At 38.5% G+C, this 71,815-nt stretch overlaps 2 protein-coding genes across 2 annotated transcripts in view; both read left to right on the top strand.

Annotated features, from left to right (window-relative positions):
* Positions 1-34,297: 34,297 nt before the first annotated feature.
* On the top strand, positions 34,298-61,958 carry UBR5 (ubiquitin protein ligase E3 component n-recognin 5). Its single transcript, XM_086609331.1, has 30 exons — positions 34,298-34,391; positions 34,777-34,872; positions 35,306-35,429; positions 35,759-35,856; positions 36,735-36,883; positions 37,311-37,401; positions 38,782-38,908; positions 39,008-39,137; positions 41,419-41,530; positions 43,824-43,955; positions 44,826-45,019; positions 45,449-45,718; positions 47,799-48,010; positions 48,388-48,618; positions 50,199-50,272; positions 50,850-51,022; positions 51,121-51,234; positions 51,839-52,059; positions 52,717-52,837; positions 53,301-53,544; positions 54,110-54,220; positions 55,247-55,310; positions 55,542-55,602; positions 55,936-56,111; positions 56,610-56,613; positions 57,716-57,871; positions 58,274-58,387; positions 59,780-59,924; positions 60,522-60,607; positions 61,746-61,958. Exons 1-30 carry the CDS (start codon positions 34,298-34,300, stop codon positions 61,956-61,958), a joined length of 4,137 nt encoding a protein of 1,378 aa, XP_086465457.1.
* An 8,059-nt stretch (positions 61,959-70,017) lies between these two features.
* The window catches only part of RRM2B (ribonucleotide reductase regulatory TP53 inducible subunit M2B), an 18,453-nt gene continuing 16,655 nt past the window's right edge, over positions 70,018-71,815 (top strand). The window contains exon 1 of the mRNA XM_086609499.1: positions 70,018-70,071. Within this exon, the coding sequence (XP_086465625.1) occupies positions 70,018-70,071 (54 nt within the window). The remainder of the gene's footprint in view (positions 70,072-71,815) is intronic.

Raw genomic sequence — 71,815 nt, 5'->3', positions numbered from 1 at the left:
ACAATGTTTTTTCTCTGTTTTTGAAGAAAATAATACATTCAAAATATGTGACTAACTAATGCATTTTAATTCTTAGTTCAGAATAAGTTGCTGTTCTTCATTTGTAATATAGATGTTAGTTGCTAGGCCAAAGATAATCTGCTTACATGCTTTGAATGGCTTATAGCATGACTGGCACAAGGTAGGAGCTAGCAGGCAAGTTATCTACAAACCCACCAGTGACAGACTGGCTTCTAGTTCCCTTCTCTTTTTTTAATTCAAAACCCAGTAAAAGCTGGGACCTTCTGCCCTCACAGAGGCAGGATGCTGGAGGTGTTGGTCACACTGAAGTTAGCCCTGCTTTCAGGAAGCGGTTTAGTTAGATGACCTCCAGCAATCTCTTTCAGCTGTGGAGTGATGTTTTTTTTTTTACTTTATTATTCACTTCCTTTTTTTTTTTTTTGAGAGTGTTCACTGACATCTTTGATACCTTACGTGGAATAGAAAAACAAACTAATATACCTTGGTCCAGACAGGCAGGGGGATTGGACTAGATGATCCTTTGAGGTCCCTTCCAATCCCTAACATTCTGTGATTCTATAATCTAATGTGTGGTTTGTTGGTTAAGTTGTAACTTTGCTTCCCTTGCTGTGATCTTTTGCCTATTTTTTTTAAAGAGCATACTTTATCAACCTTCAAAACAGAAGGCGTCTGAAATATTTTTTGGGGTAATTGTAAAGCAGACCAATGGGAAAGATTGTCACAGCTGGCTTATATAGTGTAGATTCTACTGTGTCTTGAAAATCTGTAAGCTTCTGATGTAGAATGTTATGACAAAAAGTTACCTTTGTGTGCTGTTAAAAGAACCCTTTCTTTTTTGCTTGTCAACAGACCATTTTGTTTGGTGCCTCATTTTTTACTGTCTTATGAAAACATGCAGTACTGGTTTCTTACCTTCTTCAGACAGTTTGTGATCTTCCAGAACTCTGTCATTTTCTCTGGCATTCAGTAGAGAATAGTCTGTCTGGAAAAGCAAATGCTCCCATTCCTAGGGTTAGTAGAATAGATGAGAATGCTTTTTGTAAATCCGTTGCATCTGTTTAATATTTGAAAGGCTTCTTCTGCATTTGCACTTTGCTAATAAAGATCGAAATGTTTCAGAAGCTGCTGAAGATAAGCCTTTAGAAACAGAATGGTGAGGAAAAACAGAGGAATTAAGGTGTTTGCATACTGAGGAGCAGTGGAAAGAGAAACCAGCATCAAAAAGAAGGGACTGAAGTGTAGTTTTGAAACAACAGTTGATTGCAAGACTCTGTTGATTGTCATAATAAGTTTAAACACTTTTATAGAAGCATATAGAACATTCTCAAAACCAGATTTTGCTTATTCTTTAACTACTGCATTAAGCATTTCAAGAAGTAGATTCTAAAATTCCATTAGGAAATTCAGCACCAAAGTTGGAATTTGGTGGCCTAACTTGACCTGAGGGAAGGTTGACTATCTAGTACAAAATACTGTGAAAAATCTATGTGAGCCTTTGTCTATATGTACTGTGATTGACTTTTGGTTATTAGACTTCTTTTAGAATTAAGTATTCTTAGAATGGTGGTTGTGAGCCGAGAATGACCAGTAACCAATTATACTCTGCTCTTACAGGCACAAGTTGTTTTACAAGGAAAGTCCAGAAGTATTATTATTCGGGAACTCCAGCGAACAAATCTTGATGTAAACCTTGCTGTAAATAATTTGTTGAGTCGTGATGATGAAGATGGAGATGATGGGGATGACACAGCAAGTGAATCATATCTTCCTGGAGGTTGTATCCTGCAACTTTATAAGAAAATGCCAATATGTTCTTTTTTTTTCTGTATTTAAGCACTGACAGCATGCTTCGTGCTGTGCAAGGTGTGCAGCGAAGACATTTCTTGCTTATAGGAGCAAAGTCTAAAGATTCGCAAAGCAAAAGATGCACTGGAATGTCTTGAGGGATTAGATTAGGCATTGAAGAATAAGTATTGACCCTGTTTGTGGGTGGCATGAAACATATTTTTTTAGGATCCCAGGCTTTGTAACATCAGCATTACTTACGTCTGTATTTTGCCGCTCAACGAGGTGCTGAGACTGCTGTGTGGCTTGCTCATATAAAGCTAATTCTAAAACCTTCTAGTGACTTGCATGTTTGCATGTTTTTCACTACTAACATATTCTTAAGATACAGCAGGTTTTGGAGCAAAAACTATACAGCTTTTTTTAAATCCAAATGCCTCAAGTGAGTGCAAACCAACTTAACACTTGTTACAGTTTGATTGAGAATTTATTCTTTATCTCAAGTTCCCCTCATAAATACTGTAGTACTCAGGCTATACCAGTAGTATACTGTAACTGAAGTCCAGCTATTTTTGAAATATTTTCTGTCCCATACAATTCATTTTTATAAGAGACTTTGAGTCTTCTTTTGCATTGGCCAAATAATTTAGGTAACCTTTTCTTGCTGAGTGACCATGTTTGAAAACATAGCAGCCAAATCTAATGTTTGTGTTAGGTGCACTGCATGAAAAGGATACATCTAAACTCTGACTATATATTAGGTTTTCTTTCTGTGTCAAAATGATGTTTTGATACTTTTCTAATAAATTTTTTTTTTTCTGCTCATCTGGTTCACCAGGAAGATTCATGGGCTTCCTCCATCTTTATCTTGTCAATCATGTGATTAGGCAAAGGTGGTGTGTATTTTTTTTTTTGTTCTGCAGCAAAGGCTTTGTATTTCATTTTGCCTCTTCTAGTTTTAGTTGCATCTGTCAAGCTGCTTTGTTTTGCTGTAGAATCAAGAATCCTCTGGTGAAAAATCTTTAATTGGAGTCTTGTTCTTTAGTGATCAGCTTAATAACATTAGACAGATGCATTGGAGGAAGTAAATTGTCCTCACCCTTTCCAAGTACTCAAAGCAGGAGTTCTTACTCTAAGCACATCTGAATGCATTCCTCTAGAACTCCTATCTTCAGAAGATAGACCACTATTAGTAATCATTTGCAGTAAAAGTTCCTTTTAACCATACTAACCAGCTTTCTACAGCATTAACTATTCACTTAGTACCTCTTGAGATCATAAGGAGTGGTTAATAGGTACCATCTGACAAGCTGTGACTAGTAACTTTTATTTGAAGGTGCCTGTGCTACAGTCTGTGAGTCTTTTGTATTTGAGATAGGTCGAAGTAGTATGCAGAGTTTCACTGTCCTCACTAACTGTCCAGAAAACAATTTTATCCTTGACTTAATTTTTAAAGCTTCTCCCCTGTTTAGGATAATCTTTCCTATAAGGGATCGCAACCTCCTAATACTAGTATTTTTTTTTCCCATTTTTCTTTTACCCTGCAGAGAAACTGGGCTAACTCTTCCCCAGTTTTTGTGGGAAAAGGCATGGAAATGACAACTGAAATGAAACTTGATATGACTTAACTCCAGTCTTCAAAGATGTGATTCGCAATTTGTAGAACATGTTATTCCTTCTCCAACTATCTTAATTTATTTCAGTTTTATGGGCAAAAAGAAGTTTGTTGCACAGCAATGAATTAATTTGGTATCTGAATGTGATCAAAACAGTAGGAAAAGTCTGGCTGAATGCTAGTCATTGCTGTCTTGACTCTACTGTTGGTATGTTAAATTACAATTACCAGTCCTTGATTGTGTCACATAACCATGCAGGCTAGTTTTAAGGAAAACCTGATGGTCAGAGAAACTTGCCGATAGCTCTGGAAAAATGCCAACATTCTGTCCTTCAGAACTACGTAGAACTTTTAGGTCTGTTTCTAGAAACTCTGGACTATTCTTGCTTTCACTTTTCGTCTTGCCTGTGGATGATCTTTTGTAACTGTGACATCAGAGTTCATAAAAGAAGACAACTGATAAATGCTATATGCATTCGATTCTTAGTCAGGTTTTGTAAATTATTCTGAAAGATAAGAACTGCCACTTACTTTTTTACTTTTTTTTTTTTTTTAAATTATGTCAAATTATGCATTAAAGCTTTTTGGTTTTGTTCCTTCCAAGCACAAAAAAAACAAATGACAAGACTACTTTTGCCTCAGGACTTCTGTGGGTCCTGCATTTTGTTTAAAAGCATATGCTAATTTTTACTTTTTCCCTTCTGCATGTCTGGTGCTTTGTGACCCTTAAGTTTAGGAGTTAATCCTCTAAGCTTTCCAAGGCAGAGAAGCTTTTTTTGAAACATTGAGTAATTTACACTTGATTTTAAAAACAAGAAGATGATAATTAAAAAAGCTAAGATACTTTCCAACCACTGTGAAATTATTACATTAATGTTTAATACATCATAATTTCATGAATATATTGGTTGTGATAATTCCAATTAGTATTGTAAAGGTTATGCATCTGATTTTTTTTCAAACAAAACCCATGTCTCAGTTCTTCCAGAATTCTTCAAAATGCCTTAAGTGAAGAGCAGAACTCTTCTGTACAGATTGCCTTCAATAACTGTCTCTTAGATGTTTACTTTTGAAGCCTTATGTATTTTGATTTTGACTTCTCTAATCTAGTTCTGTTCCTTTTGTTTTATGATAGTTAGCAGAGAGGAATGTGGGTTCATTTGATACATAACAAGTACATAAGGAATACAATCAATGTGAAAACTGCATAGAACAAGATCATTTAGCATAGAAGAGACTTGAAGGTCTCTGAATAAATTTTCCAGCTCAACTCATGTTGTGTTAGAGGCTTCTTCTGAGCTGTATGTTCTGTTAATCTTCTCTGTAGAGAAGATTCTGTAGGTTCTATAGAAGTTAAAATATTTTGTTATTGTATAGTTCAGATGTTTGCTCAGTAACTTCTGCATGATATAGTGGGTTCTCGCTAGTGGGACTTGTGAAACGTAGGTCTGACAACATCCAGACTACTTTGGATTTGGGAATTGAGATGAGCTTGTTTAAAAATTCTTTTTTTTTTTTTTTTAAAGGAAAGAAGAGAGATGGGCTGATATTGCAGCAGTACTTACTGTATTGGCTTGCAGTGAGGGGAGATGGGAACCAGAGCATAGTGTAGGATCAGTTCAGTGGCTTGCCTTTGGGAAAACAATTAGGTGTATGTTTTTTTCTGTGGTCTTGTTGCCGTGGTTTGATTTTTATGTGGTGGGGTTTTTTTTTGTTTGGTATTTTTTGGTTTGTTTGGGTTTTGGTTTTGTGGGGTTTTTTTTGTTGTTTTTTTTTTTTTAGATTAACTTCAACTTAAGTGATGTTCTGAATAAATATATCTTATCAAAAACTGATTTCTGGAGTTGTGTTAGAGTCTGGTTTCCTAGGAAACCAAAAAACATGTTTCTCTCCCTTCACTGTCACAATTTTGCCAATTTAATCCAAACTCAAAAAGGGAGGAGATACTGAAGACACTGAATTCTCGAATATTTCATAAAAATATGCAGCTGAGAAGAGAGAACTTATAATTGCCCCCTTTAGGGAAGAGGTTTAATGTGAGCTCAACTTGAGATCAGAATCAACCTAGGCAGTGCCTTCAGTTAATGAATCCATATGGAGTTATTGAAAATAAAAATTTTGTCAGTACTTGAATTGCTCCTTAAGTGCATACTGAAACTTTGTATTTTTACAGGTGGGGGTTTTTGGGATTTGGGTTGGTTTGGTTTTTTTCTTCTTTCCTCTGCGCTGGCTATCCTTTTCCTTCCAATTTTTAGTGGTATTTCCTAGTGAGTCATAGGTACTTTCTTATCTAAATAGATTGATCAGAATTACCACATATAAATGTTAAGGGTGTGGTCTGATTCTGGTCTAACGCAGCACATGAGTTGAATGATACCATCCCATGGGATTTTTCTGAAGAGCAGGAAAATAAAGACATAGAGAATGTTGTTTTTTTTTTTTTTTCCCCCTGGATTCTTAAACTGGATGTAGCCTTGCAGTATCTGTGTTTTCACAGCATTAAAAAAATTCCAGTGATGTTTGAAGGGGAGTGGATTTGGCTCCTATCCCTACTGGTTTTAGCACCTTTGTTTGATGGTATAGAAAATGGAAGAAGGGAGATCTCTTGCAGAAATATTGGAAGAAAACTAAAATCTGATTTGAAGCTGGAATAAGAGGGTAAGAAAAGGCTTTGTTTCCTCACTTGTCTTAGTGCATATTTAGCAAAAAAACACATAGGTTTGATTCTTAAGTGTGATAGCTTGAATTTTTACTTTCCTTCTTGGAAATGCAGCTAAACTCAAGATGTTTAATGTGGACGTGTGTGTGTTACAAGTTAGCATCTATTTTCTGTCAAGAGGATTTCTGTTTTAGGTTACCTTAAAAAGAAACAAGCAACACTATACTCTCTTTTGAACAAGGCTGGAGAGCTCTTTCCTACACTGGCCAATCCTGTTCCTAAAAAGAGATGAAAGCTTTTTGCAATTTTTAGCTGGATAGTGACCAAATAAAATGAGAATGAGTTGCTAGACTGTAGAGAGGTTGGAGCTTACCTAGGAAGAGGTGGTTGTGGTGGGTATGGGAGGAGGGAAGAGGAGCCACATGTGAATACTGAAAGATAAAACAGTGTCTCAACTGTATTTCCAGCTCTTAAAGTCTGGTACTTAGAAGTGGACACCCGTAAGGTGAGGTGTACTGCTGCTTTATCGTTGTGGAAAGCCAGTGGAAAATAGACAAAGTAGCAGGCAGGAAAAGGCCAATCTGAGGGATCTGAAGTGTTTTAGTTGGAACCAGTTTGCCAAATCCAAATATTTTTTACTAGGATTTCAAAGCAGAATGTTCTGTGTTGCTAAAATGTACTGCATGAACCAGAGTCTCAAATGGTGTGCTTTTGGAAGTACAGACTACGCTTGAGTGAATTACCTATTTAATGCAAAAAGCATTTGCGCAGGTCTGTCTTGCTTTGGAATCTGCAGCAGTCGCTAGTTACAGCACTGCTTTTCTGGGGACAGCTGGTTGTGGTTGGTATGTGTTACATTTCCTGGAGATAAGAGTTTAGAGATTTAAGGATGAATATTATGGTGTGCGGGGATGTGAAGGTCTCTAGTGCTTTCATTATCAGTAAGTGGAACAATTAAGTGAATTAATACTAGCTGCAAGTGTGGACTTTAGGCACCTTTTCAGTTTATGGATACCCTCTCCTTTGCGTTGCTCCCTCCCCGCTTCATTCTGGACACTGAGAAAAGACCCCTAATAATCAGTTCCTACTGTTAAGAATGCTTTTGTTTAACTTCAGACCTTGATTTCTAGCGACTCTTTTGTTTTATGCTTACGACGAGGTAGAGGCTGAGAGCTGGACGTGTTGAAGTTGTAAGTGCTCCTGTGTTTCCTGAAGAGACTCTGTGTATAGCCTCATGCTAGCTTCACAGGTGATTTAAGCAGATGAGGTGGTCCTGCTGCCAGAAGGAGCTATCCTGCCATTCCCTTGCATGGTGGTGAGGTTTGTGTGCCTGCATGGGTTAGCTGAAACCTAATTTGGGGAACCTGATTTTTATTTTAGTCAGATTTGCTTGTAAATTTGGGAAGAGGTAGAACTGTCTCCTTTGGCAGCAGTAGGGTCTGGTCAGCTTTTCTGCATGTGGTGGAGCATCACTGCTGGGACTCCGTTTGACTGCCCAGTTAAGTCAGTCTGAAGATTGCTTCCCACCTTTCTTCTATATCCCATGAAGTATTGTTTCAAGCCAGGTGAATGTGCTAGTTGTAGATTTAGAAATCCCGCCTTGCCCTGAGGAGGCACCTGCCACAGGGGATGATGGAGGGAAGGAGAACAGTCCTTTCTGTGGCAGCAAGATGGTAGTCAGGTTTAGTTGTCAGTCCGTATTGCTGGACTTCAGTGGATTACATGAATATGGAGTAGCCTCTTTTGTGTGGGTAGTAGCTGCAGTTTTGTAAACAGAAGGAAATTGCTTTATTCTTTCATGATCAGTACTTCAGAGAAACGCAAGTTTTCTAACATAGAAGCTAGGGCAGTCACTGTTTAAGTTCATCATTTTGATTTGGTGGTGTTTTTTTTTTTAACTGCGTAGTATTAAAAAATGATGCTTTTTCCAGGTAACTGTGGTTGTTCTTAATGTAGCTAACATTTCAAGCTTTGTACCGAGAACTGCAAGCTACTAGCCTCTGAATTAAACTACTATGTCATTATCTGAAAGAAACATTTCATGGAGAAACATACAGTCTTTGACATCAAAGACGTGGCTTTGTGAAGGTCAGCTTTCACCATCAGTTCTGTCCTCCCTTAATTCTAGGTCATCTTTGGAGTTCTGTGCTACCTGTGTGAGTGTGCGTGCACATGTATGTATATGTATCTAATCCTAGCGCTTTGTTCTTTCAAGTGACAGGCTCAAGTTTGAATTTCTGGTTTATAGAAAAATGTGTTTGGGAAACGTGGTTAGATAAGTGACAGAACAGTTCTGATAGGGAAACTGGTTTTCTTCACCAGTCTGCCAAGCTTGATTGTAAATGTGGTTGCATAGGAGGCACATGAGTTTGCACTGGTGAATCTGAAGAGCAGAAATTCAATTAATAGATAGGATTTTTTTTGTTTTGATATTTGTTTAGTTGGTCTCTCTGGCTGATGTTTTAAGTAGCTGATTATTCACTTAAGACCCTTGTCTCCTCTTATAGAGGATCTTATGTCTCTTCTGGATGCTGACATACATTCTGCTCACCCAAGTGTCATTATTGATGCTGATGCTATGTTTTCAGAATATTAGTTACTTTGGTTATCCATCCTTTCGGCGCTCATCACTTTCCAGGCTAGGCTCATCCAGAGGTAATTTTGCACCTTTTTTCTTTGTAATAAGTAGTTTGCTGTGGAAAAAGCTAGTGGTAGTACACACTGGTGGCTTAGATTCTGATTTAATGCGAAAGTAGACTGTGATATGTTGTCAAATATAGAGTAGACAAATAGACTGTTACTCATGATCAAAATTATTAATGAATTCTGAATGTTAGCAGGTAAGTTCTGCAAGAACCTCGATAGTCATGTGTTTTTAATTTTGATTGTTGATCATTGGTGTTGCAAGATGTTACAAAATTTTTGCATGTAAGTTTATTTTAAAGTGTAGTGTAAGCACCTACTAATACACAGATTGCATTACAAATACTTCAGTTGGCTCAAAAGTGAGCAACAATTAACGACATGCAGTATTCTTAATATTCCTCCCCATCCTTCTTTTGGGTTGCTCTTTGTTCACTGTTCTTCACATTTCCTTAATCATTCCAAGACAGAAGCTACCTTTATGCAATGAGGAACTTTAGATGCTAAGGAGGGAGAAGAAATCTAAATTTTACTTTTGAAAGCATTTTTATAGTTGGATAAAGAGAACTTTTGGCAGCTGATAAAAAAACATCCTTGAGCAGTGTTAAGGCGTTTTACTTTTTTTTTTAAAATGCATATTACACTTAAAAGATTTGTAACAGACCATGTAGCAATTTCCTGTCTTTTTGAAGCTGTTGTGCAAATGCCTAGAGTATTACCAAACTGTTAATCCAACCTCTGCTGTGATTGTTTGTGTAGTACAGCTTTGTTGCCTTTCATGAACATGTTTTAGTATATTAATTGCTGAACACTTTAAGTTCCTGTTACAAAATTATTAGTGAGGGGTCAATGTGGTGTTTGCTAGAAAATAAGTACAGTACTTTATGAAATATATTTCTAAGACAAGCTGTCATGTTTGGCTTATATAAAAACTTTCCCATTTGTCTAATACAGCAAAAGACCCAAGACTTGGCGTAATTTGTTGAAACTATGATATGATAACGTGGTCATCTCATACATGTAATTCCAGTTGATTTTTGTGAGCATAAGTGAAGTGCTTAATAGGTGAAATGCATTATGTGCATGTACGAATATTCAGCATCTGACATAACTCCTTCTAAATTCCTCCTTTTTTTTTCCTTTCCTAAGGTTATTCTATATAAGACGTTACCACGAATTTTATAATCCTTATTTTCCATGCATAGTTGACTCTTGGAAAGTTAGTTTGATTACCTGATTTAAAAAATTTATCTGCATGAGCGAACTGCAGAGTACTGGCTTTAGACAGTTTGTAGGCCAATTGGAGGGGAAGCATTTTGGTAAGGAACATTTTCCTACAAGGATCCTTTTTAAAACTTGTCTGACTCTTGAAAAGTTTTCATTTGATCTACTCAAAACAGATACACTTTAATTTATTAAATCCAGTCCTATGGAATATTCCTTTAAACAAAAGGGGTTGGATTATCAAACATGTATATGAGAGCTTTTTTAATGCTTGCTTTCTTTAACCTTTTCAAATTACTGTTTTTTTTTTTGGGGAAAGTTGTTATGAAACTCTCTAATAAATACTCTTTTTTGGTTTGCATAAAGATATCTAACAGACTACATAGATTTTGTTGTTATTACATTGGTAAAAGAATACTACAAAACTGCATATTGTACTATAAAACTTCAAGTTGCAATGTAAAATGTATTTGGCCTCTTTTATGGTGTAAGTGAAAATATTTTAGCCTTTTTTAAAGTATGCAAAACTGTAAGACTTCTTTATTTCTAGCTTATTTTTGTTTCGTAATGCTGAAGTACATATGCTTAAAAGGGTTCATATATTGAATGTTGCATGTCAGGACTTTATTTTTAATCTGTATGAGTAGATTTAACTGCTGTTAGTTGCATCCTGAAGGGTCTTTACTAGAGAGTGGCTTACTTTTATCCCACTGGTGTGACCCAATTGCATACCAGTTCTCCTTCTTCCCTTAGAGAGAGACTCTGAGCTGTTGCGTGAACGTGAGTCCGTTTTACGTTTGCGTGAACGAAGGTGGCTTGATGGAGCCTCATTTGATAATGAAAGAGGCTCTACAAGTAAGGAAGGAGAACCAAACCTGGACAAGAAGAATGCACCTGTTCAAAGTCCTGTTTCTTTAGGAGAAGACTTGCAGTGGTGGCCAGATAAGGTATTGAAATTTTCTTACTATTTCATTTGTATGCTGTGCAATAGATCTTTTTATTTTTTCCAAATACTCTTGTGTTTCCTTTTTGAATATCACACCTTAGTTTTGTGAGATAATGTAATAAAGCATATTCTTTATTATGCACTTAAGAAAATTATGAATAACTTGTTACACCTTTACAGCTGCGCTTCTGTTACTCCTGTTAGAATTCACTTCATGTGTTTTGAAGGAACTGCTGTAGATCATAAGGTTTGAGGTTTTTTCTTTTTACTTAAGTGCTCAAAGCATTTACTAAGCAATGGGAAACTCTCATGAAACAATTTAAACAATCCTTCATCAAGGAAGTCTTTTTTGGATTAGCATTATTATTCCCAGAGATACTTTCAGTTTGAGTGGATCAGGCTTTTAAGCAACAGTGATGAAAGCTGACGTTTATTTGCAGTTGTGTTTTGACTTGACCAATAACTTAGATGAGTATTGGTGGCTCCTTCAGATTTTTTTGGCTTTGATTAGCTGTTTTTTTGGTAACCCTAATTCCATTTTCAAGGCAAAAAGTTAATTCCCACATGAGATATAAGAATAATAGGAACACCAGCTATACGCTGCTAACTGGGTATCTTTAGTCCTTCTCTTTCTGAATTACAAAGATGCTTGGGGAAATGACTTTAATAAACAAAACAAACTGAATCCAAACCAACCAAACAAAAAACTTCCCAGGAATAGAAGTGATAATCTACATTTATTAGACCAAATTTTATGGACTTGGTGTGTCTTTTTAGTGTTCCCAGTCCTGTCTGCCCCCAGTATCGGTGAGGCTGCTATTTTGGTATGTCATGCTTTTTTTTCGATGTCTCTTTTTTTCCTTTCAGACTAAAAATAGATAGAGAGCTTGAAGAGGGAGTTTAGAGGCTTTTTTCTGCTTGCAGTAGCTCACCTTTAGCTGCTATCATCTTCATTCAGGCATTCAAACTCAGAAATGAAGATGCCTAAAAACAATGTCTAAGAGTTGCTCTCCCGACTGGTCCTTTTATGTCTAAAGTGTGATTTTTTTAAATTTTTTTTTTTTTTTTTTCCTCCCCAGCCATAATGTTGAACTTCTATGTCAGTGAAACTTGGCAGCTTTTTTCCCCCCTCGCTTTGTCATAATGGTAGAATGAGGGGGTCATCTAACTTGGGTAGAGAGATTTCAGGGATTTTAGTGTCAAAGAATAAATGTAGTTTAAATTTGGAATACTAACTTATCTTTTTTATTTCCACTGCTGTGTTTTGGTTAACATTATTATGACCGTATTACTATTACGTTTTTTCTTCTGTTCTGGTTTTTTACTCCTTTTTTTCCCATTAACCTCATTTATTTGCAAACTCAGCATCCTGCCTTAGGACAATGATTAGTCTTTTATTGTGCATCTTTTATGGAATTAACTCGCTGTGATATATAATTGCATGCGTGTTCAGTTTAAATATGCTGAACTTCTTCCAAGATACCTGTTTGCATATGCACTCATGTAAATCTTAGCTTCCCGGTAAACGAAGGTGTCTCACTGGAAAGGCCTTTCATCTTTATCCAAAGGTAGTAAACTTTTCATCCTGTCCTTCAGCTGAACAGTCATAAGAAATTGTTCTGGATCTTTCTTGCTATAGCCCCACTCTGAAGTTTTGGTGGTAATATTTTCTGACAGAAATTGTTCCAAGGTGTGAATACTAAGGGAGATGATTTAACTGGGAGGCCAGTTCAGATGTTTCTTCCATTTTTAAAAATTAGAAAAGAGATCTCGAAATGTACAAAAGACAGTAAGCTAGGGGAGAGATTAAAGTATGTGAGGAATTGCTGCAAAATAGCCAGTCTTGTTTGCAAATGTTTTTCCTTCATTTTTAATTCTTTTGACATTTAGCATTTGAGACAGAACCGTAGTAGTCTGTGGTGAGGGTGGTTAACTTGCGTTTATGGGAGGTAAAGTACCAGCCTTAGAGGAATAGATGAAACTTTCGGAAAGCTAATAGCTTTCCCAAATGCACCAGTTTAACACCTCAGTCTGCAACTAAGGATGTTGAGTCATGTTGCGTAGATACTGAGTTATCTCCACTAGATAAGAGAAATCAGCTGCTTAAGGGTTTGAGTCAATGAATGAATTCTTCTGACAGTTCAGATCTTTCTGGACTGTAGTACTATTAGTCTACCCTGCCACGTTATCAACATTGTGCCATGCGTAACGGAGCCACTACAGTATGGCAAGTACGGCAGTTTTTTTCCTGCTAGGCTGTAGTTAGGTGCAGGCTGAGCCTTTGGGTTGTTCAGGTAGGTATATTCTGTTTAGCTATTAAAATATTAAGATATTGTCAGCAGTCTACATCATCTTCAAGTATGTAATTTCTTTCATCTGGAGTCAGAATTTCTAGTTGAACACAAGACTACAGGTACAGAACCAGAGGTGTCATGTCACTCGTGCACCTTTGTGCTGTTAGTCTTTTGAATGGGGGCATGGAGGTGTATGTGGCATTGGTCCTGTAGCATTTAGATCACGACTGCTAGTATTTCGATGGAAGGGAGAGAAAAATTCTGAATGGCAGGTCTTTTTAGTGTTGAGCTTGTGGTATAAAGCTGTTTATAAAAAGTTATAGAACGTGTTAGCAAGAAAGTCGTAATGATACTGTCTTGGAGCAAAAATTAATTGCTTTCCATACTTAACTTTGAGGCATTAGGCAGATAACTTCTGAAGATGCATTTATGCTGATGAAGTAGAGATGCATCTCATTAGACTACAGTAGGTTCTGATGGCAGTTCTTTCTCAGAATATGCAATATTTATGCGATGGCAAGTATTAATCATGACACAGATTAGCATTCCTGCTACTTCTGAGCTGTGTTGGTAGATGCCCTCCAGAGCAAAATAATTCACTCATAATTTAACTAATACTAGTTATAGGTATAAAAGGGAATTGCTTGTGATTGCTACTTTCTTTTCCTGCTGCCTTGTTTCTCTTCTTTCCTGATCTATTGGTAAACATTTTGAGCTGTTGGTAAGAAACGTACTGAATCCCATGTTATTCAAGGACACCTCACACGTTTTGAAGTGTTCACTTCTGGGCATGAAATAGTGAAAAAATAGCATGAATCTAGATTTATGAAACTAAAAATGTTTCTACTTGTAAACTTCTCAAGCTGAAAGAAAAGTCTCTCAATTTAGGGGGCAGATAACTGGACAGTGGTCGTTTTTTGGTGGTCTGACAAGAGTTCAGTCTCCCATCAGGTGGTCGAATTGCTTAAATGTGTATTGTAGTCTAAGAGGAGGCAGCTAGAGATATTGATCTGGGAGATAAGTACTACAGAGAAGACTTAACATATGTATTGTCTTTCAGGTTTGTAGCTGTAGGAGACAGCATTCGATTTTATACTAGTTTAAGTTGCTTTTTTCATTTTTTAAAAGCGGCATTCTCCCTTAAGTGGAAGGGAACTTTTAGTTGTTACCAGTAAAGAAGTTAAGAAAGAGCATGGTTGTCCTATAGCTGCACTTGCTGAGGAGCAGCGAATGGAGGCCTTATAAATGTTTCTTGGTAGACAGAAGTAAGTGTGAAATCCCTCGAATTCACAGGTCTGTAGTTTGAGATCCCTTTGGGTGCATGGGGAACAGGAACTTGGAAAAAGTGAGATTGTAACTGTGCATAGATGCTGCAACATTGATACACAACCAAATCTAAGAGGAGTTAAAATAGGCCCCTGAGATCTGGGTTAGGTACAGGATGAACCAATTGAGCAATGGTACTATCTAAGTAGTAGAAAGATGTCACTGACTTTTGGTTAAAAAGGCTGAGGGGTGGGGGGGGGGGATGACCCATATTTAGAAGCTTTTCCAGCATATCAAGTCATAATGGTGCATTAATGTAGCACATGGTTTGCTTTGTTTTGGTTGTGTGTTGGGTTTTTTTTTTAAAAATTGATCTTGTTTGCAGTTATTTACCTTCGAAGTGAAAGATAAAGATTGTTTAATTGTTGAGACAGTGAATTTGATAATTCTTGGGTAGTTGGAAGATATCTTCATGCGTATACTTAGGAATGGAATAATGGAATTATGTCGCCTTTCTTTTTTAATTTCAAAAGCCAGAATTTTAGAGGGAAACTTTTTAAAAATGTCAGATATCAAGAGATCTTCCCATCTTTAATTCTATAAGCAGTGTTGTGTTCTTAAATTATTGTGGAAACTCTTAATAAACTGTCCAAGTTAGTTGCCATGTATATGTTATTGCTAAACTTCAGGAAATATATCTACTCTTCTTCCCTCACTCTGTCAGAAGCAATAGTGTTTTTTTTGTGTGTGTGTGTTTGAGGGCGTGCTGAGCTTGAGACAAACTGAGTATGTCTTTATTTTCAAGTTCAACATTCATGGGAATTCTGGAAAAAAAACAGTTACAAGTTCATTTTTCATTTCTATAGATATGTATGTGTTTTTAATATTACTGTCTTAGACTTTGTGTTTCTGGTTTGTAGGATGGAACAAAGTTTATTTCTGTCGGAGCTCTGTATTCTGAGCTCGTGGCTGTTAGCAGTAAAGGAGAACTCTATCAATGGAAGTGGAGTGAATCAGAGCCTTACAGAAATGCACAGGTACTGTACATCTTTAAATGCTTACCTTCACAAGATTTATATGCTTGCATATCTAAAACTATTTTTTGTTTCCAAGAATCCTTCACTACATCATCCACGAGCCATGTTCTTGGGATTAACCAATGAAAAGATAGTGCTTCTTTCTGCAAATAGTATTAGAGCAACTGTTGCCACAGAAAATAACAAGGTAGATACCTGCACTGGTTGCTGAATTTGACAAAGCTTTTTTTTCTTTTCAGTACTTGCAGTTCATTATAGAGAAGTTGATTCTTCAGCTTCATTAGTAGTTGAAAGTACTTAATTTGTTCGTACATTCCACTTCTTTTCCTCTGTACAGATGTAAAAAACAAAACAGAAAGCCAACTGATGTTTGTAACAGTGCAAAAAGGTAAAAAAAAAATAATCTAACAGACTTACAGCTAAAACAGTAAAAAGATATCTGTTTTACCTGATTATCTGCAATACTTGACTTTTGCTGTTACAGTAGAAACTGACACTAGTTTAAAAATAGAGAAGCTTGTTAATGTTCTGTATATATTTGCTAGAAAAACCAACGGCATTGAATCTTTCAATGCTGTAAAATAAGTTATCTAAATATGCTTTTCTGTCCAGTTAAGAGTGAACTTGAAACTGATTTGGTAAAGTATATGCACTTGTTGAAGTATTTTTGTGACACGTCTCCGTATTTTATTTTTTTTAACCTTTTTTGGTATTCCTGGGGACTGGAAATAGAGGGGAAAAAATCCTGAAAAGCTTTTCTGAGGAAACGAAAGGTGGTAGGGGATAAAATCCCAAAGGAAATCATAATTTGTTTTTTTTGTTGTTGTGTTTTTTTTTTGTGGGAGTTTCTTTTTCTCTTCAAAACCAGTAAATATTACATTAAAGGTGCAACTTTTCTTCCCCCCCCCCCCCCCCCCCACCCCCCCCCCCCCACCCCCCCCCCACCCCCCCCCCCCCCCCCCCCCCCCCCCCCCCCCCCCCCCCCCCCCCCCCACCCCCCCCCCCCCCCCCCCCCCACCCCCCCCCCCCCCCCCCCCCCCCCCCCCCCTTCTCTGTTCCTTTCTTCTCTTCTCCCTTAGGTTTGCTACATGGGTAGATGAAACTTTAAGCTCTGTAGCTTCTAAATTAGAACACACTGCACAGACATACTCAGAGCTTCAGGGAGAACGGATTGTTTCTTTACATTGTTGTGCTCTTTATACCTGCGCTCAACTAGAGAACAACTTTATTGGTGGTAAGTAAATACTGTGTTATGTACAACAGTGTAGATCCACTGGATGTCTTCACATCTTTGGCTCTGAGACGCATTGCAAAACTACTAAACCACAGTTGTTCTGAGTTCTATAACTCTGCACTTGAGCTTAGGTTCCCTTTTAAAGTATATTTATTTTCTTCTTTAATGCCTAAAGCTTTGGATCCAATTTAACATCTTTAAGAGAGTAAGTTTATTCTTATAGGAGATTCGTATAAATGCTTTAGCATTCAGGTCTATCAGTGCTACACAGTATCAGAGAATAACCATCTTTATGCCTTTCAGGCCTTTTGCAGAGTATAAATATGGAACAAACCTACCCATGTATGAGGTCCACGGTCTTCTGTCAGGCTTTGTTAGGAACATTTGATCTGTTAGTTTGTGACCCAGATCTTAAAGAAGGGAGAAATAACATCAGATGCTCCCTCTGGAGCTTGTTAAAATATAATACTTCTAAACATTGTAAAATATAAAATGTTAGTTAGATTTTTAACTAAAAATTTGATAATTAAGAAGCCTATTTAAAGTAAATAAATAAATCTCAAAATAACACTTCCAAAAGGGCTCTGAAATTAGTTTCTAATTTGAGTGAATTAAGTGAATGTTACTAGTGCATTGTCAGGATGTGTCAGGAGTCATTGCATTGCATCATGCCCAAAGCTCAAGTAGCTTTTAGGCATGGATGAGTTAAATGCTTGATGATGAGTTGGAAATCAGAGCACTGAAAATTGATTCTATAAAACAGCTTTCTCATTAAGTTCTAATAACTCTCTGGAAAATATTTAAGTAGAATTATAGCTAGGCTTGTAAACTTAAACATAGCTGTATTTTATTCTAACTTCAAGTCCCAAATCCCAAAGTTACAACTCTCTGGTTATTGGCCTTTTCATTATGTCATGCCTGACACACTTCAGAGTAATTACTTGTAGTATAGAAACTAATAAGCTGTAACATTGGAGATACCTGGCTCTTAGACCTGCCATTTTTACTGCTTTTAGAATAATTGGTGCAATGTATAAAAAGACTTCTTAGCATTTATATGTAATCTTTGAAAGCAATTTATTTATTAACCACGTGTCCTTTCTGTGAAGAGTTAAACATCAGCAGTGGTGATTTATGTTCATCAGATTGATGTGAACAGAAGCTTCTGTTACTATTTGTATCCTTAGTTACAGTGGTCTGTAATACACTGGACAGGTTTCCATTTCCGGTGTTGCACAGGACTGATGGCTTTTCATATTTTACTTAACAGGAAGGAGATTTTCAAATAAAAGCAGACCATATAACCCACTGGCTAAAACATGAAGTATCCAAGTAATAAGCATGCTTAACTGTAGGCGTTATTTTCAGCTAAACTGAGTGGATCCAATTACAAAAACAGTGTCCTTTTTTCCCTCTCCTGCAGTTTCAGTCTGTCATAACGGTTCTAGACTCCTTCAGCCATGTCCCCAGAGAGAAAGTGAGGCTTTTAGAATTTAAAAATAAAAAAGCTTATCCTGTTCCCCAATGACTGCAAATTCTGGAAATTATCACTAGTCATGGGAAAGATATCCTCAGTGCAGAGGAGACAACCCACAATTTGAAAGCTGTGACTGGAGCGTACCATCTGCGACAGATGTCTTGAAGCATTTTGGACTAGAAGCAAAGCCGTTTGGCAGTGAATATTCTACATTCTCCCTCTTCCTCCTCTACTACATGGGCAGTGAGTGAATTTGGAAAGTAGGGGTGAATATGAAAAAAGATGTCAGTTCTACAGTGAGTTGAGATTTTTGGAGAAGGTGGCACAGAGGCTTGTATGTTTGATCATGAGTGCATTAAGCAGAAGGAGTAAACTGTTCAAAGTTATAAACAAAGCATTTATTTCATAGCCTTTTTAAACTAATATGCATTTTTCCACAGGGGTGTAGTTCCTTTCAGCCAAAGGAAGAAAATGCTAGAAAAGGCCAGAGCAAAAAATAAAAGCCGAAGTCTAGTGCTGGTATCTCCTCTATGCCAAACATAACCGTTGGAACCCAGGCAAGTGCAGCTGTCACAAAGTGGTGTTTTTACAGTGCTATATCAGCTTACAGCCTGTTCTTAAAAACAAACAAAATAAATTATGTTCTACTCCTTTATGCACAAAAGTTGTAGCAATAATACGGAATTAAAATAGTATGTTTTAATTATATGACTATAAATTGATGTGTCCTGTTAGTGGTGTTGTTTCACGAGTATGATTGTTGCTGCAAACATGGAGGAACACGCTATACTCAAAGTACTTCTGGTTTAACTTACCTACTGATTCTATATTTTGAGAGAAAGTTAAGTATAGAAATATAATTCTCAGTAGAGCACATACCTTGTAAATGATTTGGCATTTTAAGTGCCACTGTTAGAGTCTGGGTTTGATTTATTGGTGCAGTGGGACAGGCCTTTGATTTGAAACCTTTTCAGAAAATGTTAATAGATGATCAGAGGTGTAGGATTCTTTTGTAATTAGAACTCGTATGAGACAAAACAGCTCCTTCCCAGGGAGCACGTTTGTTTGATTCCCAATCTGTTCTAATCTGCTCTGGGATGAGTCTTTGTTACTGGATGAATTGGTCCTTTTGTGGCTTGAGCATCTAAATAGTATTATATTAAACAGTTGCACTGCTAAAGCTGTTGCTTTCAGCTATGAATTGTAGAACAGCCACTTTTTTCATAGCAAAGTGCATAGTACATCATGCTGACCTTCCTTGTCATCTAGTTCCATGAGTTTTCTTATTTTTTGACCTACCTGCATATGTCACCAAGAAACTGCATGCATATGTGATCTCCCTCAGTGTAATCCATTGTACTGATAGAAATAAATACTTCTGTCTGTAGGTGTGTTTAAGAAATAACCCCCTCTATCATGCTGGAGCAGTTGCTTTTTTCAATCAGTGCTGGGATTCCTAAAGTGGGTGTGTTGATGGAATCTGTTTGGAACATGAATGACAGCTGTCGATTTCAGCTTCGGTCACCTGAGAGCTTGAAAAACATGGAGAAAGCTAGCAAAACTACTGAGGCAAAGTAAGTGTTGAGAACACACATGCATACATGTAGAACGTTTATTTGATATTCTCTTGAATTGATGATTGGTGAAAAATTGAAAAGAAGGTAGGTCAGGTTTTTTGTCAGTTTGAACTTCTTTACAAGATTTTAGCTTTCTTGTAAACTCTACTAAATGTGCAGAAGTGCTAGCTGCAGGAAAGGCGTCTCAGTTGTGTGAAACCACTATGGAAATGTAAAATGCAGAAGGAATATTAAATGAAGACTTTCCTGCAGTATTTCATAAAGTATCCAGATTTTATATTTTAATAACTGAAAGGGTTTTGTTATGGGACTGTTTTTAGACCCTTCTTCATGGCATTGAGAGACCTTTTTCAGTCCTTCCATAGTTTGAAAAAAATCATTGGGTTGGACAAGTGCCAGTTAAATCTTCTTAAAACAGATTTAAATTGTTTCAAGAAAAGCTTAACAGAGTTTAGCAGTTCTGCAATTCAGGTTGCTGTTATAAAGCTAATAATTCTTCCTGTCTTCAAACGAAATGCATCTAAGGATTGTTTGTTTTCTGTAATATTGTGTATATGCTCAGTACGTTATAAAGCTAATCCCTGATTAAGCAGCATAGCACCATTCTCAACATTGGATGTATAGCCTTGTCAATTAGGATGGTTGTTTGGAAGTGTGGAGTTACTTCATTAAGGTGTTATTAAAGGAATGTGGCTGGGACACACTGGCACTTTGTCCATTGTCACAGAAAAGATTTCACCTTTTTCCTTTCATTGTTCTACGTAACACCTTTTATTCTAGGCCTGAAAGCAAACAGGAACCAGTGAAAACTGAGATGGGTCCTCCGCCATCCCCAGCTTCCACTTGTAGTGATGCCTCTTCAATAGCAAGCAGTGCATCAATGCCATACAGTAAGTAATGTGTAGCTCATAGTAGCATCAAATATTTATGTAGATAGTTTTCATAAAAGGCAATTCTACAAAGATTTTGTACTAATTTCAGAATCCTTTTCAGTCTTTCAGTCTTAACAGCAGTATATGTAAAGGCTGTTGTAATAGACGAGATAATCAGTGAATTGTCAGTGTTAAATGTATTAGCATAAGCAGTGACTGCTTGATGTGAGGTGTATCTAAGCTAGCATAGGCCTGAGTTCTCAGAATCAAAAGTATCTTTCAGGATGGTAATCAAGAGGAAGTCTGAAGATGAAGTTGTTTATGTATAATTGCAATGTGATAGTGAGTTTCTTTACAGCCCAGAAGTTAAAACTTGTTTTGCAAAATTCCTTTTAAAATTAAGCTGTTCTTGCATAGATTGCCATGCAGGTGAACTTCAGTGCATAAGGCAGTAGTTGGTCATCTATTGCATAAAACATCTAAAACTAGACGTTCTTTACGGACATGGGAAAGCAGTGGAAGGAATTTCATAGTACAAGTTATACTTAAAACCTAATTTTTTCTCCATTTTAAACCCATACATTTATAAGGGTTAATTACAGTGCCAATCATTTGAAGAAATCTTCTTTCTGCTCCTGTTTCTTCTAATTGTTCGCGTACTGCAGTTTTAAGAAGTGTTCTCCTAAAGAATCGAATGGCCTCATTCAGTGACCAAGAGTCTTGTATGCTCAGATCTGCAGTACTAATAATTTTACTATAGAGCCTTTTGCTACTGATTGCTTCTCTTTTACAGTCCTTCAACTATAATTTTTCACTGACTGATAACTTTACTTGGGATTTTGAACTAGTGTTTGAAGTTAACTTCGCAGTTAGCTTAGAAGCTCTCTGCTTCTTACTTTAAATATTTTGATACTATTAATTATATTATATACTCAATTCAGGAGATTAAGTTCTCAACAGTGTTAATTTAGCCATGTTACATATTTAAATTTGATCCTGAGTGTGCTACAGTTACTGTTCAGATAATATCTTTGCAGCACATCTAACTGTATTGCAATTGCTATTAACCCAATAGCTATTTTCTGCCTCGTTTGCCACTCTTCTAATTTACTAAAAACTCTGTATGTAGCAGACAAGCAGATTTTTTGTAAGGATGATATAAAGCACTGTAGCGGGGCTGAAATGTCAACCTTGTTACTTACAGCATGAATATCTGAGCCTTGCCAAAGCAATTTTTTGTATTCTATTATTTTGCTTTAATGTCCTTAAAAATGGCTTTGGTTTATCAGATAGGCTTTATTGGTGCTAATTTCATAGAAAAACATGCAAGTGACATGGTATACTATTAGGTAGCTCTGACTTTAGGTAGTTTGAAGTTGGATTCTTAACTTCTTGTTAATTTCTCGACTTACCAGTGATAATCTTTTTGGGGGAAAGGTTTGTTTTTTACTGAACATTGCATTTTAGTGCTTTGATTAAAATATTTCAAGTCTTTGTTTTGGTAATTGCTTTTTTGTCTCAGGAGCGACGACGATCTACTCCTGCCCCTAAAGAGGAAGAGAAAGTTAATGAAGAGCAGTGGTCTCTGAGGGAAGTTGTGTTTGTGGAAGACGTTAAGAATGTTCCCGTTGGCAAGGTTTGTCTAAAATACTCTGTCTCACCATCTGTCTTCTGGAGAGAGTTATTGATGCTGAGTCTATTCTGTATCAGTTGCTTACGGCAAGATGCTTTTTTTCTTCACAAAGCCTGCTGTCCTTTTCCAGTGATATCTATGATCATTCACTTTTTCCTTTTTACAGTTTTGTAACACTTTATGTTTAGATAGAATACAGCAGACAAAACCTTAGTAATTTTTTTTCCTTAGTGGTGTCCAGGTTAAGTCAGAAATACAGTTTATGTCCCTCTTATATGTTTGTAATTTGGATCAGTTGCATGATTATATGGAAAAAAAAAAACTGGAGGCAACTCAGTCTGCAGAAGGGTTAGTCTTTGCAGTGTTCTCCTACAGCTAATGTAGTTCATTGTCAAGCAGTAGAGTTTGTAATGTAGCTTGTTGTGAGCTGAGTTAAGCACAAAGACGGTTTGAATTCCAAACAATCTGACTATTCTGTGCATAAATAATTTTTGAATGTGTACGGAGATTGAGACTGTAAAAACATAATCATACAGGTTTGGACTGTTAAGGCTTCATGGGTTAAGAAGTCCTACCCTTTTAGAGTCCACCTAGATACACCTTAATCTGGTCTTCCATGGTCTCTTGTTTACTGACTGACATTCTAAAAAGTCACGTCTTTGATGTATTGCTATGGATGGCCTCAGTAGCATGAGCATCCTGCATGAGAATGTACTATTCCTGTGTAACCTGGGAGTTTGTCCCCTTTGATGTTTCAGAAAATTGGAAAGATTTTCTTCTTGAACCACAAATGGGAAAGAAAAAAATCAATTGGCATATGTGGACTCTTTTGAAAGAGTCACCACAGAGTTCCAACACTTAAAAAAACTGTCAGCATTTCTTTAAACCCATGAAAAGTGATGTAAGGAAATGTGATGTAGGTGATAACCACTAAGAGCAGCCAGAAAGCATGCAGAACAAAACTTTAGTTATGGAGATAGGATGTTAATATTTGGAGAGATCGTGTCTTTTCTTAAGGCGTGTTTCTTTCCCACACTGATTATACATTTAAAACGTCATGGAACAAGATTTCATACCTCTGATAGACATTGACCATTTAGAATCTTGTGTTTTCAGAAGCAGCCCAAATCTACAAAGCTTTTGTAGCATCTTTTAGTCACAAAAAAAGAGAGAAAAACAAACAAACAACAACAATAACAACAACAAAACCCAACAAACTTTTCTACATCAGACTAGAAGTTGAGCCATTGACATGTGATTTCAGACTTACAAGTTTAGTCTGATTACCTTAAAAAAATCTAAATTTACCTTGATTAATTTTTTTTGCCTGTATAATGAGTTTTCTCTAGAGTGTTGTCTTCAAGTCTCAATAGAAATCTGTCTTTGTATAGTCTAGATCAGAGTTAATGTTTGTGAATTTTTTGACTAGGTCTGAATTTTGAAATTTTTGGGTAGTATTCTTTACAGCCATCGGTGAAGCTCTACTACTAGAACTAGGAACTCTGCTACTAGAGTGAATTTTCAGCGTATGGGAAGCAAGTGCTCCGACTACCCCCATATATCCTTTTTCTCGTTAAGAAAATCTGCTAATACTTTCATATTTTTCAATACATCCTTTTCTCTAGCATGCTTGATAGGCTGTACCTAGCTAGAGAAATTGGGAGAAAACATGGAAAAGCCTGGATTTTATTACCTACAACGTCTTAAAAATTAGAGAGGTGTTTTTTGTTGCCAGGGACGTTTTTATTTCAGATAAAGTTGATTACATCCAGATGTTTAATATTGCTTTGTAAGCATTTTATGTGTAGAAACTATTGAGAAATTAGGGCCTAATCAAGTTTGACGGTTGCTTGTATCTAGTTTTGATCAAGACCGAGAACATACTGAGATCTTATTTCTCCTCAAAATTTTGACTGTCCTTCCCCCTGCCTCCTTCCCTCTTAGCTTCGTTTTCCTTTTGAGAAAACTATAGTCTCAACCGGAAACTCAAAGGGCCTTGCTGTTTGGTGATAGCATAAGATGTTTTCTATGTCATGAAAACCTTGACAGTTCTGATTAGATATGCATGGCAGAAACTCTTCAGAGAGGCTTAGAGTCTCAGAAATGACTGTGTCAGTGTGGGGTTGAGTAACTTCAGTTTCCTTGAGGTGCAGAGAAAGAGACAGATGCATGAAGTGTATCTGGATAGAGTTGTGTCTATCCTTCAGTCCTAAGGGACTGAGTGGAGAACTTTGTCATGGAGCATAAGGAATAGGTGATAGACCCATAAACCAACACTTACTTTTTTCACTATGCGCAGTCGTCTTGAGGAATGAGCGCTAAGACTCTGCAACAGAGGCTTTAAAAATTCTTAGATGGGGCCAAAAAAGAAAAAGGGTGATTTCCTGTTTTTTTTGTAGTACAGGAGTTAATGGACACTTAAAAAAGAGGCTCGGTGTGGATGTTTTTTGTTGAATTGTTAGCTTGTGTTTTCAACTCATTGCCACAAGAATAGTGTTTATTTCAAAAGTGATTGGACAAATTAATAAGAGAAGGGTCTATTCAGGTTACTAAACGGTGAAGTTCTCCTGCTGTTTCTGGTAGGTGGCAGCTGGAAAGATACCAAGGAAGTATCGGTAGGAGCTTCTCTAGTCGGTTGGTGTTGGTTGTTGTTGGATGTAGGATGTTGAAGTGGAGGGACCTTTGATCTGGCTCAGAATGCCTATAAAGTCATTAAGAAATCCAAGTTTTTAAGAGTTCAGTAATTTTAGCAAACCAACAAGGCTAATCACCAAGAGCTGTAAAATTTTATCACTGATCATTATAAACTTTTTCTTTTCCTGATAAAGGTCTGGTTTATTTTGAAGCAAATCAGCCTAAATCTGTTAAAAGCTTTTGGTAAAACTGTAATGTGTTCTGCTTCTAGGTGCTAAAAGTGGATGGTGCTTACGTTGCTGTGAAATTTCCAGGCACCTCCAGTAATGCAAACTGTCAGAGCAGTTCTAACTCAGATCCGATCCTTCTTCTCTTCTCCAAGACTGTAGGCTGCTCAGAATAGATGAACTGCAGGTATGTCCTTGTAAACATTAAGAAAACAAACAGTGTTTTGAAATGTCAGCGCTGTGCTTAGTTGCATATTTAAATTTTACATATGTTTTCAGGTCGTAAAAACTGGTGGAACTCCAAAAGTTCCTGACTGTTTCAAAGGACACCTAAAAAGCTGTGTATTCCTGAAAAAACAGAGATCCTAGCAGTAAATGTGGATTCCAAAGGTAAGTACAACTTAACTCGTAAGGTACTCTATTACCTGTCTTTTCCTAGTGGAATACAGCTACTGTCAAACTAACATAGAGTTGTTTCCTTTGATACTATTAAGTTGTTAAAAGTGTATTAGTTAGGAGTTCTTTTACTGGATGCCATCAGTAAAGGATAGTAATTTTTTTCTTTGTATATCTTTGAAGGTGTGCATGCTGTTCTGAAAACTGGGAATTGGGTTCGATACTGCATATTGACCTTGCCACGGGAAAGGCTGAACAGGAAAATAATTTCCCTACTAGCAGCATTGCATTCCTGGGTCAGAATGAGAGAAGTGTTGCTATTTTTACAGCTGGACAGGTTTGTGGTTTTGTATCTCAATTATTTAACCTCACTGCTCTTCACTTCCCTCATCTTTGAATGGGATGGTACAGCCTTTTGTAAGGCTTTTCCAAAGCCTGGCAAAGAATAGTTCTTCAAATGGGTTATGAAAGACTTGCTGCTACCGTTAATATTTTGAAGGCATGAGGGGAATAGCAATCGAACTCACTTAAGCACTTTTAATAATCTTACTCAAATTCTACCTTTGAATAAGAGGAAAAAACCTACTTGACAGAGTAGTTCTGTGTTAGTGTAACTTGTTATCTAGCTATGTTTTGGAATTGGTTCAGATCAACATCCACTCTTGGGAATAAATGGAAATGTTAACAAAAAGTCCGTGTATTTGGTATTAAAAATTATATATTGAGGTTTCGTGCAACTCTTTCTACTATCCAATGTAAAGTATCCTATTTTATCTGATTTTGCAGCGTGATTACACTGTGCAGGTATCCATGAGAGGACTGAGAAAAAATACAAAGTCATTTTAGTAACCTCCACAGATACAATGTATTTTGCTTAGGATAGTTGAAGGAAACATTTGTGGCCAAGGAACGGAACATGTACATTTCATTTAAGGTGTTCAACTTTCTTTGGAGCATTTGAGTAAGCTAAAAGCATAGGTACTATATGTTTCATTGGTAATGTTTCGTAACGAAAGTATGTCATGAAGAAGATGCTTTTAGTAGTGTTTACTATTTTAAGCACATTTCAGGCATTTGAGAGGGTATCTGATTTGCTGCACACTTGTAACGATAGGAAACGATGTAAATGAGAATTTTAGGTAAACTGTTCTCGCTGTTGGCAGTCAAGCAGAACTGGACCTTTGGGAAGGATAACATTTATGAATTCTGAATACTTCAATGTTAAAACATTTTTTTCTCAAATGTAGGAATCGCCTGTTATTCTTAGAGATGGAAATGGTACAATCTATCCAATGGCAAAAGATTGTATGGGTGGGATACGAGACCCTGACTGGCTTGATCTTCCACCTATTAGTAGTCTTGGAATGGGTGTTCATTCCTTAACAAATCTTCCTGCTAACTCGACCATCAAAAAGAAAGCTGCTATTATCATTATGGCTGTTGAGGTAAAATGGTTTCTTTACTACAGAATCGTGTGGTTTTTTTCGCTTGCTTTATAAAGTTATGCCTAAAGCAGCTTCATGTTTAGATAGCGAGTTGTATTTTCAGTGTTTCAAAGAAACTAATTTCAGCAGAAGATTCTCTTAGAAACATGAAAGCGTAAAAAATTTTAGTAGTAAAGTGAAAGATCCATTTTTGTGAGTACACAGCTTCTGTATCAGGCTTTTAACTAGTAGGTTTTTTATGCATTACTTTTAAAACTGTTATCTTTTCATGTATACTGGTACTATACAAACTTACTTGTTTTATGGATGCACAGTTTTTCTGAGGGATCCAACACTTGTTTTCTTGTGAATGCAGTACTTTTTTAAAAAAAAACTTTTTTTTTTTCACTTTTTTTACTTACTTGGGGTTTTTTACCTTATATTTGGACCATACATTAGGAAATTCTGAGAGTCAAATGAAGATTTTGTTTACTTGAGTCACCTGTAGAGTTCTGTACTCATCTGTGGTGCTGTATGAATAGTTCTGCTGTGAATTTTTATATCATGCTTGTAAAAGCCTGACAGCGATTTGGTGCGGTTTAGTTAGATCTGCTGTGTGCTATGCTGCCACCAGGAGGTATTGTGTACCTGCTAGACTGAGATTGCTTGAATATTCACTCCGCTGTGAAAGCACTGTGGAAAAGCTTGTTATACAGGGACTGAGCCTCCCAGACCTTCAACAACTTCTATTTGTTCACTTCTCAGCGTGTATATCGCTCATTTAGAACAAATATATCAGAGCTACTTAATGTAGACCCCTTAGTTTTTTCAGTTGTACCACTTTTCCCATGTTACATGTAGCTGTGAAATAGAAATAATCTATCATAAGAAAGCCAAAGGCGTACTTTTGTGAGCCTGGTAGCTTCTGCTGCTTAAGCCTGTCCTTTCCTTTAACTTGTCTGTGCCTGAAAGCATGCTGTTTTCCTTTTTTCACAGTGGTGTTAATTGAGATAATGTGTATTCTCAACAGTTCCTGCACTGACTTCCAGGAAATGTCCTGGATTTAGACCTTTCTATTGATTTCTAAAACGGAAAACTAGAAGTACTTAGGAAACTTGTATGTCTGCATTTTGTATTTAAATTGTTAAAATATTTTATTCTTTGAGTACAGAAACAAACTTTAATGCAGCACATTCTCCGATGTGACTATGAGGCTTGCAGACAATACCTGATGAATCTTGAACAAGCAGTTGTCTTGGATCAGAATCCTCAAATGCTGCAGACGTTCCTTGGCCATAGATGTGACGGAAACCGTAATATTCTGCATGCTTGTGTGTCTGTATGCTTTCCAACCAGCAACAAAGAAACTAAAGAGGAAGAGGGTGAGCTCAACAATATCATCAAAATAATTTGAAAATAAACTTTTATGGGTTTTCAAGAATGTTTGAGATAAAGGCTGCATTCCTCCTAGATGGATATCTTTAAAATTTAGCATCTAAAATGTGTCCTAGCCTTTCAAAGTGCTGAGACATTATTATTACTCTCGTAGGATTTGTAAGAATTCAATAGTTGAGAATACTAAGCTGTTGTTATTGATTGATTGTAAAAGACAAACTTTTTCACATCCACATATTAATTTTAGATGAAAACAAGTATTTTTCCACCTTTATATCACTAGTATCCCCATTATATCACTGGTAAACTTTTAAAAGAAATGGTATTTAATATTTTTTTCAGGTGTTATAGTATGTGTTAACTCCTCCAATAAGAAATGCTACTTGCAGTTGACATGTATTAAAAAATGTGAAAGAATGACTTTCTGTTAATGCCAGTTACTGACACCATTTAAAAATGCCTATTAAATACTGTTATGTAAGAAGTACGTTAACAGAACAAGGTTGCTAAGTCGAGCACTCAAAAATTAGGAAATGCCAGAATTAAGTTTACCCATGTATAGCACATGGGTGTGTGTTGCGAAATGGTCTTTAATTACACCGTCATACTATTTTTTCCACAGGACTACCTCATTCAGTGCACAAGATGGACGGTGCTCACCGAATGGGTAGCTATTCAATATTTCTTTTTATCCTCATCATTCAGTGTGTGGCCCCATTCCTTCCTTATTGCACACCATACAAACTCGGCACTGAATAATGAATGAACTTCCTTGTGGGATTTTGTATGGTGCTGTCATTGAATTTTAGTCATCTATAGACCTTAATTGTTCCTCATATCCCTATATATAAATGGGGGTAATGCTGCAGCTTTCTCATCTCTTAAAGGCATTATAGCTTGAAGTTTTTCTGTATTCAAGCTATTAACTAATTTTGAGGGTTTTGTTTGAGAAGCCAAGGGCGTGATCTCATTTTTTTTGAGTAGGTGTTGTTTCGAAACACTTTGTTTCAGAGTTGGTTTATTAGTAGTTTTAGTTGTTCTGTGAATGTTAATTATTTCTGTGAGTCAGGCACCTTTCAGGTGTCCAGAAATCAATAAAATGTGTCACGATCGTCTGTAAAAGCTTGTTTCACAAAGTTCTATGTGCTGTTAGATGTGGCAGGAATAGGTTCCAGTTCTCCAGAACGACGTTCAGTAACAATAAGCACAAGGCAATGCTTCCTGCTTTCCTTGCCAGGCTGTTGCTGCCTTACTACACGCCTTTCAGATTTTGCAGCAAACAAGGCATAAACAGCTTGCTCATTGTACAACCCTTCATCTTCAGTGTGTCGTCCATCCTGTGCACTGATTGAGGCAGGGGTCTTGTTGGGGGCAGGGGGAGGAACAAAAAACCCCAAACCAAAAAAACAGCCTAAACCAAACAAAACCCAACTGTGTAACTGAAGATTGGTTTATTATAAGCACATAAGGAAGCTGAAATAAGGATGCATGGGCAAACTTAATCTGACTTTTCTTAATTTGAGTGCTTGTCTTTGCAACCTTGACATTCTTTCAGTAACTTCATTTGGATGTAATTTAACTGTCTGAAAATGAAAAATGTGAACCTCATAGACTTTTAACACCCCTCTGCCTCTTTCTTTCCTGTCACAAAAATTGTTTTAAAGAGGATTCATGTCTTTAGATTCAAATCATATTCACCTTCCACTGTAACTGTTAGGGATGGATATTAGGACAAGCTTATTTTCTGTGCATCAGCTGGAGGGCAGTGGTGCCTGTTACTGTTTGTAAGTTATACAGCCATCTGTTACACTGTAAAAGAAGTTTGATTTTTAGGAGCAAAGGCTTCAATTCCAAACTCCAGATATGATGTTTCTGAACAATTACAGAACGTACTGCCCCTTTCCCAGCTAGTGCTTGCTTGAGATCCTTCACTCTTCTTCACATAGATTCCTCCTTAAGTGCTGGAAAGGAATATTGAGGGGAAGGATAAGCGCTTTTTTTTTGTTTTCAGATCCTGTGTCTAGTTTCGCCATAGCTTCTGCAGTGTTGGATAAAGGAATTGCAGGAAAAGTGGCCCCAGACCTGCAAAGCTGAGGGAGGCTGCTCTGTTTTTCTGTGATTTGCTATCTCCTTAGTCTTGCCAATAGAAAGGATTGTGAAAAGGACAGATCCAAAAGAAATGTACAAAGCATGTGAACTCATTAGAGAGTTATGATGCTAAATTTCAGATAACTTTACTGAACACTACAAACTGATTTTTTCCTAGAGAATTGGGACAGATTTCATTAGACAACAGAACAGCAAATTACCCCTCAGAGCCGGGGTGTTCACAGTTGATAGGTCTCCAAAAATGAATACTAACTTCATAAGTGGAACAGCTAAAATTCAGTTACATTTACTGTGGGGCCAAGGATAGGTGAAGTCTCTTCATTGCAGAGAATGGTTATGCTGCTTCGTGTTGCTTGAGGGGTCACTCTCAAGAGCTGTGACCCTCTCTGTGAGTGGTCCAGAATTACTGTGTGATGGGTCATGAGTTAAGAGAACTAGCGGGTCTAGAAAGGAGTATGGCACAAATATAATCGCAATTAATTTACAATTACAGGTTAACTAGTATAGAACAAGGAGGCACAAGAGTAATATTATGCTAGGTGCTTGATAGTCATCTGCTGTGGGTGGTGGGTGATTTTTGTCTAGGAAACCTGCACATGCTTGAGAAGAACCAAAACCTAAGATCTTTGCTACTTCAGGTAGTGATGATAGAAAGATCTAGAGAATAAATGTACTATAAAAGCTGCTAAACACCATCGAATTACCTTATTCTATCAACTCAAAGATATTAATAGGTACATTCTGTTTACAAAAAGGAAAAAAAAAACCAACGGAATTGTCTAGGTCTTAATACTGTCAGTGGAGAAAATATGAGTGCAGAAGATGGTGACTGTCGGTTTGAAAAGACTTTAAATGGGACGTAAGCATGAGCCATAGCAACCTTGAGACATGTCCTGATGGAATGATGAGGGTCACTTTAAGGAATTTTTGCTTTTTTTCAGAAATACACCTTTTCCTTCTAGTTTGTACCAAAAATTGTCATTCACTCTGTTGAAAGGAAAATCGCCCCTCTCCTGGCCGGTATAATGCTGAAAGTGCCTCTTTTTTTCAGTTCATTTTGGATCCATGGCTGTAGTGATTCATAGTTTGGGAATAAATGGGAAGTAAGCATGAGCCATAGCAACCTTGAGACATGTCCTGATGGAATGATGAGGGTCACTTTAAGGAATTTTTTTTTGCTTTTTTTCAGAAATACACCTTTTCCTTCTAGTTTGTACCAAAAATTGTCATTCACTCTGTTGAAAGGAAAATCGCCCCTCTCCTGGCCGGTATAATGCTGAAAGTGCCTCTTTTTTTCAGTTCATTTTGGATCCATGGCTGTAGTGATTCATAGTTTGCTATGTGGTGGCTGTGCACTCTAATCGTCAGTACCTCCTAAAGAAGCAGTGACTGTAACTCTGCACAAACCTTGCACAGCTGACTTTATTGCTTTATCTGTGTATTTACCTTGCAGATTTATTTTTTGATTCAGGTGGCCGCTTCAAGGTGTACTATCGCTGTACAGCTAGGCTGTTTTTTTTGTCTGTATAGCACTTGGCACAATTTGGTCCTCGTTATGACTAGAGCCTTTAGATATTACAGTGCTTAGGGTTTTAGACGTAGAAGAAATGCTCATTCTTTCTGATGTAACATGCTTGTGCTACCTTATTGTACTTATTAGGCAGTTATTCTAAGTGTGCTCATGAGTAGACTGTGTGTCTGACAAGCCCACAACTTTGCGTTGTTGTTCATAGCTGCTCATTGTGAAGTGTGGTTTGGTTTTTTGGTACCGTGTGGGGTTTTTTGGTGGTGGTGGTTTTTTTTTTTGGTAGTGTTCTGGGTTTTTTTTGATTGTCATTACTTTTGAAGCCTTTACTCAGCAAGTGTGGGGAATCAGGTCGTTGTCTCTTGGTGATACTGAAAACTGAAAGCTTGTTCTGGAATTCGGGTCCCTTGAATTTCCTTCCTCGATGGCCTTTTAGACACCAAACGCGGTCAGAATCAAGGTTAAGTGCATCCAAAATAAAAATTCATACATGAACCTACTTTGTCCCTCTAAATCTTAAAAAAATTGTAGGGAACATTTTATGATTAGTGACATTTCATACTTGATACTCCTTCCTTGTAATTTTCCCAAGTGAAATTTTGGCACTAGTACTTTTCTTAACTTTTCAGAAGCAGAGCGCTCCGAAAGGAATACCTTTGCTGAAAGGCTCTCGGCTGTGGAAGCTATTGCAAATGCAATCTCCGTTGTGTCAAGTAATGGCCCAGGAAATCGGGCAGGATCATCAAGCAGCAGGAGGTAAACTGACTAATGCTTTCTTCTTATTTTCTGTATGCTAATTTCCGTGTTAATTACCAATCTCATATTAATTATTTCCTTCAGTCTAGTTTAAGAACAGGCTCTATTGCTAGTTTAAAGTCAGATTTCACTTCTTCAAGCACCGAGCTAGAGCTCTAGTGAGGTTTTTTTTTTTTGACTCCTTTTCTGCTATGAGCGCTAATGGTGGGATGTTTCTAAACTGCTTCTGTTTTCTAGGGTTGGGGCATTGTCTCCTCAATTGTAAAGCAGAAGTGCTCCTTGTGGGGAAAGGGAATTTGGGGATAAGCTCTAGTGCTCTTTACAAGGAGAATTAAGTATCATGGAAGTACTATAATAGTGCCCAGGCTTGTTCTTTTAGAGAATTTCTGAGGGAGGTGGTCACTTTTGCGGATAAATAATACTGAGATAAACATAGCACCAGTGGGGAAGAACTGAAGTTGATTCTTTTTATCCTAAGTGATCATTGTTAAAGTGGGAGTCTTTTGCGTTGAGATGCCTCTAAAGGGTAGGTTTCTGACTCTGACAGAATCCTAATTTCTGATGATGTTTATGTTCTTCCTCTTTCCATGATGGTAACTAAGCAATGCTCATGTCAAGGGAATTTGAAGGTATCTACTGAAGGTATCAGTACTGAGTCAGTTCAGAGCACTCTGGATGAGGACATACTATAATTTTAATTTTTTTTTACTTAGCTCTGTAGTCAAAGCAATTGACATGAAATAACGTCTTTATCCTTCCCAACCTACAGTCCACTGTGATCTTTTTGATAAGGGAGATAAGGCTAAGACTCAAAGCTTCCCTCTCACATTCTTTAGGAGACGTTACTCTTAAGAGGAACTGCACTTCAAAAAAAACCCAAAACCAACTTTATGTTTGTACCTTTTGTTTGTATCACACTGGGTTCTTTGGTTTCTGCTTTATTCCTGTCACCTTTCCCTGTGATAAGATGATAGAGGATTTCTTGAAGTCATTTACTGACTGTGGTTAGTTAAGTAATACATTCATGTTAAATAATTTAAACAACTCCTTCCAAAAATATTTTTTTTTCAAGCCCTATTTTTATTCTTTCATTAGCCTCTTCTTGCAGTTAGATTGTAAAAAGCAGCAGCAGTGAGAAAATCCTTACACAAGCTTAACACCCTGGCAATGAGTTGGGATAAAAGGAATGTCAAATAGTGGTAATAATGCCCATTAGCTGCTGATCCCTGCAAGAGATGTGGTGATTAGAGATGTGTTCTGGGCTTAAATCTGTCTTGATACATTGCTGGCTGACTCTTCTTCCAAGGCCATTATATTCGTTGAACAGAATGGCATACAGGAATGAAAATGCCTTCTCTACTCATTCTTGTCTACATTGAAAAAAATGGAGATAGGAAGAGTTTGGTTTCCTGTTTTTGGTGTGGAATTCTGCTTTAAATGTTCTAATTATAAATGAAACGAGGTAGTATTTTTATCTTGGTTTTGTGTTCAGTTTGAGATTAAGGGAAATGATGAGAAGATCTTTGAGAGCTGCTGGATTGGGCAGACATGAAGCTGGTGCTTCATCAAGTGATCATCAGGACCCGGTTCTCCACAATAGCTCCTCCCAGCTGGGTTCCAGATCCTCCTGCAATGGATCCGGGTAAGTCTGCTCATGTATCACATTAGACTGTAGAATGAGAGATTTAATAACGGAACCTATGGCTTTTAAGGTCAATCGCTTAGATTTCGGTGTGAGACTAAAATACCTAATGTCATTGAGGTGGCAAGACAGACTTTATGAGTTTACTGGAGACTTAAAAGTGTTTTTAAATCCAGCATGTGTCTTTCTAACGCTGGGGTCAGACTTCTGTGAAATGTGTTTTGTAATGTTGAGTTACATTACTGATCTAGGAATGCGGCCGTTTGTAGGAAGAGTACCAGTTAAGTACAGCAAACCTGCAGTGTGTTAGACATTGCAGAAAGAGCATGTTGTTAGGGATGTTTTTATGTATTGATATACATCCTGCTGTTCTGGTTACTGAAAGATGGTGACATTGATTTTATCCTGGCCCCCGCTGTGGGATCTCTTACCACAGCAGCGACTGGCACCGGCCAAGGACCTAGCACCTCCACGATACCAGGTGAGGACACACTGCTTATCTGATTATGCTTTGGAAGGAAAATAATCTCAAAAGCTGTCTTTGCTGCACAGACTTTCTGCATATGAAAATGCCTCTTATCAGATGAAGATTGGATTGAAGCAGAATTTCACAAGTGTGCAGAAGTACTTGAAGCCCCATGCTGTGTTTTGTGTAAAAACTGTTTTTACTGGGGAATGACAAATATGTAAGAATACGGTAATCAGTATGAAATTGGGATTACTGTCTGTATTTCAGAATGTAATTTGGGACTGAAATTTACAGTACTTGAGTGAAATGTTGCTGAAACTGGCGAACCACTGAACAGTCAAGCTACTGACTAATGACCCAGTGAAACATTGAATTATTTGTTTTTAATAGGTAGTCATTTTTTGAGGAATCTATTTCTCTGCAATTTTTTTTTTTCTCATTACAGGTCCTTCTACTGAACCATCTGTAGTGGAATCCAAGGATCGGAAGGCGAACGCTCATTTCATACTGAAATTACTATGTGATAGTGTTGTTTTACAACCTTATCTTCGAGAATTGCTGTCAGCCAAGTAAGGACTTCCATGTGAATTCTCACTATCCTTTGTAGTGTTGTATCACCTGAAATTTATTACATAGAAGGCTTTTAAAGAAGGTTATTTGAAGGTGCATTAGTGAAAATGGGGAATGTTAGAATATAGGCTGTGATTGCGTCCTGCCATCCCTTAAAGTTGGGTCTATTTCACAGAAGTAAAATGAATGAGATTGCTTATTCACCCCATAGTTTTTCTGTTTGCACAAGATTAGCAGTGCTAAGTTTTCATATATTTGTTTCCTGCCTCTTCTGTTATAACAGAAAATTTCAGTGTGTTTTAACTTGTCTGTTGTTTTTTTTTCATAGGGATGCAAGAGGCATGACACCATTTATGTCAGCAGTTAGTGGCCGGGCATATCCTGCTGCAATTACAATTCTAGAAACTGCGCAGAAAATTGCTAAAGGTACACCAGTTTCAGTAATTATTAGCGTGTGGTTTCCTTCTAAAGTTTGACACATGAGCAGATTCATTATTAACAGTGCTTTTTGTGTGTGTGAAATGATACGTGCTTGGGCAACTGGTGATGGTGGTAAACAGCTCTTTCCAAAACACTGTATATGGCTGCATGTTTTGGAAATCTTGCTGTTACAGAGTGTCTTCCTCTTTTGTAGTGTGTATCTTACGATAGATTTCTATGCGTATTACTGCTTTCGTAATCTTTGTAGTCTTTTCAGCATTTCATTGCTTTGCAAACATCAGTGGATTAAGGTATCCATTTTTCAGTAGCACAAAGGTATCACCTGGAACTTCTTTCTTTGAATTGGAAAAAACTGATACGCTAAAGCAGTATGCCAAGCTAGATCCTGTCCTGAAAAGACTTTATACAAACACACATTTTGTCACTCTCTTTCGATGTCTTTATTTAATTGTTTAAAACAAATATGTGAAGTTGAACTTAAGGAGAAACTGAGCAGATAAGAACTGTGATGTGACAAGGTCTATAGGGCTGCAGATAGTCCTTGTAAGAATATTGCCCATAAATTATTTTTTAATCCTTCAAATGGTGATCTACTGAATTGATTAGAATATTAGTGAATTTAAAACTGGAGAAGAGGTAGTGGTTGTATTTTTCAGTCAGGAATTTGCAGCTGCTTCTATAAGAAATACCTGTGATGTGACAAGCAAATAGAGGCTTGCTCGAAAACTGACAGAGACTTTATTCGAACTCTTAATTCTCTCTGTGATTTTGTAATGGGAAATGTCTGTCAGATATGGGTTATGCTGGTGATTTTTGTTGGTTTTTTGGGGATTGATTTTAACACTGGTATTCTATTGTTTTAGCTGAAGCAACTTCAAATGAAAAAGAAGATGATGTGTTTATGGGAATGGTTTGTCCTTCTGGTACAAATCCAGATGACTCTCCTTTGTATGTTTTGTGTTGTAATGATACATGCAGTTTTACGTGGACTGGTGCAGAACATATTAACCAAGTAAGGCTTTTTTTTTCTTTCTTTCTTTTTAAGTAAATAGGAATGTGTTTCAACCATGTATTGTGTTAGTCTACTAATCTAATTTTTAAATTACTAAAGTTGCATTCTTTTATTACTGTAACTTTTAAGTCTGGTATAGTTTATTGCCTCTCTAGTTGCTTTGACCAACACAGCAGGCTGTGTGGTCAGAATATGGCTGTTAGAGTGTGGCTTTTCCCCTCTGGCTAGCTTTGGCAAAATTTTGATGGAAACAGCTCTTTGAAAACACTGAATAATCTAACTACAACAAAGTCACTTTCTAGAATTGGCTTACTTCTAAGTGAAGGCATCGATTTGAACAAGTGCAATTTTATTGTAACTTGAAATGCTGTGAGATTGCAAGCACTGTAGGGAGAAAACGGCATAATATTTTTGGTAATTTTTTTAGGATATATTGAATGCCGAACATGTGGCCTATTGGAATCCCTTTGTTGTTGCACAGAATGTGCGAGGGTCTGTCACAAAGGACACGACTGCAAGTAAGTATTGGTTCTATTTTTATCATTAAATCAATATTTCGTTATTTCATTTGTTTACTGATAGATAATAGGTTTTTTCCTTGGTTGAAGTGTTCAGATATTAGAGAACAGAAGATTAATAAAATATTTAAACATATCTTCTTTTCCTTCTGCTCTGCAAGATTATTCTATAGGTCAGAATTGAAAGAGTAATGTGAAGCAGTCTTGTACTTTTCACTTTATAGAATTTAGAGTAAATGAGTAAGTGTGACACACTCAAAGTGCTTAATGTTCTAGAACGATATATCTAAATAATACCATGTTTTTGTTTTGGGTGCCTCCAGGAGGTTTTCTGAAGCCAGTGAATCTGATGACAGACCATTCTTGTAAACTCTTCTGAAAGAAGTGTAGCATATTAATCTCTGAGATCAACTGTAATAAAGGGAAAAGTGAGCAGGCAGTCAAATGACGGTCAAGATGTGTCTAATCAATGTGACAAAAGCTTAGAAGCTGCAGGTGTTTTGTGCCACTGTTCCACAGTGTAAACCTTACAGCATTAATATCCTAGGCTGTAATAAGCTAACAGATACAATTACAAGATATTCTCAGTTTTGCAACAGTTACTGAGACTTTACTGCATATTGTAAGGATTTCCAACTTACTTTTTTGCTGGAGGCTATTCTGGGGAAGAATAAATGGTCTTGGATGAGTTTTATTAAGGCACTATGAAAAGCTCTCTATATATGAGACTGCCCTCTTAAAATGAGTGTAGGAAAGAAGAATAGCAAATACCAAGTGTTGCCACATACTAAACTCTGCATTTCTCTTTTAAGCTAGGTTTTGGCATCTTGCTGCTATAATATACAAAAAATCTAGCAGGAATCTTGATGTGTACACCAACGCCCTCAGCCTGTGTAGAAAATATTAGTACGTTACTGATCAGTGTTGCAGCTCACCTTTCCTGTTTCGTGTAGGCTCAAACGAACATCTCCAACAGCCTACTGTGATTGCTGGGAAAAGTGCAAGTGTAAAACGCTAATTGCTGGACAAAAGTCAGCTCGCCTTGATCTCCTTTACCGCCTTCTTACCACCACAAATCTTGTTACCCATGCCAAATAGCAGGCAAGTTCAGGGGAGAATAATTTTTATTATTTTAAATATGTGATATATCATATCTCCACTAATCAATTTTTCAATACAGGGGAGAACACCTTCTGCTCTTTCTAGTGCAGACAGTTGCCAGGCAAACTGTGGAACCACTGCCAATACAGACCACCTAGAATTAGGGAAGATCGTAATCGTAAAACTGCAAATCCTGAAGGTAAGGGCTGTTTCAGTGAAATAAATGGCAAATTCTGTACTTCAGTACCTCTTTCTTACGTTGCTTTTTTGTCTCTTTAGATTCTGATATGCCTGATCATGATTTAGAACCTCCTCGATTTGCCCAGCTTGCTTTGGAACGTGTTTTGCAAGACTGGAATGCACTGAAGTCCATGATCATGTTTGGCTCCCAGGAAAATAAAGACCCGTGTGTATTTACAAATAGTTGTCATGTAAAGTTTGATCTGGTATTTGAGACCTGCTGACTTACATAAAATGTATTTCCTTTCTTTTTGTTTTTTCCAAGTCTTAGTGCAAGCAGTAGGATAGGTCATCTTCTGCCTGAAGAACAAGTTTACCTTAATCAGCAAAGTGGAACTATTCGCTTGGACTGTTTTACACACTGCCTTATTGTCAAGTGTACAGCAGACATTTTGGTGAGCACTCTTAGCTGTGTTTTACATAGATCTTCTGAATAATGTGATACTATAGTTTATCTCAATTGATATGCATTGAGACTACTTTGAAAATACTTTCAATTTAGTTATGGTTTTTGTGAATTTATACTATTATGACTGTGGTGTCCCTTTAAGTCTTCATCTGTCTTGTTTCGTGCTTCTAAATTACACACCATTATTGGGTTGTAACGACCTATTTCTACAGCTCTTAGATACTTTGCTGGGTACTCTGGTAAAGGAATTACAAAACAAGTATACTCCAGGACGCAGAGAAGAAGCTATTGCTGTTACAATGAGATTCCTGCGTTCTGTGGCAAGAGTGTTTGTCATTCTTAGTGTGGAAATGGCTTCCTCCAAAAAGAAAAAGTACGTAGTGGGGGGATGAGGTGTTGGTTGTGATGGTTTTGTTGTGTTTTTTTTTTTTTTTTTTTTAAATTTAATTCAAATATTTATTCTCTTAATAAGAGAATTCATTTATTAAATAAATTGATACAAATCAACAATAGCCAGAAACATCTGAATTAATGTGCAGTCTGTAGGCAGCATTGTGTGGAAAGGTACAAATTTCAAGATTGCACAATAGCTTCTGGTGTGTCATGTAGCTTTTTAATACAACCCTTGTTAAATTTACATGCTCATACTGAACCTTTCTGTTTAAAGTGCTAGGATTTTTTGGAAGTACATTTTTTTAACATGTTAATGAAAATTACAATCTGTGGTGTTTTGTCAGTGATCCATTTAGATATCTAACCTTAGTCTCAAATTATTGAATGATAAATGTTTTTAGCTGACTTGAATAGCTGTGCGTATTGTTACTATACACACGAATGTATGTACCTCTTAAGATAATTGTCTTGACTTTTTGAAAAAAATTGATATTGCCATAAAGGTTTTCTTGGTGGGGGGGAAAAAAAAAGACATATTTGAACTTTTTTTTTCTGTATTTTGTCCCTAGCAATTTTATTCCACAGCCAATTGGAAAATGTAAACGTGTATTCCAGGCATTATTGCCCTATGCTGTTGAAGAGTTGTGCAATGTAGCAGAATCTCTAATTATTCCAGTCAGGTGGGAATCGCACGTCCTACAGCACCCTTTACTCTTGCTAGCACTAGTATAGATGCCATGCAGGGAAGTGAGGAACTGTTTTCTGTGGAGCCTCTGCCGCCTAGACCATCATCTGATCAGTCTAGCAGGTAAAATTCACTAAAGCTCACTATTCATCCTTTTCAAAGACCTTGTTAAAGTTTGATTTTGTTGTGGGTTTTTGTTAGCTTTTCATTAACAGAAGTATGGTGAGGCTTCTTATTCTGGCCAAGCATTTTGGAAAGTACTTTCCTACTGATAGATTTCTACAATAATTTAGGTTCAGTGATGTCCAGAGGTCCAAATCCACTTTTTTTTTTTAAAGTTCTAGTCAATCTCAGTCATCCTACATCATAAGGAATCCTCAGCAAAGACGAATCAGCCAGTCACAGCCAGTTCGTGGCAGGGGATGAAGAACAAGATGATATTGTTTCAGCAGATGTGGAAGAGGTCAGTTTTCTTTTTTGTATTTTGTTTTTCTTTAGTATGGCCCCTAATGCATTAGCACGTGCTTTAAACATCTGAACCAGAAATGCGTGCAGCAAGAGCTCCGATTGCAAAAGATACTCCGCAGTACTTGGTGAAGTCCTAACCGTGCCATAAGCATTTGTTTTTAACAGAGCTGGTAATCTCCGTTTTGTGTTCAGCAGTATTTAGTCGTTTCAGAGCATACCCAGTGCCTTGCATTTGACAGAATTACAGTATGATTTAGAATACTAATAAATACATCTGTAACTTTCTTTATAGAAAATTTATGCTAAATTATAATTTGCTGTTAAACACTTTTTAAGTCTTTCAGCACATAGTTGCTATTAGGTTCTATTAGAGAACTACAGAGTCTTTTACCAGATAGTAAGCTCTTCAATATTTAGAAACTAATTCTAGGTTTTATAGTCAGTTTTACCCTTTCAGCTTCAAAATCTAGTGTCCAAGACTGTGTTTTATTTGTGGGCCTTACTTTTTTCCACAACACTGTGGACTATACAACCATCTACAACTACTGTGAATGTAAATTCATTTTCTATTCATGTCAGTTCAGTTGTGAAATCATCTTTCTTACATGTGTTTTTTTTGTTTCTTAGTATTTAAATCAAATTTTGCACTGAATTTTTAAAAATATGTAGATTACTTCTGATGTGAAAGATACTGTAGCATAAATTATGATGCTCTTTCCAGGTTGAGGTGGTTGAGGGGGTAGCTGGTGAAGAAGACCATCATGACGAACAGGAGGAACACGGTGAAGAAAATGCCGAAACAGAAGGACAGCATGACGAGCACGATGAGGATGGTATGTATAATGTACATAATGCACATTACTGCTTGGATGAACAAACTGTGCATCTATGCACCCGCACATCATCTTTGTCTCTAAATTGGAGAGACATGGATTTGATAGATGGACCTCTCCGGTGGTTAATGAACTGTCTGGATGGTTGCACTCAAAGAGTTGCAGTTAATGGCTCGATGTCCAATTGGAGACCAGTGAGGAGTGGTGTTCCTCAGAGGTTGGTATTAGGTGTGGCGCTGTTTAACATCTTTGTTGGCGACATGGACAGTGGGATTGAGTGCACCCTCAGCAAGTTTGCTGATGACACCAAGCTGTGTGGTGTTGTGGACATGCTGGGGGAAGGGATGCCATCCAGAGGGACCTTGACAGGCTGGAGAGGTGGGCCTGTGAGAACCTCATGAAGTTCAACAAGCCACGCTGCAAGGTCCTGCATGTAGGTCAGGGCAATCCCAAGCACATGTACAGACTGGGCGGAGAATGGATTGAGAGCAGCCCTGAAGAAAAGGACTTGGGAGTGCTGGGTGCATGAGAAGCTCAACACGAGGCAATGTGCACTGGGCAGCCCAGAAAGCCAACCGTATCCTGGGCTGTATCAAAAGAAGCGTGGCCAGCAGGTCGAGGGAAGTGATTCTGCCCCTCTACTCTGCTTTGATGAGACCCCACCTGGAATACCTGCATTCAGCTCTGGAGTTCTCAACACAAAAAGGACATGGAGCTGCGGAGCGGGTCCAGAGGAGGGCCACAAAGATGATCCGAGGGCTGGAGCACCTCTGCTATGAAGACAGGCTGAGAGAGTTGGGGCTGTTCAGGCTGGAGAAGAGAAGGCTACGGAGTGATCTTATAGCAGCCTTCCAGTACTTAAAGGGGGCCTACAGGAAAGCTGGAGAGGGACTTTTTACAAGGACGTGTAGTGATAGGACAAGGGGTAAACTGAAAGAGGGTAGATTTAGCTTCGATCTAAGGAAGAAATACTTTGCTCTGAGGCTGATGAAGCACTGGAACAGGTTGCCCAGAGAAATTGTGGCTGCCCCATCCCTGGAAGTGTTCAAGGCCAGGTTGGATGAGGCTTTGAGCAGCCTGATGTAGTGGAAGATGTCCCTGCCCATGGAAGAGGGTTGGAACTAGAAGATCTTTAAGGTTTCTTCCAACCCAAACCATTCTATGATTCTATAAAACAGAAGCCATTTTTGGAGTCACCAGTGATAATGTTTTGGGAGACTTGCATGAGTAGAGAGAATACAAGAGTTTTAGACTACACATCTTTCAAAAGGAGATGGGTGCAATTATAGATAACTTGTAGTAGGCAAGTATATGAATATTTTTATTTTTCTGCACAAATAGAAAATATTAAGGTACTAAAGGATAAAAAAAATAAAACAGATGTTGTTATATGCTTGGTTAACAATATCTATTTTGCCTCTTGTATATGCTAATGTAAAATGTTGTTGACATAGACTATTTGAAGGACTGGAAAAATAGCCTAGCTCTTGTGTGGCTAATGATAGAATAGTGGTTATGGTAGATCTGTTCTTAGAAGGGATCTGAATCATGATGAGCTAGTTTTCAAACCAATCACGGATTATTAAAATTATAGTTCAATATTTTGTAGACAAAATTAATTCATTAAGCATGAAAATTCTTGCCACTAATTTGAGTTGTCTTGTATTAGTTAGCTTGGCATTAGATGGCCCAAAGCTATGATTTAAAAAAAAAACAACAAAGCACCAAACAAAAAAACCCAAACCCAAACTACTTCTCTTTCTGACTGTGCCTTCTGTTTCCAGTCAGCACATTTACAGTACAGGAAATCTGTTTATTCACTTGCCGAGCTTTCAGAACATTTAATTCTCAAAGCTTAAACCTGAGTAAAACTTGTAGTTTTTAATTAGGATTTTTTTTTTTAAATTTTCAGGTATTCCTTAGATAGTCATTTGAAACAGCGTATGGTTAATTGTCCTAATACATGTGCATGAAGAGTTGTGGAGTCTTTTGACTTGTGTGACTAATTCTTAATCCTTAAAGTATTTTCAGTGTGAGTGTTGAACATATACGAGCAGTACAGAGAGAGAGAGGGCCAGGGGTTGTTAATCACTGGAAAATAAGAAAATACGGTCCAGGTTTTGCTGCATGTTTGCACTGCTTTTATGAGCTCTTCCTGCATATCCATTAACTTCTGCTATAGTAAGAAGCTCTGGGTTTTGTTTAGTGTGGCTTATATGAGTCATGACAGTAATTAGATTTTTTTTTTTTTCCTCTTTCTAAACATAAGATGTTTTTTATGTTGCTTTTATAGGCAGCGATATGGAGTTGGATTTGCTAGCTGCTGCTGAAACAGAAAGTGACAGTGAAAGTAACCACAGTAATCAGGACAATGCTAGTGGGCGCAGAAGCGTTGTCACTGCAGCCACTGCTGGGTCAGAAGCAGGTACGCCGCATGATCTTGTGTTTATATCTAGCCATTTAAATTTAGATACTAGGATTAAGTTGTACAAGAAAAATAAGTATGTTAGTGATTGAATATGGCTTTAACGAGGGCAGGAACTGTCTTCATCTAAAAAATTTTATCTTTGCCTTTGGATCTGGACTGCATCCAGCACTCCAGAGATGTACTGAAGAAATTATTTACTTCATAACTAGATTGGACAGAGCAAGAATTACCAGATTATGACTTTTTAACAAATACTTTTCTCTTGTAATCTTACTTTCCCTTTATTTTTTTCTCTTCACTGAGCTTCTTCCCTCCCACCTCCACCGTCCCTACATTTCCTGTTTTTCCTTTGCTTTCCTTTGCCTGTAATTGTTAAGGTACTGTGCGGACTTTTGGGCAAGGAGATGCACTAAGATGTGGCCCATCTTTTTGCTCTTGTGAAGTGAAATAAAATGTTTTCACTCATTTTTCAGTGTAGAAGTTAGATATGGTTTAAAACAAAACACAAAACCTGACTAACCATTTTAAGGCTTTTTGAAAGCAACTGCTCTACTGTTGACTTTGGAAGCACAATTTCTAGAATTCATTACCTGGGAACAGAATCAGTGAAGAATTTTTAAATGAAATTATTTCTTAATTTATCTTTTGAAATGTAAGTAATCTTACTGCTTTTTCATGAAATCTGTGGAAAATTAGCAGTATGTTTTAAGGATAATTTATTAAAGGTTTTAAGTAGTGGTACTTGAACCTTTTAGTATGTGTAGTTTCTTCTCATGGAAGAAGTTTACAACAATGACATGATACATGTATCTATATACACAAGTGCAGTTGTCTGTTACTGTTTATTATTTATTATTTCCTCAATAGGAGCTAGCAGTGTTCCAGCGTTTTTTTCTGAAGATGACTCTCAATCAAATGATTCCAGCGACTCTGATAGCAGCAGCAGTCAGAGTGATGACATAGAGCAAGAGACCTTCATGCTTGATGAGCCTCTGGAACGAACCACAAATAGCTCACATGCAAATGGTGCTGCCCAGGCTCCCCGCTCCATGCAATGGGCTGTACGTAATACCCAAAACCAGAGGACTACTAGCACGGCTCCTTCTAGTACGTCAGCCCCAGCAGGCAAGTCTGAGTAAAACACATACATGATTTCTAGTTAACTCTGGCTTTGCACCTTCCTATGGTTTTGTTTGTTCTCTTAAGGATGAAATCGTACCTATTTGTCCTAGGAGGACAGTGCTGATCTATCTTGACTGTTCCAGTTCTGGTTTTGAATTTACAAAAGAAAAGAAAGATCTGGTTTAGTTCTTAAGAAGATATGAGTATGCTTACAGTAGCTAGTAATTTTTTGCTAGTGACAGTTGTAATGTCAGTAATATTGACAAGTTTACTTCTAGAAATGTTCATGATACCAGTCAATACAGAAAATATTAGCAAACGTTAAATAAAGTCATTAATGTCATACCTTTTTTTTTTTTAATGTTTAGCAAGTTCAGCGGGCCTTGATTTACATTGATCCATCAAACCTGCGTCGGAGCGGTACCATCAGTACAAGTGCTGCAGCAGCAGCTGCAGCACTTGAAGCCAGCAATGCAAGCAGCTATTTAACATCTGCAAGCAGTTTAGCAAGAGCATACAGTATTGTGATACGGCAGATATCTGATCTGATGGGTCTGATTCCCAAGTACAATCATTTAGTATACTCCCAGATCCCAGCTGCTGTGAAGCTGACTTACCAAGATGCAGTTAACTTGCAGGTAAGAATATTCAAATCTCTGTAGAGAAACATAATTTCAATACATTGTTGTTTGTTTTTTTTTTTAAAGTAAAATCAGAGAATTGTTGAGGTTGAAAGTGACCTCTGAAGACTGTCTAGTCTGAATTCCCTGCAGGGTCAACAGGAGGAGGCTGGTTAGGACTTTGTCTGGTTAGGTTTTGAGTATCTCCAAGGATGGGGGACTCCACAATTGCTCTGGGCAACCTGTTAAGTGTTTGCAAATATCATAGCGAAAAAGACTTTTTCCTGAGTTTAAATGGACTTTCCAAGTATTTCAGTTTGTGCCTATTGCCTCTTGTCCATTCACTGGATACCACTGAGAAGAGTCTGGCTCTGTATACTCTTATCTTTTATCAGGTATTTATACACACTGGTAAGATCCTCCTGAGTTTGTATCTAGAGTCTAAATTGCCCCAGCTCTCTCAGCCTCTCCTCATATGAGAGACAGTGTAGGCTGAAGTAGCTGTAGTTAATAATTCCATTAAGTTGTTCATATTTCATATACGTATATTCTTTCAAAAAAAGAACTTCAGTTGATTTTTTTTTTTTTTTTTCCCAACTAAGTCTGACTGGGACCTAATTAATAGTTAAGTCCGGGTTGACTGCTTTTGAGACACTAGTGATCTCTACTAGAGATCTTTTGCCCTGTTCTTTTGATGCAAACTGTTGAGTCTATAAAAGAAGAGAGTTAGTAAGGGACAAATAATTAAATGAGATAAAAGATAAACAGTACATTTATCTGTACAAACTGTCCCTCCTTTCAGGGGCATGCTCATCCTTTCCCTGTTATGTGCATGTTTTTTGGTACAGTACTCTTGACTGGGTTTTTTTTAAAGGATATGTAAATGTATATTTAGAGAAAATAGGTGAAAGGGAAGACTGGTATCTGGCATGTACAGAAAGACATTTCAAAGATGAACAACACAGGAGGAAGTTCAGTGTGTTTAGAAAATATATATTGACTTGCATGTGGGCATAGTGTATAGAGTGAAATCGTACTGAATTTAGTACAAAACCCAACTGTCAGAATAAGATCACTGCTTTGAGAGCCCAAGAAATCCAGTGATACTGTTTTCTTTTAGTAGTACTGTGTGCTGGGATGTGGAACCTGGATGGCAATATATTTACTTGTAATTGAGCCACACAGTATTTGTATGGCTCTGTTTTCATGGTGCGATATAAGAAAAAGGCTTTTGATTTGGGAGAGGAGTGTTACAAAGCTATTCTGGGATCAAACACTGGGGAAAACAGGCAAGGAAAGAACTAAGAGGACATAGTTTTATTGTGGAGGAGGCTAAGTTTCTGTTCAGGAGATTCTTAGTGGGAAAATACTGTCTCTGCAGAGTAGAGATGTTTTGCAGAGGTTACCCTTTTGCCAGATGTGTGCACAGGACAGCTGTCCAGCTGGGGCAGCATGAGATTGTATTAGCATGTGAAAGCTTGACAGCGGAGGTTTCGTAGGAAGTGTGGGGTTTTTGAAGACTAGAATGTAGAGAATGAAGAAAGCAGACTGACACTGGATAAAAAAAAAACAAAACAGCAGGTCAATGGAGTTAGCAAATGGCAAGAAAGCAGGCTCCAGAGCCAGTATTGGGAACAGATGAGGAAAAGACTGGACCAGAAGGAAAGGTTTGTATGCAGACACAGTACTTTATGAAGGTCTTAACTTTCTTGTCTTCACCAAGTTGCAAGGGAGGAAGAATGGTGAAAGATCTGGCTGGTGAATGTCAGAGCAGGATAAGGGCTGTTAAATCTACTAGAAAGTCAGGAACTGGGCCAAAATCCCCAAAATGTGCACACCTGGGAGATGCTGGTGGTTGTAAGGTGAGGAGAAGAAGAGATGCCCAAAGGAAGGGAACTGCACACCAGTACAGTTAATCAGAAGTCTCAGTAGAACTTTCGGAAACTGTTCGTTGGTCGTTCTTGAATGTGGTTTTACAGCCTCTTTGTTTGTAGGGAATCAGAGGTAACTCTAAAAGCCATGATGGAGGCTTATGTTGAGATTGCATTCTCATCATCTAGTTCTGTTTGCAAACCTCATTAAATCTCATTTTCTATAGAATTACGTAGAAGAAAAGCTTATTCCTACTTGGAATTGGATGGTCAGTATAATGGACTCTACTGAAGCTCAGCTGCGTTATGGTTCTGCGTTAGCATCTGCTGGTGATCCTGGGCATCCAAATCATCCTCTCCATGCTTCCCAGAACTCAGCCAGAAGGGAAAGGATGACAGCCCGTGAGGAAGCTAGCTTAAGAACACTCGAGGGAAGAAGGTATGAAAATAGTTTGATTGTTGCATGTGAAATGAATTAACAGTTTTACAGTCAAATTTTCTTGTTCACTGACATTTTGGGAATCTCATTTTGTACTGCAACAGTGTAGTTACTGCTTGGATTTGACTTGGGGTGGCGTTGCTACTATTTAGCTTATTCTGACGTACTAGACTCATCTCAAGTATTAACTGTTTATAATGTATTGCACCTGAGCTGTTATATTAAACCATAAAACTACGATGTTACTCTTATCACATGGCTTTTGGGGGGGGTTTTGGAGTTTTTACATCCGTATTTCAAGTACAGAGACTACTGTGTAAAGGATGCGTTCCACTGTGATGCCTAATCTCTCTGTATCAATGCTTTTCTTTCACTAGACGCGCCACTTTACTCAGTGCCCGTCAAGGAATGATGTCAGCACGGGGTGATTTCCTGAACTACGCGCTGTCTCTGATGCGTTCTCACAATGATGAGCACTCAGATGTTCTTCCTGTTCTAGATGTCTGTTCACTAAAGCATGTAGCATACGTTTTTCAGGCCCTTATTTATTGGATTAAAGCAATGAATCAACAGACAACATTGGATACTCCGCAGCTAGAACGGAAAAGGTATCAAGCTGACTCATAGAAACAAAAACTTCTGCAGAAGTGGCACATAGCCTTTTGTTTCAGTCATTGGTGGTGTTACTTAGCAATTCTATAAATACACACATATATCTATATATCTGTGTGTGTAGTGACATGCGTATTACAAAGGGAATATATATAATGGTATATAATGTACGTATGTTTGATTGATAAGCCTGTTGCAGAATCCTGTTCAAGTCTTTTTATGCTGATTGCTGTAAAAGGTTTTCTTACCACTGAAACTTGAGTGTGATTTTTAGCTCCATGGCAGTGCCTCTAAAAGATGTATTCAGGACAATTTCTCAGCTGAGGAATGCAATCTGCTCCTCACGTTTAGCATGATAAAACTTATTTGGAATTTTGTCAAACATTTTAAGAATGACATGGGAGAAAATGTCCTAAGTCTGGTATGATGTGCTTATTGATCTGTTTTCCATTTGGTTGTGGATATTTGAGACTTACCTGATGATTTAAACCACAGTAGGAAAATCAATAGCTGAAAACGTCCTTAAGGTGAAAATCTCTGCTGCTTCAACTATGGCATTTTACAAGGTGCATTTATTACTTTTTAAAATCTTGTGAGATTTTTTTTTTTTATATAAATGTTCTTTGATTTTAAATGACAATTCATGATCATAGAAGTGTCCACATGTCTACACCATCTGCTCCCGTTTCTTGCTAAGTTTTGAGGTAATGTACCTGAACAGTCCTAGTCAACAGTTTTTGTGCTGGCTGGCTCGAGTAGTTAGAGCTGTGGCTTTAAACCTTTTCCAGGCAATAACATACTTCTGGAATCTGCTTTGTTCCCAAAAAATTCACACATTCAAATCTGTCAACTGTTCATCAAAGAATTGCAAAATTCCCATTAAATGCTTATAAAACTGTGAAGACCTAGACATTTTCAATTAAACGTGAGTGGTTCAAATTCAAACAGCCAGTTGCTTCTGTTAGATGACGTTTAGTAGCCTGTATAAAACGAAATTTTATCGGCCTTCATCTCATTTAAGACATATTTCACAATGCACAAGCTGCCAGAAATGAATACTAATCAAAAGTTCTTGATCCTTTTATAATATAGTGAAATCCATTTCTTTAACATGCACCTTGCAGACTTACCTTCTGAAATGTCATCAGTGGCATTATTTTTATAGGCCTAAGCATGTTCTACACCAGTAAATTTTAGAATAATATTCACTTACATATTTCTTCCACTAATGTTCCTAGGTTTTTTATATTGATGTAGTCTTCAAAAACAAGCATACTCATCACTGTCTGGAGCTGTAACTTTTTAGATCAAACGTAGTAGGTGGCCAAATGGCTGTAAGGGCAACTGTGCAAGTTATGTAGTGAGTGAGTATGTAATGAGAAGTACTCTACAGTACTTTGATTTTTAGAGTGATTTGATTCTTGTTATGTGTAGCTCTCAAGTACATTTACTGATTATACTCTTGCTTTTATCGATTGCTACAGATGTAAATGTTTTGTCTAATGTTTCCTTCAAGAGGATTGACTCTTCTTTTTTCTTTTTTTTTCCTTTTTTTTTTTTTTTTTTTTTTTTTAAGGACTCGGGAGCTTTTGGAACTGGGTCTTGATAATGAAGATTCAGAACATGAAAATGATGATGACACCAATCAAAGTTAGTATACAGAAACACTTCCATAGTACGCCAAAATGCGACACTTTGCCAGTGTTTTTTTACCTTTAGCTAGCTAAGACTTTGAATAAATTTTGCTACTTGTATTTATTGCATGAAAGTTGGGGTTTAGTAAAATTTTCTTACCATTGTTACTTCACCAGATTTCTTCTGCTATTGCCTGTTCTCATTTCGAGGCCCTCTTTTTGTCTCCTTTTTCTCTGAACTGCAGAATTTTTGCCATTCCTTATTCTACACAGTGACAGAATTGAAAATTTGAATCAAACTGATTTTTTTTGATCTGATGAAAGTGCTTCTGAAAATGGTAGAATGTATACTCTGTACTAAGTACATATAGTGTAGGGGTACATGGTTAGTAAAGTTAGTTGCAGTAAAAAGAGTAAAAATGATAACTAAGCAACTTCATAAAAATACAGGATTTGCGGAAACATCCTGTGGTTACATTTGTAGATATGCTCCTCCAGTCAGATAGCTAAGAGGGAAGTGTATTAAATTTTGCTATTTTAAATCCTTTGCTTTTATAACTGAAAATTGAATTGAACTCTTCTCTGATATATAGGTGCTACGCTCAACGACAAAGATGATGACTCCCTCCCAGCAGAGACTGGCCAAAACCATCCATTTTTTAGACGATCAGACTCTATGACATTTCTCGGCTGCATTCCACCCAATCCTTTTGAGGTTCCTCTGGCAGAGGCCATCCCCCTGGCGGACCAGCCCCATCTATTACAGGTGACATCAGAGATGGTGTTCTGGAGGAAAACTGCAGTTTGTTTTTTCATTTCTAACTGAAGTATATATTTACCCAGAATGCTTTTGTTAATTTTCAGCCAAATGCTCGCAAAGAAGATCTGTTTGGTCGACCAAGTCAGGGTCTGTATTCATCTTCTGCCAACAGTGGGAAATGCTTAGTGGAAGTTACTGTGGATAGAAACTGCCTTGAGGTAGGTTTAAAGGTTTTATTATTTTAAATGATAGGGTAATTTAATCTAGTACCTTCATTTCTTAAAAACACACTTCAGTGTTTTCAGAGAGAATTTTAAGTAGCTCTCAGAGTGGTAATTCAAAGCCCAGTAAGTGTGGAAACTTGAACTTTTCATAAAAAGTATGCTGAACTTTTTTTAAATGCAGGAACTTTATGATTACTGATTTATAGCAGATTTCGGGCAATGCTTTTAAAGGCTGCAGTACAATCCCGAGTTAATTTTGAAAAGCAAATTACGTAATTATTTGTGATAAAAAGAATTAAATCTCCCTGTAGCCCAGTAGATTTGACTTGCCTACGACTGAGCATTAAATGGTAAGCGTATGAAATGCAAACAGAAAGTGGGAAAAGGGTTTTCGTATTTGTTGAAATGATTGAGGTTATTGTGTTTTAAAAGATCAATTACAGTGCTCACTTTTTTGTGTGGTTTAAAAGTTTTACACACACATATATTATATATATACACACACACACACATTTCTCTCTCTTGCTCTCTCTCTCCCCTGAACAAGACTTCTAGACTGCTTTGAAAGTGCAATTAAATTTTGCTTCTCCTTGTTTAGGTTCTTCCAACTAAAATGTCTTACGCAGCCAACTTAAAAAACGTTATGAGCATGCAAAATCGGCAAAAGAAGGAAGGGGAGGAACAAAACGTGCCTACAGAAGAATCTGAGAGTTCAAAGCCAGGGCCTTCAGCTCATGATCTTGCAGCACAACTGAAAAGCAGCTTGTTGGCAGAGATAGGATTGACAGAAAGCGAAGGACCACCTCTCACATCTTTCAGGTAGTTTGAGTTAAAAATTACTCTGAAATATTGTTGAACTGATAAAAGGATATTTGGGACTCCAAAAAGTCTTTTTTAAATTAAAATGGGTAGCTTGCTTTAGTTTGAATTTGTAGTTAGTGTTTGATAGCTTTTGAAATTAACAGTTGAACAATCTTCAAAGAGGTTTGCGCAAACTGTAAAAAGTAAAAGTCCTTTACTGCCTGACTTCCTGCTGCAGGCCTGCTATGATGTCCTGGGTAGCTAAGTTTAAAAATTGGAACCAACAGCTTGCCATCTGTGTCTGATGACACTGACCAACTGACCACACTTGATGTAGTTAGAGATTGAGTGCCCTCACTTTGAATTACAGTTTTTTAAAAAAAATTATGGTCTTGATTGAAGGGAGACCAGTAACAGTGAGTTCCACGTAGCAGTGAAGTTACATGCCTTGAGAGTAATTTCTCTTTGGAAGCAAGACTTGTGTTTCAGCTGAAACTAAGCAGTTTCATGTGTTTCTGTCCACAAACTTCCTGTACTGTGGTGTTGTTTATCAGAAATAAAGAACTTATTTGAAGGCAGAGGGTAAGAGAAAGCAGAAGTACACAAAACATGTCTGAAATTTAACTTGATTTTTTTTTTTTTTCTTGTCTATCTCTTTTTCTCTCCTTCTGTCAGGCCACAGTGTAGCTTCATGGGCATGGTTATATCTCATGACATGTTGCTGGGGCGTTGGCGCCTTTCTTTAGAGTTGTTCGGTAGAGTGTTCATGGAAGATGTTGGAGCAGAACCTGGATCGGTATGTATTTCCCAGTGTAAGAACAATTCCTCTTATAAGTAAATTTTCAACTTCCTTTGTTGTTCTGATTTTTTTTTTTTATTATTTTAAGATCTTGACTGAATTAGGTGGCTTTGAAGTAAAGGAATCAAATTCCGCAGGGAGATGGAAAAACTTAGAAACCAGCAATCCAGGGATTTAACGTTGGAGGTAAAAATGTTAGTTTGTCTTCTGAATTCGTTTTCATTAAAAGTTGGATTATTGCACATTCCAGTAACTTGATAGGAGAAGCTGTATTTCGGAGTCTGCAAGCAGGTGTCTTAAACCTTACTTCGTGAGCTTTATTGCAACTACTACTCTGTAGTTTTTCACAGTCCAATTGGTATTTTCTGAGTCTATGCAGAAGTGTCCAGAAACATCTTATTAAGCTCAAATTCTCTTGGTGTGATGATTGGTAAAGAAAACTTTTTTATGTTTTTGCTAGGTTGATCGAGACAGAGATCTTCTGATTCAGCAGACCATGAGGCAGCTCAACAATCATTTTGGTCGCAGGTGTGCTACCACTCCGATGGCTGTACACAGAGTAAAGGTTACTTTTAAGGATGAGCCTGGAGAAGGCAGCGGTGTAGCACGAAGCTTTTATACTGCTATTGCACAAGCTTTTCTGTCAAATGAGAAACTGCCAAATCTAGATTGTATTCAGAATGCCAACAAGGGTACCCATACAAGTAAGTGATGCACATCAGTTAATCTACAGATAACATTCATAAAAGCCTTGGATGCTTTTTTACATTGAAATACTTGGCATTGTCTGAGAGATTTCTTGTTAGCTTATCACGGGAACTGTGAAATTGTGCATGTTACTTCTCTGAGGCAAGGAAATGGCTTTTTTTTTCTGCTTTCAGAAACAGAAAGCTCTTGTTTTTCTTGAAACGAGTCTGCTTTAGATGCTCTCAGCTTTTTTTGAACATCTTTCTCCAGTAGGTAATAATTGTCAAGATTTTAGCTAGTAAGAGCATATACATTTTAATATGACTGCTCTATCTGGCTTGCCACAAATACATTTTAATGTTTTTGAAAGTATATATAAACTCTGGAAGTATTTTGGCACTTGTAAGTTGGTACAAACGCTTCAGATTCCTTTCTTAAGTTTGGCTGAACCCCGATCAATAGTTCAAGTTCTGTCTCATTGATGTCTTTCAAGCTGTCTTCCAAACCTGTGTCCTTACATTGAAACCGAGGTAGGAGAGAGAAATAGAGATGTTTAAGCTGATGAGGTTTTTCCCCCTTCAGGTCTGATGCAAAGATTGCGAAATAGGGGGGAGAGAGATCGGGAAAGGGAGCGAGAGAGAGAATGCGGAGAAGTAGTGGCTTACGAGCTGGTTCTCGGAGAGATAGGGATAGGTAAGTGATATATTTTTAATTTGTTGGAGATACTTTGTCAAATAGAGTAATTGCCTTGGTTATCTTCAAGAAAGACACTTTTACTGCCTCAAATTAAAGGTGTCCGTCTTTTCACTTTCAGGAGCAATTTACAGGGTAATTTCTTGAAATTCAATATACATTTCAATTCTTTAAAGAATATTTGTACTTACTTTAGCATTGATAGATTATGTCTCAACCATATGCCATCAATCTCTCCTGCTAAAACAATAATAAAACTTCTGTACCAGAATAAAATTGTGAGGTGCTTTAGAAACAGCATTGCTGTTGGTGGCATGTGTGACTGCTGTACCCGAAATACTAGTAGTACGAAAATCTCTGGTTCATTTTTGGAATCATTCTCTCCAAGCAACTATGAGCAACACTACTATTCCAGCATAAAAGCTAATGCGATTTTGAATCTGTGTGCAAATTATACTGTTCCAGAGGATTTTTGTGTATTTCCTCTGAAATGAGTACAAACCGCTCTAATTTTCTTAAGGGACTTTAGAAGACAACTTTCCATTGACACACGGCCTTTTAGACCGGCATCAGAAGGAAATCCTAGCGATGACCCTGACCCTCTTCCAGCACACAGACAAGCCCTTGGAGAAAGGCTCTACCCTCGAGTGCAAGCAATGCAACCAGTAAGACTTACCTGTCTAATACACTTAATGATACATTGTTCTTGTCATCTCTTAATTTAAAAATTAATCTCCTTGTCTGTTTTTGTTTAACATAACTGAAAATATTTGAACATGTAGGGCTGTTCTTATATTCTTTGGTATTTTCTTAAGATTGTGTTTCCGTAGTTTGTCATTCAGCTTAGGAGGCATCTTGTAATGCATTTTATACATAAAAATACTAAAACTTTCATAAAACCATATTTGAAGATGAGATAACTGGAGGAAAGAGTAAAATATATCATTCCTTATCCCCAGGCATTTGCAAGTAAAATCACAGGAATGTTGTTGGAATTGTCCCCTGCTCAGCTGCTTCTGTTACTAGCTAGTGAAGATTCCCTTAGAGCAAGAGTTGATGAAGCAATGGAGCTCATTATTGCACATGGCAGGTAAGTATCAAGGATTTAGATAAGAAACGAAAACTGATTTTGAGGCCACAGCACTTGTTCTGTGCTGCATCTAACTCTGATAAATGCAATTTATTCCTTGCTTTGTTCTAGATATTTTTCTTAGGACAAGTGACTTGTTAACTTTGGTTTAATCTAATCTGTGGTTTCAGAATATGACAGTTTCTCATTGTGAAATTAAATCTGCCTTATTTTTTTTTCCCCCTCATCAAGGGAGAATGGTGCTGACAGTATATTGGATCTTGGATTGCTAGACTCTTCAGATAAAGTGCAGGTAATGATAACCGTTGCACAAAGTAAATTTACTTAAGATCCAGTTCTATCAGTTAATTTTAAAAACTTAAGCAAATGGAGCCTTGGTTTATCATGCAAGATGAAGTTCTGTTTAATTACCTTGTGGAGTTACCTTTTTTTTTTTCCTTTCTTTTTCTCTTTTGAAAAGATTAAGCAGTAATTAAGTGAAAGAACAAAATGTTACCATTAGGAAGTGTCATGGAAATTCTTAACCAATGGAACTTGAATCTTTGGGTGTAGTAGCAAATAGCTTGTTGATGTGTGTTAGTAAGGAGAAGTAAGTTGTTAATTGCTGTTCTGACTTCCAAAACAGGAGAATAGAAAGCGACATGGTTCCAGCCGCAGTGTAGTAGATATGGAATTAGATGATACAGATGATGGGGATGATAATGCACCGCTTTTCTACCAGCCTGGAAAACGAGGTTTTTATACACCAAGACCTGGTAAAAACACAGAAGCAAGGCTGAATTGTTTCAGAAACATTGGCAGGTACGCTACTATTAACTTTCTAGTCTGAAAAATGTGAGAGACAAATATATAAAATACCAGGGAGAGTACCAGTGATCCAAGCTGCGAAGGCTTTATTACTTCTATGCTCTATATTTCTCACCTGGAGCTAAATAGTGGGGAATTTGCACACGTCAGCTTGAGGTTTCTTTTCTTGTTAAATTTTTATTTTTATCTTTTTTTTTTTTTTTTTTTTTTACAATCTGAAAGTTTTATACCACAGGAAATACTTTTTTGAAATTATATGTGTCCGTAATTTTCTTTTGGGGATTGATAGGGCTGGAAAGCTAGCTGCAGTTTGAGTCTTAGAATATTTTTACTTTTTTAATGTGAGTTTGCTGAAACATCTCCAATGTAATTTCTGTCGTACCTAAACAAAACCCAAACATTTGTTTTCAGAATCCTAGGATTGTGCTTGTTGCAGAATGAACTCTGTCCCATCACATTAAATAGACACGTAATCAAAGTTCTTCTTGGCAGAAAGGTAAGTTGAACATAGAAATTTGAATTTCCTTTAATTATGTAAAATCTCATCTTTAAAAACTGCTTTTTTTCCCTAACATGCATGCATTGACTAGCAGAGTTGATACTGGAACTGTAAGGATGCCTTTAAAATACATTTGAGGGGTATTAATTTTTTCATTTCCTAGATTTTGAACTGAGTAGATGTACTAGAAGTCAGATGTTGACTAAGATGGAATCATTTGTAATGGGTTAGCTTTTGACTCTCTTCAGAAACAGCTTACTGTCTCCCCTTTTTCTCTTCCTGAGACTGAAGAGTCGAAGAGATAGTGTTAGACAGTACTAGGCAATAGCATCTCAGCTTACCAAGAAGCATTTTCTTCGATATTTGAGAGAAATCAAATGAATTGTAATTAAAATTTTGTCTCAGGTGTAGATATAATCTTCCAAGAGAGGTTCCCTTCTAATTCTTTCCTTCAGGTGGTTGTTCTTGAATATGTATTCCTTCCAGTTAAATGTTGGATAGATACATCAAAGAATATTTTAGTTAGATTTAGTTTAGTTAGTAGATGATTTTTCTCTTCAGGCTGATAAAGAACAAAGAAGCAAAGAACTATAGAAAACAGCAAGGAGTAGACATTAGCATTTGAGTTGTTGGGAACTGTGGTATGCAGCTACTGGGCTGTCAGACATTTAGATGTGAATGTACAGCAGCAGTGTGTGTGCGTTTAAGTGGGGGAACTTTCAGCATTTTGGAGCACCGATGCAAATTGTTTCCAGCTTCAGTCAGGCTCCATCAAGTCTCTATTGATCTAGGTGATACGTAGAAGAATTTGTTTTAAAAAACCCTATAAATTTTCTTTATAACCTCTATGGCTTTAATAGCAGGAAAGACTACAGGTCTATCTTTACATTCCGCTAATGCACTTCAGTTGAGTCTTCTAAGGTACTTTCAAAAGCAGGCTGAAAGCAGGAGTATGCCATTATTTCCAAGTGTTTGTATGCTTCATTATAAGGGTTATGCACTTCTGTATGCTAGTGCATAGATCAGGTGCAGACCATGTAATTTTGAATATATTCTTAAATAACTGGTGTATTTCAGATATCTGTCTTTTTTTTTGTAGGTGAACTGGCATGACTTCGCTTTTTTTGATCCGGTTATGTATGAAAGCCTTCGGCAACTTATCCTGGCTTCCCAGAGCACAGATGCTGATGCAGTGTTTGCAGCGATGGATTTAGCCTTTGCAATAGACCTGTGTAAGGAGGAGGGTGGAGGGCAGGTAAGCACAGCTAAACTTGTGTGTCTCTAGGTTCAGAATTCCACAGCTTATGCATGTTCTAGTGTACACTTACTCCATGACCTTCTCAGATGGCAGACTTTGACCCTTCCAAGATTCAAATACAGAGTTTCCCTTAGACATTAAAGTGAGGGGTTTTTTCCTTGAAGATCATAGAATCATAGGTTTTTTTCCTTGAAGATGATGTGGAGCATACCATAAATCCTGTATAGCATAGTCAATCCTAGGGAATGTCGAAAGCTAACCTGTAGTAGTAAATTCTGATTGTTTTTAGAGGGACATTAAGCCATAAATAACTGTTCTGCATACTGTGGCTGTTGGAATAATCTCATTTCCTTTTCCCTCCTTTTTTTTTTTTTAATGATCCTTGTTGCTTTGCCATAGGTTGAACTTATTTCCAATGGTGTAAATATACCAGTCACTCCTCAGAATGTATATGAGTATGTTCGGAAATATGCAGAACACCGAATGTTGGTAGTAGCGGAACAACCTCTACATGTAAGTCCTTAGTAGAGTGTTTGGGGATTTTTTTTTTAAATAAAAATCTGTAAGATTTCAGTCAGTTAATTCTTTTCGTCATTATGATATTGCTGTCAGGTTTCTTTTGAAGTCTTGACAGCTTGATTAAAAATACCTAATCTTCTAATTTCTTAGTAATTGTATAGCTGTTTATGCAGTACTGTGAAGACTGAGTACTTTGTGCAATTTCTTTTTTAATAGAATGAAAGATTTTTTTTTTTTAAACTTGATCTCATTGGTTAAGCATATATGTTCACTTCTTGAGCTCAGATGGTGTGTATCCTGTGGGAATTTTTGCTTTGTATTTAGCAGCTACTTTGCTCTACTAATCCGTCACCTTCGATTTGTTTAGCCTTATAAACAAAGATTTAAAAGAAATTTCAAAATATCCACATAAATCACCTTGAACTTCTGACTTTATTGTGTTCTTGTTTAAAAGGAAAAATCAATTTATGAAACATACAACTTTGTTCTTATTTTACTAGCCTGGCAAGAATAACAATTTACTATAAAACTATATTAAAAATAATTTGACTTTTGAAGCCCTTTTAAAATAAAAAGTTATGGAATAATGTATTTTTGTAAATAGTTAATGAAGGTGCAGTACTTAGAACCATCTACTCTCTGTCATATGGTACTATATCTAAACTTGGTCATTTCTGCTGACTGTGGTTTCCTGCTGCACTTCGGAGATAGGCTGGCAGACTGCTGGATTACCTCTGTGCCGTTTAGGTTCAAAATTCTCACTGAAAGAGCATATTCTTGAAATTATGTTACTTGGTCCCCATGTGTGCATATATTAATAGTTTACCATTTTTGACTCTTTAAACAAAAGTCAATGTTTGTATTCATTTTGGAATTTACTAAAATGAAGTTATTAATATTCTTCCATTTTGAAAATGGAATTTCCAGTCTTCAGGATATTACTTACATTTCTTATTTATATAAAGTATAAATAAGTGTGGTTGTATATAACATCTTTAAAGCAGAATTGGCATGTGACTCTGAGGAAGCAAAGTAAAAGTAACATGCAAGGTGTGTTTTTTTGTTATTCTCATCAGATTCAGTGTAGCTCGGCAAAATACCTGAACTTTTTAGTGTTAGTGCACTTGCTTCTGCTCCTGGTGAAATATTAGTTCAAACCCTTACTGCTTTCTTTAGCAATAGTAGGTAGGGTTTAACAGATTGGCGCAGTTCTTTGTTTGAGAAAATTTGCATCTCAGATGGCAGAGCTTTGAAAGAAAAGAACAGCTAGGAGAATAATGAATTTTGAGTTAGTAGGGTATTTCACATGGAATTTTTCAGTAATGCATTTAAAGTCAGTCTGAAAGTGATACAGCTGTAATGTGAATCTTGTCGTTTTCACTTAAGGCAATGAGGAAAGGTCTCCTGGATGTGCTCCCAAAGAATTCATTAGAAGATTTGACAGCAGAAGATTTCAGACTTTTGGTAAATGGCTGTGGTGAAGTAAATGTGCAAATGCTAATCAGCTTTACTTCTTTCAATGATGAGTCAGGTACGAAATAACTTTCTCATTCAGAAACAGAGTTGCAGGATAACTTAGCACTGTTTGTTCTGTGTAGAGTTACCAGCATTAAACTTAAACTGCCTCTTCAAGTTTGATGTCAGTTCATAAGTCACTTGAAGTCCTAATAAAATTACTGTGTTTTTTACATACATTTGAAAATATTTACCTTCAGTTGGGGTGAGGGGAAAGCACTTTTTCCAACTTTGCTATCACTTGATGTTAAATACAAGGATTGAATTATTGGTAGTATGTCTTTCCTTCTTAAAGTTCTGACCTAACTTTAGAACTATAAACATCATGGATGCAGTCTAGTATTTTTTACATAGTTTTAAAACTACATTAAGCTGTTGTTAAGCTTTTTGGGAGGGAGGGAGGGAGTGGGAGTTGTACTGAAGTATGTCAGAGTTAGCCTTTACATCCAAAAGTATGTGTATTAGTTTTTAAATTACTAGTGTCTCCAATATCAGGACTTTATGAATGAGATTGTAGCTGAGGTTCAACTTGCAGTACATGTAAAACAGATCTCTTAATGTTTATTATCCACTGTCCCAGCTGAATTGTACATCTTTTTTTTATTTCACACAGGAGAAAATGCTGAGAAGCTTTTGCAGTTCAAGCGTTGGTTTTGGTCCATAGTTGAGAAGATGAGTATGACAGAAAGACAAGATCTAGTAAGTTGCCTATTCCTAAAGGAAACGTGCAGAAGAACTGGAATTACTTTGGCATCATTACTGTTTTAACTATGCTTACTTGCAAAGACTTCATATGTGAAGAGTTAAGGTGGCAGAGCAGGGTGATAGGGATTGATTACACTTTCAGTTCTAGAAACATCAGATAGGAATCCTAGACCTTTTTGCGATGAAGTAAGCGTGGTGTGTCCTTATCCATATTCACAGGTCTCTTATGGAAGCACAGTTAGAGTCTCTGCACAGTCGTTCTTAAGCCGAATAACTGTGGTTAGGCAACTGTGGTGTGGGCTAGTAGGGTTTTGAGGTTGAGTTCTCTTCCTGGATCAGCTGCTCTCCTGACTTCTGTGTATCCTGAGGGTAACACCTGTGTTCTCTCTGTAAGATGTCAGTAATGATACTGTCTCCTTCTCAACACCTTTCGGAATAGCTGATGAGAAGCATGAAAGAAGAAGATACTGTTCAGGGGGTTTCGTTTGGAAAACTTGCCTGTAAATTGTACGAATTGGACGCTTCTTTAAACTACTTGCTTTTAACTTCCTACTACTTAAGGTACTATGTCTCCTTTACAGTTTGCTAAAAGGAAACAAGGACTAATCTGAAAAGTGGAAAATGTAGAGCTCATTTGTTAAGGAATATCTATGGTTACACTTCAGTAGTGACTCTGCTCTGCAAGTCAGTATTTCACAGTTGAGACAATAAATCAAATGCTCTGTTGCTGCCTTGTTGTCTTGTACAAGTGCTATATTCTGTAGTCACTAACTGGTTTGTGAGAGATTTCTGATGCATTTTGTATTGACGGCAGTCACCAACTTCCCAAATGGATTTGAGGACGTTTCATTTACTGAGGATTTGTTGATACATAATCATTTTGAGTGCTGCTCTTACCAGTTTCAACAGAAGTATGTAATATAACGAGCAGTTGAGAAAAAGAAGTGAAGGAAGCTACTACAAAAGCATGTAGCATGAGCACTGAGTTTCGTTGGCATATCGAACAGAACGTAGTATGATCAAACTTGCTGTGACTGTGCAGTCCTTCTTTAACCTATCCCTACACAGCATGTAGGCAATATAAATTTTAGCCTTGTCCAGCAAAATTTTAAACACCATCTTCTTTTTTCAGGTTTACTTTTGGACATCAAGTCCATCGTTACCTGCCAGTGAGGAGGGATTCCAGCCTATGCCATCAATCACAATAAGACCACCAGATGACCAACATCTTCCTACAGCAAACACTTGCATTTCTCGCCTTTATGTCCCACTCTATTCCTCTAAGCAGATTTTGAAACAGAAATTGTTACTCGCCATTAAGACCAAGAATTTTGGTTTTGTGTAGAGTATAAAAAGTGTGTATTGCTGTGTAATATTACTAGCTAAGTTTTGTAGATTTTTCCATTTGTCTATAAAAGTTTATGAAAGTTAATGCTGTCATACCCCTGGTGGTACTTTAAAGATTTAAATGCAAACATTCCTGTACTAAATTTGTAACGTGAAGGCCTAAGGAGCACTGGCAATACCTGATTGCAAGAGTTTGCTAGTCAATAACTCCTTTGCCTAACCCCAGCCAAAGATGACAGCAGAACAATATAATTTACACTGTGATTTATCTTTTTGCTGAGGGGAAAATATGTAAAATGTTCTGAAAATTCACTGCTGCCTTTGTGGAAAGTGTTTCAGCAAAGGTTCTTGTATAGAGGGAGTAGGGAATTTCGAAATAAAAAATTAAGTATGTTCTGTGTTTTATTTTAACTTTTTTATGGTGTTTAATTTGTGGTTGGCTGCAGTTGTGTATCATGTATACTGAACTTGTAAAAAGTTCCTGACAGCTCAGATCCCAGAGTTGGGATCGTTCACTTATGAAACCACTTTCATTGCAATTTTTGTTCCAATTGCATTGAACTCTGGCGCATCAGATACCATCACTAATATTTTGCATGTAATCTGTACCTTTAGTGTTTTGGGTTTGGTTTTTTTTTGTACATATGACGAGGCCAATGCACAGTATTTCATAGTCACAATCAACATTTTTGTATCCCTGTTTCAGTGAACAGACAGTCAGGAGATTGTTCCACTACCAGTTCTAACCCGACACTTGTACTACGTTATCTAACTATGTAAACTCAGCCTGGGCACTTTCTGGTAACTGTAAAATGTTTATAAGATCATGATTATTGAAGATACATTTTGGAAAACTTTAATGTTCGTGAGCAGCTTAACTTCTTTTGTATCTAGCCTTTTTTTAAGTATCTTGTTACAGTTTTTTAATAAAGAAATTACAGACAAAATACCAAGTCATACTGAAGAAACAATAGTTTTTCTTTATTTAGCCATTTATACTTTAGCTAACGGCATACACTAAACACAGTTGTTTGTTAAAAATCTGAATTTTCTAACTGAAAAATTGACCTGCAGAAGACATTCAGCCCACATTTTACAGTTAGCAGAGAATCCTGAATGAAAACAGGCCAGGCAGCCCCTTCTTTTCAGAGAATTAGTTTGAAGGGAAAGTGGCTTGTTCTGAAAAATCTCAAGGTAATTAGGTTAGAATAAAATTCTCAAACTGCATTGTAGTGGGTTCTACTGTATGTTCACTCTTTAAGTGGTTGGTTCCTTTTGGGGAGGGCAGTCTTTGACCATAACCTAGGACTTACTTTCCCCAATGCTTGAGAGATTTTTGAGAGTTAGGAAGTGATTAATAAAGGAAGGAGCTACTTTTTCTGTGTCAAAACAAATTTCTGAAAGTTTAGCAGACTGAAGGACTGAAGATTAAGAGCTTTTGTGGTGGTGATGTTGTTCTTTCTTGCTTTTCCAACCCCATGAGTCCATGTTGGTGATTTTTGTTCCCTTCCTTTTGTTGGGAAGAACTAAACTCAAAATCTGAGCAGAATTCACCTTTGCCAGAGCTCCACTAGGTTTTCCTTTCTGTCAGCTAGTTGAGGATGGCCAGAGGTTTCCTACAGCTGTGATTTTAAAAAAAGCACATTTTCATCATTTATTTAGTTGCTAGAGGTAGGAAGTACAGTTGAGATCAGAAATTCGAATCACCAGTTGCCAATTAGATTCTGAAAATCCTGTTTTCTAAATAAGGCTGACTGTTTCAGGCTTGTGTAGTTAAACTGCAGATAAGTCAGGAAAACAGAATTATTTCTGCATGTAGTAACACTTCCTAAATCAATCGTTGTAGAAACGGATAGTTTCAATGTAGGAGAATTGAAGCCTATTCTGGATTTCCTGTCGTGACCTCCAGTGTATCTCAAGTTCAAAACTGTATCAGATTTTACTGTGCTAGTATCAATTAAAAATAAAGAGCAGTACAGCTACACAAGTCTAGCTATTAGGTGTATTAGTACAGAGAAAATTTATACAGGTATGGCTGTTCTCATATACTAAGGAGGATAGTTAGAAAGGTACAAAGCAACATATACCTTATGCCTGGATTTCTAACTGGTGTAATTATTTCAATTACCAAAAACGCCTCTAACTGAAACGTGTGAAGTTAGTAGAAAGCAACAAAAGAAACTGTTTAGAATAGGCATCAAATCTACAGTCTGTAAAATAAAGCTCCCTCCCTCACAAAGCTTTGTGAGACTTGATGTACTAAAAGTATCCAAGGCCCTCGGATGAAAGGCCATATATAAATGTAAAGTACTGTGTGTATATATATATATAAAAAAATGTATTGTGTGTATATGTATATAAGTGTATGTGTATGTATAACATATAAATATATGTTATATGTATATATATTTCTGTATATAGCTTAAACTTTTTTTTTTAAGTCCTGTAATGTATAGCTAGACAAAAATTATGCAGGTAACTCACAGCAGCTCACCATATACACACACACAAGGCATTCCAGTAAGTGGAGAGGGAATCTAGAACGATCTATGCTGTCGTCATTGACTTGAAATGTGTATGTAGCTTTATAAATAGCTTTTTTTCCTCTGTACGGTATATTTAAACTATATCAAGATTTTAATAAGAAAAATGTTTATTAAAATCATACATACACCTCATCTCCCTTTGACTTAAGCCCTTCTGTTAGTTCACTTTTAAGATGTGGTAGAGAAACTAGTTGAAGGAAAATTCTGAAATGCTTACATTTTTTTAAAATAGTCTAAATCCTTAGCTGCTCACGACTGCTGAAATAGGAGCTACAGGTAGCTACTAAGCAAATGTTATCACCAACTAGGAGACTAGTTCCTATTCTCAATCTAGGGAATACTGACACCTTAGTACTAACTTCCATGGCTAATTCTCAGCGTTGGTTTCTGTTTCTTAGCTAACTGTATCCAACGCAGAAGGTAAATTGCTTGCTCCAGCTTTGATAGTTTTCCAGAAGTGAAAAAACTGTATGGACTTGTCATCAAATGGCCTTCACCATCTGTTTGGTTTGGAAGTGCCTTTTTTTTCTTGGAAGTTAGTCATTGGATCATTACATAACGTGCAGAGAAAAAGCTGTGAACTGGTAGCTATGTGAATTGAAAGCAATACCCTTCTTGTACAGCAGCAGTCATTCAGAGAGGCAGAGGAAAGGAAATTCTAATCTCTTAACCTGCATTTGTCTTTGTACAATTTGCACAATTGTATACAGACCTGCTGTTTTTCAAAGGTTTACTTCGTGCGTGCGTCCGAAAAGAAGCGTGTAGAGAGCAGAGCCTGAACCTTCCCTTGGTAGTTGGCGTGCGGGGGCAGAAGGTCACTGGTGGCCACCGGCCCCCTCCCTGGCGGTTCTGCCTCTGGCGCAGAGCCCCAGTTCAGCAGGTCTGTGTCATCGTTACACAGCGTGAAAGGTGGTTCAGTAGATGAGTAGTAACCTTGGAGGAAGCTTACTGCTGCTCTCCTTTAACTCCCTTTTGATAGCTTCCTTCTAAGCTGGGGATCTTGTCTCTGTGTGTGAATCTGTAAATGCCATTCCGAGCTTTTTCTGTGTCTGCACCCTTCGCTTCGTTGACACTTGCGTTTCTCTGGCTTCCTCTGTCTAGGGCAAACTACAGATATCTCTACCTTAGTAGCTTTGATTCCCTTTCCCTTTTCAAACTCCTGTAATCTGAGCCTTTTTCTGAACTCTTGTTTGCCTTTTTAGTAACAGGTCTGCCAAAACTGAATAGAAAATTCTGCAAGTCTGGATTAACTGGATTTCAGTCCATGTGGCATTTGCTTATCCCGAGGTCTGAATATTCCCACGCAGATTGAAATGCGTAGGTGAATTAGTCACAGGAGCTTTCACATGACCGTCTGGAACTCATGGTGCGTGGTCTGTGCGGGGAGGACACTGACAGGCTTTGCAACTGGGATCTGGCCTCCATCACGGTGTAGTCATTGCCCAGCAGGACTTCGAGCATCATCAGGAGCACCAATGGGTCCTTTCCTAGCTGGAAATTGCTTTTGTGGGTTTAATTGGCAGCTACTTGAGTATCTTAATTGAGCAGATCCGCTGAACTGAGAAGCAAGGAGGGCTTTTAATTTTTTAAATATCTTCAAGATTTTCTGTGGAGTTGTCTTTAAGAGAATAACTTCGTATCTTGCTTGAAACACAAGCCTGTTAAGTGAGATATTTTTCCCCTTTGTATATGGCTCTCTTAATATAAAGGCATTTTTTGTCATTAAATATCACAAGTTACTATTGTAGTAATGCACCATTTAGTATAGCAAGAAGCAGTAGGTTGCTACCAAGTGTTTGGGAACTGTTTTCCATAATGGTGAACCTTTTCAGTATCCCTTGTCCAGCAGCTAACACAAATGCGAATGTTTGAATACTGTAGTTATGCAAACCTATTGGAAAATAGGTTGTTGCCACAACCTGTGGTAAGGTTTCTCTGCAAGGAGACTCTTTTAAGAAAAACTATTTCAGATATACTGAAATACTCACAAATTAATTTTCATACAGTGAACAGTTTTAAGCTGAAAAAGTGCATTTCACTTTATAAATGAAAATTCTTCAATTTATCTGAAATGGCACTTTTCATATAAAAATAATATTTATAAAGCATTTTTAAAAGGCAGCTCAGTATTCCCCAAATAAGTAGTATCTTCTGGGGGAGGGAGGGAAGAGGCATTATAGTTCAAACTGTGATTATTATATTTTAGATGCCTTAGTAGATAAAATTTTGGGACATCGTGCGTATCAGTAACTTACTGTGCCTTGCCATTAAAGGGTACTTTGCCCAAAAAGTTGTAATTCATGTTAGCAGAGATTACATTTTTTCATTTTTTATTATTTTCAGAACTACTAAACACAGCATGAACTTGCAGATTATTCTTATTCATGTCTTTCCAAAGGAGGACGTGGACAGGATTCTTGGGTTTTTTGAGTGGATCAAAATTACTCTGTTGGACAAAGCAAGCTTTGGGAATGCAAAGTTGTGCTGGTAAGCCCTTAAGATCTGGATCTGTCCAACAGTGTACTAAAGGTGTGTGCTGCTGCTGCACCTCTGTTAATTGCAATTAGCAGAGAGAGAGAACTGTTGTGAAGCCATAGGCCACCCTGTGGGAATGTCTGTTCTGGCGTACCGCCTTGCCGGGAGTCTGCTCCCCTCCCGCCATGGAGTGTCCTGCACCTCCAGGAGTGCCACTACGCTTTTAGGACATGACAGTGTACGTGATCCTGCGGATCAGAGTCCCTCCCCATGCCGAAACACCTCCCCAACTCCTAGCATGTATGTTGTGAGCAAGCTCAGGCATGGGGCTGTGGGGTCCGGGGCAGGATGGCTGCCACACCACCAGGCAGTTAGAAGCTCAGGAATGAATACAGCTTCCACCACCCAGCAGGGAGCTTGTCCTAAATACGACATCGTAGGTACAGCTGAGTAATCTGGAATCTTGCAAAATTGTGCATAACGCTGTACTTCATATGTATGTTTGTTCTGCTTGTAAACTATTTTACAGTTCCACAAGTGCTCTTCCGTATTTTAGTATCATTTATGTGATGTAATTACTTTATATACAACAAAGCTAACAGAAGTTGGTGGATATTTGTGGAGGTACAAGAACAGCCAACTGCTGCTTTGTTTATCCTTGTGATAAATTTCCTTTGCAGTATTTTTTTTCCTTTGTATGTTAATCTTTAGGCACCACGTAAGGAGGCGTTTGCTGTGCATCTGTAAAAGGGCAGGTGTGACTTTAAGAAGTTATCCTCAAATACTTGAACTTCTTTCTATTGCTAATTATATTAATTTGTGGTAGTTCTTAAACCTTGTCAAATAGCAGGGCAATCCCTTATTTGGGGAATTTTGAAAGAGCAGCCAGGATAATCAGGTGAGGGAGCTAAGACAACTGATAGGCAGGTCAATGTTATTTAACATGATTAGTATGCTTGAGTTTTGCTGCTCATTGGTTTTGGACCAGAAACTCATGTGTCTCCCTCTTAAACCATCAGCACACTCAGCATTACACACCGATATAATTTGCCAGTGCTAACGGGTCAGTTGGGTTTGCTCTACGTTAATCAGTGTTCCTCTAATCATTTGCTCTGGACAAAAAACGCAATGGCTGGTACTGGGTAGAGTGGAGCGATTATTAGACGTGAACATGAAGAAACTTGTATGGATCTCTGGGCAGGGGGCTTGGAACTAGATGATCTTTGAGGAGCCTTTCAACCCTAACCATTCTGTGATTCCATGAAAAGGCCGACTCAGAAAGAGCCGTAGTCAGGTAACAACAGGTGCTGTTAGTGTAAGACCGCCTTTTCTCATTTGCTGATGTTTGTTGCTGGTGCGCTGTTTAGTTACTTGCTGCTTAGGGATGTGTTTCTGCTCCTCAGAAAACTCGATGTCAGAAAGCCAAAGCTGTTCTCATGCTTAGGACCAGCACGGTCACCTGTGCTGCACAGATCCTCGCCCCTGCCCCTCCCTCACCCCTGCCCGCGTGAGGCTTGAGCTCCTCTCACAAGGCACAAAAAAGCTGCAAGAGGCAGACAATGATCCGGAGGAGCCCAGCTGGCCCGGCTCCCACTTCCCAGGCTTGGGAAACAGGAGAAGGGAGGTCTTAGTCACTCTTGGGTGGCCAGGTGCCTTTAAAAACAATATCTGAAATTGTTAATGGCAGAGAACTAACAAAACCAAAGGTTACCTTTCTGGAAAAGGATATGTTGAAGCACCTACCTGTGCACTAGGTACCTTCCCTGCCTGCGGGGTGGCAGGCAATGCTTGGCCAGCGCCTGGACTGGGCAGCACTGGGCAGTGGTCGCAGAGATGATGCACAGTGTCTACGGACTCATCTCCACTGAGGAACACCAAGCCTTCAGGTCCTCCTCCTCCTCCTCCTGAAGGGACCACCCTGGGCTCTGGGCATTTCTCTTGGCCTTAAAGAGTGGCTCAGTCCTGCTTGTGTGCTGCCCCACTGTCTCGGCGCTCATAAACTCCTGGTTCTTGCTCACCGGTGTTTGCTATTAGATTTGTGTCTTTGACTTCGGGCCTTCATGACAAACCAGGCCGCAACCCCGGGTGGGACTTTTCCTCTCTCTTTCCTACAGATTATTTGGTTGTTTTGGTAAATGACTCACATGTCTACAGGAAAGGGGCCCGAGGGCCTGGTCAGCATCAGGAAGGAAGGGAAGCCACTGAACTCGGATGGTTCCCAGCTCTGGATGCAGTCTCTCTGCTTGCAAGAGGTGACAGAAACAAATGTCAATAGCACTTTCACTCATGGTGTTTGCACTTGCAGGCCTCTGCAAGCACCTCCAAGCGTTACAACCATGTCTGTCTGTTACGCAATTACGGGAGGGTGTTCCGAGGTCTGTATTAGCTCAGGATGGATTAAAAAAGACTTTTTTTTTCCTTACGGGGGTTGTTTTTTCTTGTACGCTTTTAGAGTGCCCACCTGTAGCCCCTAACAGACACTTCAGGTTATGTCTCAGTGATACCTACTACTACCTTCAACTCTGTACACGTTCTTCAGTAAATATTTGCAACAAAGCAGTTAACTCCCTCCTCTATTTCATCTCCCGCTATCATCTTCCAGAGCCTTGTCTAGGATGTTCTCCTAATTTTGGGTGGTTGTTGTCGTCGTCGTTTTTTTCCTTACGAAATAGGACCATCACTTGCGATCAGCGCTCTCCCTCCTCCGTTTCCTGTCTCCATCCGGCTGGGCAGAGCGGGGCCAGCGGGCTCACACCCGCGGGCGCTGGCTGCCCCCTTCGACCCGGTCCAAGCAGGCGCTCCGTTCCCGGGTCTCCCTGGTACTGTGAGCCCAAGGGGCGCAGGGCCCAACCGCGGCAGTCGCACCCCGCCCCGCCCGCAGCTCGGGCCCGGGGCCGCCCGCAGGCCGCGCCAGGCCGCGGCCCTGCGCGGGGCCCGGGGCCGCCGCCGTTGTTCCCCCGCCCCGCGGAGGAGGAGCAGCCGCGGCCGTTCCCCTTCAACAGTCTCCGCCCTCTCGCAGCCCAGTAGCCGCCGGCCATGGGCGAGAGCCGGGGGCGAGCGGCTCTGCAGGAGGCGGCCGGGCCGGAGCGGGTAAGGCCGGGGCCGGGGCGGTGGGAACCCGCCTGCCGCCGGGGAGAGGTGCCGTGGCTGTGCGGGCTTCTCCGGGAGGCAGCGCGGGCGGCGGCAGCGCAGCCCTGCCCGCCGCTGTTGCATCCCCGGCCTTGCAGACACCTGCCCGGCCGAGGTCTGCCCGAGCCGCCGGCTCCAGCCGGGGACCGCGGCCTCCTGTACCGCCCAGGTGCCGGCAGCTGCCGGCTCCCCGCCGGGCCAGGCCTCCGCCGGGGAGTGCGGGGCTGGCACGGAGGGGTCCCGGCCGCGGTGACTTTACCCCACCTGCCCTGGGGAGCTACTGATGCGGCTCCGCGGCGGCGCTTCGGCGAGCCCTGGAAAGGGCACGGGGTCGCCCTCGTGTCCTTGTCCCGCTCGGGCTCGGGAGGGTCGTACCCTTCGGGCACCGTGACCGCGGGGAGCACTGACAACCGTCTGGACCGTGAATAAATATGGGAGTCGGGCTCCGGTCGGCCAGGCCCGGGAGGCCCGGAGCCGCCTGGCGCGGGGGTCCGGGCGCTCGGGGCTGTGCCGCTCCGCGGCGGTAAGGCAGCGCTTGTCCCCTCGGCCCCGGGCTGCCGCGGAGGCGGGCCCGGGGGGTGCGGGGTGGGCCTGGCTCCCCGGCCCCTGTGAGGGGTCGCCCCAGGAGGCGTCTGGGCTCTTTTCTGGGTTCTTCGCCAGTACGACCCCGCGGAGCCAGGCCGGGCTGGGCGAGGGTAAGGGATCCATAGGGCAGAGGGACTCGTGCGACCTTCCCAAACCTTCGCGTCTCAGCAGGACTCGGGTTTCCAAAAAGCGGGGTGTGCCGTATTAAACATGAGCCCAGAAACACCTGCGCCGTTTGCGCCCGCAGCCACGGGGTGCTCCCGTTGCCTGCCCCAGGCAAACAGTCGTCCTGCGCTCTTCCCCACGGGTGTGCAGAACCAGCAGCTGTTGTGCTCCTTGGCTGGCGCCCGGTGGAAGCTGTCTGTCCCGGGAGTGCCAATGATCTTCCTGATTGCACCGCTAGCATGGCCTGCCCTGCCTCGGGCTGGCCTTTGGAAGCTCCTGGGACGCACGAGCAGCCTCTTACTGGGGTGCGGAAGGGCTCGTGGTCACATACCATGACTTGGTACGTGCCACGTGATGGTGCCGGCTCTGCCAGAGTCTTTAGCTTCTTCCCTGGCTACAGCTGATACAGGTCATGTAACCGAGATACTTGTGCGTGTAGCCCAACAGCTGTTGTTGTGGGGCAGTGGTTGTACATGTGTATATAAGTTAATTGTTTCCTACTTTGCTGAGTTTGAAATTAATGGAAGGAGCTTCAGTACCACTAGGCAGTCTGTGTTGTCCATTGGGTTTGTTGACATCACTAGAAGAGTTTATCTGTGGCAGTTGTAGAATAACTGGGATATGATGTACTGGAGCGTGTCCAGCAAAGGGTTGATGATTAAGAGACTGGAGTGTCTGTTGTATGAAGAGAGGCTGAGGGGGCTGGGACTCCTCAGCCTGGAGAAGAGAAGGCTCTGGGGGATCTCAGTGTGTGTAAATACCTGATGGTGGGAATAACGGAGACAGAGCCAGGCTCTTCTCAGTGGTGCCCTGTGATGGGACCAGGGGCACACACTGAAACACAGGAGGTTCCATTTTCACATAAGAAAACGCTTCTTTGTTGTGAGGTGGTCAAATGCTGGCACAGGTTGCCCATAGAGGTTGTGTAGTCTCCGTCCTTGGAGATACTGAAACC

Source organism: Tauraco erythrolophus, chromosome 3 (assembly GCF_009769465.1).
Source record: "Tauraco erythrolophus isolate bTauEry1 chromosome 3, bTauEry1.pri, whole genome shotgun sequence".
NCBI lineage: Eukaryota > Metazoa > Chordata > Aves > Musophagiformes > Musophagidae > Tauraco > Tauraco erythrolophus.
This window is presented reverse-complemented; position numbering and strand designations above follow the sequence as displayed.

What these genes read in the sequence shown, in the direction of transcription:
- UBR5 (XM_086609331.1), top strand. Translation starts at nt 34,298, where the DNA reads ATGAAGCTGGTGCTTCATCAAGTGATCATCAGGACCCGGTTCTCCACA. An exon ending in AAGATGCAGTTAACTTGCAG is followed by an intron (nt 45,719 to 47,798) that starts GTAAGAATATTC and finishes CATTTTCTATAG; the next exon opens with AATTACGTAGAAGAAAAGCT. An exon ending in CCACCTCTCACATCTTTCAG is followed by an intron (nt 52,060 to 52,716) that starts GTAGTTTGAGTT and finishes TCCTTCTGTCAG; the next exon opens with GCCACAGTGTAGCTTCATGG.